This window comes from Rhagoletis pomonella, unplaced genomic scaffold, assembly GCF_013731165.1.
Source record: "Rhagoletis pomonella isolate Grant_MI unplaced genomic scaffold, Rhpom_1.0 Rhpom_scaffold_00003, whole genome shotgun sequence".
Classification (NCBI taxonomy): domain Eukaryota; kingdom Metazoa; phylum Arthropoda; class Insecta; order Diptera; family Tephritidae; genus Rhagoletis; species Rhagoletis pomonella.
Genome location: NW_023458557.1, coordinates 88,490,006 through 88,562,094, shown reverse-complemented (window position 1 = coordinate 88,562,094; position 72,089 = coordinate 88,490,006). Strand labels below are relative to the sequence as shown.

At 35.3% G+C, this 72,089-nt stretch overlaps 2 protein-coding genes across 2 annotated transcripts in view; both read right to left on the bottom strand.

Moving 5' to 3' along the window:
* Nucleotides 1-23,093: 23,093 nt before the first annotated feature.
* LOC118736404 lies at nt 23,094-24,350 on the bottom strand. The gene has a single exon (XM_036466496.1). It carries the CDS (start codon nt 24,348-24,350, stop codon nt 23,094-23,096), a length of 1,257 nt encoding a protein of 418 aa, XP_036322389.1.
* A 26,708-nt stretch (nt 24,351-51,058) lies between these two features.
* LOC118735729 (discoidin domain-containing receptor 2) overlaps nt 51,059-72,089 on the bottom strand; it is a 532,634-nt gene continuing 511,603 nt past the window's right edge. The window contains exons 17-19 of the mRNA XM_036465663.1: nt 66,701-66,863; nt 53,862-54,011; nt 51,059-51,656 (exon numbers count right to left, since the gene is read on the bottom strand). Of these exons, the coding sequence (XP_036321556.1) occupies nt 51,495-51,656; nt 53,862-54,011; nt 66,701-66,863 (475 nt within the window). The 3' untranslated portion in view covers nt 51,059-51,494. The remainder of the gene's footprint in view (nt 51,657-53,861; nt 54,012-66,700; nt 66,864-72,089) is intronic.

The window sequence follows — 72,089 nt, the reverse complement described above, 5'->3', positions numbered from 1 at the left end:
ACCAGGGTTTTCTCGGATAGATTTGACTAGCTGGGCGAGCAAAACAGCGCCGCACAGTTCCAGCATACTAACGGTTCATAAAGGGGCCACTTTCTATTTTGGTATGATCTTCACGAGTCTTTGTGCGTAGATAAAAATCAGCACAGTACGCCTTTTCTCTAAAATGTTCTTCCATTTCATTAGCGATTCTGACTTGATGCCTTCATCGCAATCGGTACCTTCCAAACTCCGGGGTCCCAGAGTTCATTCAAAGTATCTTAGGTTAGGTAAGGATGGCTGCATCCATAGAAATAGGCGAACTTTTAATAGCAAATAAACTGTCTTTCGTGTTGCCATTAAAAGAAGCAAAGGATACAAAAGAAAAGTAGAAAGGCTAGTTGAACAGTGACGGCGAAGAGTTTGCGGTAGAAAAATGCTCCTTCTAAAAACTAAGCTCATAAAGCGTTAATTTTTGACCCGGAAAGGGGTTAAGAAAGAAGTGGAAGCTAGGCAGCTGAGTACGAGACGTTGCGATCATTAAACCTTATAGTACTCCATAAAGCGACTCCAGTAGGGGCTTGAGGGGATTTTGAGCTCCCTCGAATTAAAAATGTCCCATTGGAATTCCCACCAGTGACGAGAGATGTGCGTTGTTCAGTTTTATCGGTTAATCCGCCCAACGTTCGCTCAGCAGACTGAACGCACATCTGTCAAAAATCAAATCCCATGTAGCCAGTGAAGCCAACCACCATTTTATTATTCAGCGAGAATTCTTCAAAAGTATACTACGAGGAAGTACTCCAAAACAATCTTTGAAAACCTTACAGTGATCCGGAAGTTTAAATTTCGGATTGTTGAGCAGCATATTGCGAAAGGCACTTCCACCTTCCGTTTCATAGTTCCATATATTACACTCCGCTCAATCCTTCTTGGCCGGAATATGGCATGGAATTATCCACTCGAACCTAGCATTGGTGTGCAGTGATCGGAGCGAGCTAGTATGAATTCGAAGCTTCGTATAATTCCGCAACTATCATTGCTGAGTGGGGGAGTGTTTCTCAACAGCGTAGGGTTAGTAGGGACACCCGACAAGGGGCTGGTTCTGTCACCCTCCCTCTGTGTCGTTGCCATTAATGGCATCCTGGAGGAGCTGGAAAGGAGAGGCTGTCAGACGATCGCCTAGTTACGCGGATGATGTGGCATTTATTGTCCGAGCTAAACGGCTGGAATGGGTGCAATATTTACTACACATATCGCACAAAGGGCACATGGGGAGGGGGTAGTCTCTGTGCAAAGGACCGGTGAGTATCTTAACGGATGGGTCGAAGCTTGATGACAGAGTCGGAGGAGATGTATTCTGTGAGGAACTACACTCTGATATTAAATTTAGGTTACCAGATTTCTGTAGCGCGTTTCAGGCAGAGTTAGCTGCCATTAAAGTAGCAGACGATTGGTTACTAACTTGTGTAATACCGTTTAAAAAGATAAATATCTACTCTGACAGCCAAGCGCAGATTAGAGCCCTGAGATCGCTGATGGTAAGATCAAAACTAGTCTGGGATGGCGTGATCTCTCGCTCGCTCTCTCTCTATTGCCTTGGATTACTTCCACATCAGACTGATTTTGGTCCCGGGTCACAGCTACATTGCAGGAAACTGCTGTGCCGATGAACTGGCCAGACAGAGCACCTTAGCAGCCAACACCAGCGGAGGGGAAATAATCGGGTTAACCATGGAAACCTGTGGACTGCTTCTGGATAAATGGGATTTTAGTTGGCTCAGCGAAGGCTGGGTGGAAACATCGAAATGCAAAGTTACAGGTTATTTTTGGCTGGTAATTGATCGTGGGCGGTATAGGAAACTTCACCAGCTTATTAAGCGACAACCCTCTATTTTGGTGGGGGCTCTGACTGGGCACAGCCCCATGAGAGTTCATACGTTACGTCTTAATATTGCTGCTGAACCGATGTGCCACAGCTGTCTGGAGGACGATGAGATGGAATCATCTCAGCACTAGCTTCTCAGCTGCCCTGCCTCTGCGAGGCTAGCACTCAGCGCTTTTCTAACTTTATTTGATTACCTGTTGCATCGTTCAGGGATAAACGCTTTTATTTTGAGTGGTAACGCAATGGACATTCATTAACTGTCTGCGTGAGCTCCTTTGAGGGCTGCCACCTTACCTAATCTAACCCAGAATTCCGGAGTCTTGGTAGATGTAAGTGAACTAAAGGTTCACTCTACTTAAATTAACTGCGGCCAGCTCAGTGGCGATTTTGCCTAAATACTATTTCATAAAGTCGTGTCGTGGAAGGACATTTTCTTTCAGCGAATGAAGGGGTTCACATACTCACAAGACAATTTTTCGTGCCAAATATGCGAAAGTGGATGTGCTGCTGGTGTGTTTTGCGGTAATAACAATTTGCCAGAAAATATATTTTCTTTTGCTAAAACTTTCTCTACATTCAGCCCACTGTACATTATTTCGTCGACTTTACTTTTTTATTATAACTACACCCATAGCCTTAAGACATGTAAGTAGTAGGCTTTCGTTGTCGCATGCATATCACCTCTGCCAACTTCGTTTACCATCGAAATCTTTCTTCATTTCACTTACATTTCATTTCCCGCTCAACTTTTGCCATTACGAATATTTTGGTGTTGTCTTTTACTTTGTATTATTTGGTTTGTTAATGTTTCTTTTACAAGACATAAAAAATCATGGTTTGTCTGATGTTGTTTTACGAGTGCAAATGTGGGTTGATTGTTACATACATACAAACAAACATACACTGCCGGCAAAAAGTATTGGCACACCCGCTTTTTTTTATACAATATGAAACAATTTTTATTTTATGGTTCATTCTACAACAAATAACATAAAAAAGTAATTTCTAAACTTCAAATTCAAAAATTCAGCAAATTTTCATGCAAACTTTCAACTTTTTAATTAGATTTTTTAGCATTTGTTTTTTGTATGCGGATTTATAGCCCCATCAATTTTGTTATAATAAAGTAGAAGTTTTAAGTAGCTATGAATTCCCGTTGATTTTTGGAAATTTTTTTTCGCGCAGTCTTTTCCGTACAAAAAAAAATTCGAAAATAATTTGTATGGAAAAAATGCAAAACACGTTCAACAAAAAAAAAAAAAATGTCACAAATCTATGTGATTTTTGACTAACTCCGAACGTACATTTTTTATACACAAATTTAATGCGCTAAAAAACTGCATACTCAAGAAATTTCTAAAAAATCTGATTAAAAAGTTGAAAATTTGCATTAACATTTATAGAATTTTCACGAGTTTTGCACAAAGTTTAGAAATTATATTTTTATGTTTTTTTTTTATTGTAGAATGAATAATATTTTTATAAAAAATTTGCGGAAAAATATTAGAATGGAAATTGGTGTATATATTGAGCAAAAGTCGCTGTGCCAATACTTTTTTTCGGCAGTGTATGTACATACAGAAACGAACAGTTAGTAAAAAAGGGGGTTCGAAAAGTGTGCATATTGAATTAAATTGAAATGCATTTGGTAGTTGTTAAAAGAAATATGACCGCCGGGCGTTCGTAATGCGACAAGTTGCTTCGAGGGTTGCGAGTGAGCGAAAGGATCAAAAAAAGTAACGAAATTTGTGCATGTGTTCGAGTGGGTGTGTGTGTGTGTATGCGTGAAAAGCCGAAATATCTCGAAGTTGCACTCAGCTGGTGGGTGTCAGGCGAAACGTCTGATGCGTGGAGCTTACAGGTGTGGCGTGAAGGATTAGTTAATATTTTCTTTGAAATGGTTATAAAGCATTTACGGCGCAGTAATTGAAGAAATATGGGCGCTTGCAGCGAAAATGCATAATGAATCATTTTTACTTAAAAAATAATTAATCTTATGCTTCCTCATTTTTCATTTCTTTTATAATGTATGTAGCAAATTAAACGAAATTAAAACTCTTATAAATCAAGCTGCATGTTTCGTATTTAAAAATCGAAGAATCCATTGAAGAATATAGAAAGTATTTTATGATGCCTGCGAATATTGAAAACGCCTCCTATGGTGTCATCATTCACGGTTCATTTTTACTTTCATGCAAAAAGCCTCGGAGATCCTTTAGCGAATTGTAATAGACAGCTTGGTCCGTTATCGATTGTTGACTGTAGATTCTGCATCTGTACCTTGGCGTGTAACGCGAGTCTTTGGCTGCTGAAAGCTGGACACTTGCAAATTATATTTCATTTCATTTCATTTCATTTATTAAGTCTATGATTTACAAACCTTACAGACTAGATGTACAAGCTTACGACCTAAGTGTAAATTCGATATTGAAAGTATATAATTAGGAATACATTGATTCTAGTAATAAACCAAAACGAGATCTCGGGAAGGCGAAGTCCAGATCAAGGCTCTTGGAAATTCTATTAAATTCAATGAGAGCTCTGGAAATGGGGTCATAATTGTAATAATTAGCTTTATTAACTTTAATATTAAACGGGTAATGAGTGCGTAAATTTCTATATGGTACATTGAAATTTATTTGCAGAAGAAGCTCTGGACAGTCTACTATGCCATTAATAACATCGTATATGAAAAGCAGAGATTGAATAGATCGCCTAGACTCAAGTGATTTCAGATTTATAAGCGCACAGCGGGCCGTATAAGATGGTAGGGGATCACTAAAATGGAGTGGTTCAAGAGCGAAGCGAATAAAGCTTCGTTGCACTCTTTCAAGTCTAGAGGAATGAGTTGAGTAAATTGGACTCCAGATTAAAGAGGCGTATTCAAGCTTCGAACGAACCAGCGAGTTATAGAGAATTTTTCGGGTGTAGGGATCTTTGAAATCTCTACCATAGCGCCGCAAAAAAGCAAGATTAGAGTAGGCTTTAGGAACGATATAGCTAATGTGGTTAATGAAGGTAAATCCCGAATCAAACATCACTCCTAGGTCTAAAAATTCCTTAACTGAAGAAAGTCTTTTATCAAACAGATAATAAGCCGACTTATGCGTAATTATGCTCTACGGTCTCCTCGTGATACATACTACATTTCCTAAATTTGTTGTCCTCTATTAGACCTAATTTAAATGCATGTGCCCTTTGCGAACAATTCCCTATTCCTATCATAAGCCTCCTAACTTTCCTATCGTATGAATTACATACACATAATTTTTGCAGGTTAGCAACCGCGAGCACTTTTCCAAAGTCAATCCGCTTGGCGGTACATGAGCAGATCTTTTGATCTTTTGACTTTCTGAGAGGACACCCTCCTCGGCTAGCTCTCTCATTACCTTACACACCTTTGTGTCCTAGCACCCAAAATAGGTGGTCGGTTTTAGACCCAGCAAGTCTTCCTTACAGTCCGCGAAGGTGATCGAATTTGTTTCATATGAAAGCAAAGCCTTAATGGCCGCTTGACAATCTATGTAAATATTTATTTGCTCGCTTTCGGGTTAATTTCATGTAGTAGTATCTTTGCCGCTTCCTTTATTGCAAAGACCTCGGCTTGATAGATACTACAGAGCGAATTCCCCATAATATTCTCAAAGAGGAATGGATGATAAGTTGCCACAGAACCAGACTCAGGTACAATGACTGTCTACACAGATAATTCTAAAATTAACGGTAGGGTAGTGAAGTCTCACTTAGCCTCAATTTTCTGTTACCTGAACTAACCGCAATAAAAAACGCCATCCGGTGGCTCACAGCCTTCGCTCCTTCAGAGCGGCATTTCTCCATTTATTTTAACAGCCAGGCAGTTATAAAACCTTCAAATTCTACGAAACAACAACAACGTTGAACCGCATTAACCACCAACTAGTTGACGTCGAAACTCTCCTTAACCGTTGTGCCTGGACACATAGACGTCCCTGGTAACTGCGTGGTCGATCGACGAGTTTGTAAGGAAAGGAACAGAAATATCCGTGATGAGTTTTTCCCAGCAAGTGGGCATACTTCTTATCTTCTGCAAACACCAATTAAATATTTGCTTTATCGACTGCGGAACCCACAAGTTAGACTACAAGACACAGCTGACCAAAAGTCGTTGAAAACCTCTCATACGGCTCGACCGCTGCTCGTAAAATCGGTCCTTATGTTGGTATGGCGGCCTCTGCGGTATATAGGTAGGAAGTACATGCTATCATATCGCAGGGTCTGGGATCGAACCCAGCTTCTCATAAAAAAATTACAAAATATGTGTCGGCCAATTCACAACAACATGCGCTTGCACCTTTAGCCTAATCAGCCAAACATTTTGTGATGCCAAGTTATGATAAACTCTTTTCATTAAAATGACAAAAAAGAAAAAAAAAACAAAGCAGTCACTAGTACGTAAGCCATTTGAAAGTTCTCTTGAACCACGGAGTGTGAAAAGCTCCGCTGCGTCGAACCATTTTCTCAAACATTGGCGTGCTTAATCTGGCAGAGCTTAAAAGCTCTTCAACACTTTTCACTTCATTTCTTTACACCGCCTTAACACCTATTGGATACGACAACACCACTTATATATTTTTATTCATCATAGATCTTATTTAAGCTTAATCTGCAATTTTTATGGCAATCTATTGGTCTCACCAAATCGCTTAAAGCTCTATGGGTAATGACATTTTTTGCCCCTATCTCTTGTAGGATGACTATTTATACTTCTACCACAGTTTTTGTGTTCTTTCTTTTTCCACCTACGGTTACGAAAATATAAATAGGAAGATGCATTGGTACGTATAAATAAAAACTACCTACCTTTTCCTTCAATTTTGTTTGAATATATGGAGTAAAAGGTCTAAAAATTTAAGAATAAGCCCATTATAGCTGCTCGTGCCCTAACAAAAACGATGTAAGTCAAAACTCCAAACTTTGTATAAATATTAGCGAAATTTGACAAAGTTTCGTCAAAATTGTGAGCTTTTTTTATTAGATTTCTTAGAAACATGCTAACCGTAATTTGTCTTTCGTTATAATAGAATTAAATGGGCTACAGAATTGCACACTTAAAAAAGTCCAAAAAATCTGATAAAAGTTTAAATTTTTTTTTCAAATTTGTCGATTTTTTACAAATGTTCTACAAAGTTTGAAATTTTGATTTACATGGTTTTTTATTATGTTTCACATGTGTGTAATAAAATATTATAATCAATTTTTAACCAACTTCCCGATGAGTTAAAGACTTGCCACTTCAAACTTAGCTCCGAACTAAGGTATTCGATTATTCGCCTTTTTTTCAAAACCGGTTTTCGAGGTATTCGAAAAATTCCAATTTGAAAAAAATGGTTTTGAAATTATCAAAATTAAAACAAATCGGTTTTGAGTAGTGCTCTTGCCGCCGTAGCCGTGTGCTTAGAGGTGCCTGCTGCCACTCGGGAGATTCCTGCTGAAATTTTTGGTTCCAGCAACATCAACAGACGTTTTTTAAAGCACTTGTCGCTCCTCGGCAAACAATGGCAAACCTCCGAGTGTACTTCTGCCATAAAAAAGCAATGCACGAATGCGAAGAGAAGCTCGGCCAAACACGTAGAAAGCGTTTAAGCGCCTAGCATTCGTTTATTGATATCATATATGATATACTGTTCATACCCAACTAACCTAGGATATAATTTTTAAATTATAATTTAGGGGCTTCGCTTGAACTGCAAAACTTCGAAAAACCGAAAAGTTTTATTCAGAGGTCAAGATATGGATGAAATGTCAAAAACCGGTTTATTTGATCACAAAATCTGGTTGTACAGTATTGTACGTGTTTAAACCAACCATCGAGTCAGTCATCCGAACCGTTTACTCATCCGACGCCAGTGTTGGATGACAGATGGCAGCATATCTGTTCAAGCAGATTCGCATCCATACACATTTGTTCATTTCTAGGCCATTTGGGGATTGAGTTTTTCCTTTATACTCATACGCTTACAGATTTCTTCGAAGCAAGCATTTTTTCCTGCTTACTTGCTTATTTCGCTTGCATTTCTTTCAAGTTGTGCCTTTTTGCTAGCCAATCGCTTTTTTGTTTATTTTTGTCTTGTTGTTTTCTTTAATTTCACTTTTGTGTTGTTTTTGTTTATTCTTCTTGAGGCTTTTGTTTTTATTTTCCAATTTGATTATATTTATTGAGATTGCTACACATATTTTTGTTGCGTGTGTGTGTGTGTGTGTGTGTGTGTGTGCGCACAGCGGTCCCATCCTGTGGGATTGAAATTGTTTTCTTTCCTGTCTGGCAGTTTTTCTAAATCAAAGATTGTGCTGGGATTTAGTGTTGCCCATAACCCAGCTGTTGGCTTGCGCATAGCCCGGAACCCCAAGTTAACCATCCCACATCTGCCCGACATTCAGCCGTCAGCCTTCGGCCTTCTTGTGGTTTTAACTGGCATTAAAGAGAAATAACCCATCCTAAAGTGAAGCTGTGCAGTGCGACCAAGTGTGAGTCGCTTGAATCCGAGATCAATGCCTTTCCAATGTGTGGGTGTGCTTATGTGTGACGCTGATGCCTTATCAAAGTCCAATATCGATGATTTTGATTGCTTTTAAGTTGGCAGCACCAAAGCAACGAAATGGGGTTAATGGTCGAAATTGATAACTAGGCTATATTGGTGAATGGTTGCGTGGCGGTGAGTTAATCAAGCCATCGAAAGTCGTGGGCGAAAAAGGTGATGGGGATGGGTCAAAACAGCAGCAGAAAAAAAGCAGTTGCGTACACAACCAAAGGGGATAGACAAAAAATGAAAAGTGAAGGAAAAACAAAATGCAAAACGAGGGTGAAAGTGCACGTAATGAGAGCTTATGTGAGTTCATTTCGCCCCCCCCTTGAAATTGACTTGGATTTTGTTTTTCGGATGGTGTGTGTGTAAGTCAACACTCAGTCAGAGAAATTGAATTTTCTTAAAGTGACTTCGTCGGTCTATACGCTTAAAGCTAAATTTGTGGCTATGCGCCGGAAATGCTCGACGACGGGTAGATTGTTTGGGAAACCACAAAATCGGATTAAGGAATTCAAAAAGCTACTGCACAGTTGCGTATGTAAATTTACATAGCAGCATATGCGCGCACATCTTTTTCGTTTTTGTTTTTTTTCCTTTCATGAAATGTCAATTAAATTTCTAGAAAACGTGACTGCATGCTGACACGCTTTCGATTGATGTGGGATGCATGGGACAGTTAACAAAAAAAAAAAAAAAAAGTGTTGCAAAAAACAAAAAAATGTGAAATCAAAAGCATTACATGTCCTGGGAAATGCAGATTAGGGATATGCAATAAGCTTTTGTGTGCATATTTTATTGAACAAACTGGATTTTAAATTATGTACGTAGATACTTTGGCTGCTAGTGCGCAGTCATTCAACATTTGCCAGTCGTCACGAAGTCAGCATTTTATTGAAAGCGGTTTTTAATTTCATTTATGAGTATCACCTACTATACTTACCCGGAATAGTCTGAGTGATTTTATTTTTTTGGACAGTTCATCGTAGCTCATGTTTCTCATTGAAATAAGCATAGCACTGCGGAAGCCAATCTTAATTCACGTCAGTTAAACAATTTATAAAATTCTTGTTAAAATATTGCTTGAGCCTCTTCCCCGTATATGCAGCTGCGGCAAAACTTGTTGGTTATAAATTTTTACCTCTTACCATGTGTGTCTATAGAGAGGAGCGGTCGAGCCGTATGAAAGATTAAGTTAGGTCTGGTGTTTACGTCCTCAATGAAACGAATATTCAATTTGTCTTTCTGTGGCTTTACTTGCCAACTCGCCGGCTATGCAATTACCAGGCATGCCCCTGTATCCAGGCACCCAACTTTTATTTATAAAAGTCATCAATAGAAATTAGTCAGTGACTTTTACTTTTAAAAGTCATCAATATAAATCAGTCACCAACTTTTACTTTTAAATCATTCATTTAAAACTCATTAACATTTTTCGCAGTTAAGAAGGGGGTGGCAAACACTACGCCTTATATAAATGACTTTTATAAGTATGATTTAAGAAATAAAGACTGCTTTTTATTTATGACCTTTATAAGAATAAATGTCTTCGATAACTGTTATCTAAGACAAATAATTTAAATATCAGAAATAACTGTTATTTGCAGATTCAAAAATAAAAAAATTAATAAAATAAAAGTAACCGTTATTTTGGATTTATAAAATAAAAGCTAGATATAACGGTTATTTAAAAAGTAATTAAATAAAACCCAAAAAAATAATTGTTAAAGATCGATTTTTTTAATAAAAGTTGTAACTGTTACGGTCCTTGGAAATAAAGCCTTTTCAAACCCATTTCAATTCATATCCATCTTTTAGCAATTCATCTAACTTACTAAATAATTTTGATGTAAATTTTTAAACAGGTGGCAACCCTCTTCAAATGTAGTTTCAAGCCAAAACCTTCTTAAATAACCTTCGTCTGTCATTGTGATACATATTAACTGTTGAATTAAGTTAAATATGTTTTTTAAACATGTGGCAACCCTATAAATATATTTCAGAAATAAAATTTTGCCGAACCCATTTCGATTGATAACAACATTTTAATAAATCATTTAACTTTTTAAATAATTTTAATTAAATTTTTCTACTTGTGGCAACCTTTTTCAAATACCTCATAAATGTTCTTAGTGTTGAAATTAAAGATTTCTTAACACTCTTTCGTTTGACACCCATATTTAAATATTTCATACATCTTGTGTATAAGTGAAATGAATTTGATTTTTCAAACAGGTGGCAACCCTCTTCAAAATATTTTCAAACTGTTACCTTCTTAAACTCTTTTCTTCTGGCGCCCATGTTTCTTTTAAATCATTTTCTTATTTCAAATTGAATTTAATTTGGCATCCCTCCTACAGCGAAGTTAAGAAACAAACCTTTTTAAAACTTTTTCGATTGACACCCGTTTTGTAATAATTGGTTTAACTTTTTATATAAATTGAACTTAATTTTATTTTAATGTGGCACCCCTTTCAAAAAGTAAAACCTAATTGCACACCTACAGCCCCAGCCCTTTAATTTAACACCCCATTTTTGAAAATCGGATGAACGGTGCAGATCTGGACAAAAAATCCCTTCGCGTATTATATATATAGAAGATAGATAGATAGATTGATAGATAGCAGTCTGGTTGCTGGAATAGATTGTGATTGGCTGCTCTAAAAGGGTGGAAGCTATGAGCCACAGTCCCGCCTCCTTTATTGCGGTAGATCTGCCTGAAAAAAGCTACAGAGGTCAGGTAAAATAAAACCCGATACCTACGCTATCGTTGAGTTTAGAACTATCTGTGCAGAGAGCCGTTAACCCTTAGTCTAGGTTTGTGGCACTTTTCCACTTGTTCCTATGTGAAATTCTTTTAGAAAATTTGTTCCCTAGACCGAGTAGAGGAAAGGTATAATCTAATTTTTATAAATTAGTTTCTGGGACCCTGAGATATCTGACGCTGAGGCCACTACTGAGCTGGACCCCATTGAATGTGGCATTATTGCAACTACCCAGGAGTTTGCCGTGTAAATCCACTGATGGGTACCTTAAAATTAACTCCAGATCTTTACTAGAGGACAAACATAGACACCAACGATTTTCTCGTTTCACTAAATGGTGACCCTTATTCTTAATTTTTTACCTATGGTGGTATTGCAGGCGTACAGGGCGGTAATGACCTTCCTGGAGCGGTCTTCATCGTTACGCTTTCAGTTGAGTAGTTCCCTGTCTAAAACCCCTCCGAAGTACTTGACCTCGGTTGAGCTCGGTCAGCTCTACGACCTCTAAACAGGGTGACTTATGAGGGTGCGAAATCTTATATTTTCTCGTAAATAATATCATCTCCGTCTTGGTAGGGTTAACGCTGAGTACACTTTCCTTAGATCCGATAGTTACAAGGCTGCAGATGCTATGATTGCTAAGTCATCAGCATACGCTATGATCCGTCATCGAGTGCTCTTAAGGTTACGTTAACGTTTACATTTCATAGCAGGAAGGAGAGAATACTGGCTCCTTCACCTTTCATAAACGAACTTAATAAATTCCACCACCACCAGTTGCCCCCTCACTTGGAGGAGTGACTTAAGAACCGATTAAGGTTGGGCATTATTGAAAGCTTGATTTGCCTTTAGAGTAGATATGCATGCTGTTTCGCAGAAATGCTATGTAACCAAACATTTCGACGCATGAACTTACGTTTCCACGACAGTCGGGTTTACGCAATCGGAACGACCAAAATTGATCTCTGGCATAGCGCCGTCACTCCAGCAACATTCCCTAAAAACCCGTTTGGAAATTTGTATGCTGTTTCAACAATAACAACACATGTACTTATATATACCTCTTGAAGAAAATTGGTGATGGTTTTGGGCCTGAAATCTTCTGGTTTTCCACGAGCGGAACTGTCCTTCGCCTTTGTCCATTTATGTGGTTTGTGGGTTAGGTTTACGCAGATGGCACACTTTTTGGATAGCAGCGGGCTTAGTGTGTTCTTTGCTGGCGAAAATATTGATTCCAGCTCCGGAAATAAATATGTAGGTTCGAAAGGACTTTTTAGCCCATTCCACACTTTCTTGACTTATGATATACCTTATGGAGTTACTTAGGAAATAATTGGTCTTAGGACTTGGTTAAACATTAGCTAATAATGCTCATAGTGTCCTCGTCATTAAATTGTGAGGGTAGAAAATAAGAGTATGCCTTTTTCAAAAGAAGAAGAGAAAGAGAATTTGTTACCTCCTGCTACTGCATCTCGTACCACCTTATAGGCATTGTTTCTGACGATTCCCGGCTCTTAGTGTCCTCATATTTTTCGCAGAGACGAAAAGGGAGGGTTAGTTTGAAGCACTTGCATCATGCTCAGAATCGGCTTATGGAGCTTTGGAATTTATCATTTACAAATCCAGAATCATTGCCATAACTAGTAGGAAATAATTAGTTATTAACCGGGATGGGTAAGCAGTTAATTTTTCACCTGACAATGAAATGGCAGAGGAGCTCACAAGCAAGGAAACATCCATCGTTCCATAGCGCTTCGTCGCCATGGAAGGGATTAAGCATGCCGCATGCTATCCGAGAGCTCATCACAGCCCGTTGTTTTTGCAACCAGAATTGACAAGTCAAAAATACCACAATATATCTACAGTATCGTCTAGATTCTAGACCTTCTGAGATTGAGTAAAACACGAGTATTGGCCATCCGCAAGCTCTCAAAAGCTCCCTGCCAAAATAATCACACAGTTTCTGACAGCAGTTTGCTGAGGTATTTCTATTTCAGGGTTCAGTTGGTAAACCTCAATCTTGATGTATTTATGTATGTACATAAGTCCTATTAATACTATCCTACTAAGTAATCGGCCGTATTACGGATGTCGACGTAGACGTCGATGTAATTTTTTAGTAATAAATGGCTCTCGCAAGTCCAACGCAGCTAGCCTGACCACAGTACTTTTGCGGGAAGGTGTTCCCATAATAGGGCCAAATATTATAAATGTGAAAGTTTGTGCTCACCCTATGTTTGTTGCATATATTTCACTGAAATTTGGTACACAGAGAGGTTGTAATCTGGTTTAAAATAAAGGATATACCACCTGCCATATAACTGCAGTGTCTTCCAGGCAGAGATAATTGCCATAGAGAAGGCGGCCTGTCTGATACGGGATAGTAGGTATCTGTCAGGAAACGTCACTATATCCGTATTGAAAACATTTGGCTCCAGGTTGGTAAAGTCGAAGCAGTTCGGAAATGCCGTACAGCGCTGGCCTCACAGAGTCACGTCAAAACCTCTCTCTGCTGGGTACCTGGACATAGCAATATACATAGAAGGGACCGAAATAACCGACGAAATGGCTAGACACGGCTCGAAAATGCAAATTAGCGAAGCGGACAACTGCCAATTGCCACCTATTTCTTTTCTGCTAAGAGAGATTGAAGAATACACCACAGCAGTAACCAATGGCCTTTGGGTCAATCGGGACGACTGCGAGGTCTCAAGATCCTTGTGTCCGAGACTCAATAAGAGTCGTACTGAGGTACTACTAACACTAAACAAATCTGTATTTAGGGCTCTTACCGGTGTCATCACAGGGCACTGTGTGCTATATCGATGGCGTATACCAACAAGCAATCTCTGCAGAAGTTGTCGGAATGAGCATGAAGAGGAATCGATTCACCACTTCTTATGTCAATGCCCAGCTCTCCAGACACAGCGCGTCAAGCATTTGGGATCACGCTTTTTCAAATAGCGTTTTCCGAGTGGAAGTACGAGTTATTCGTACGCTCCATCCTATCCTAACCTAACCTAAGGATATTTTTATGGTACATAGTTACCAGCTTTTTCAAAAGTTAAAATCAATACACGAATACGTTAAATAAAATATTGCAACAATGCGGGTGTCAAAAGAAAGGGGCTTAAAAAGGATTTATTTTGAAAATATTTTTGTTTAAATCAATTTAACTAAAACGTTAAATCAAGTATTATAATATAGTTTTAGCAGGCTTTATTTTCTTATTTATGTTTTCGAAAAAGGGGTTGCCACCTGTTTAGAAACTCAAAACCTATTTACTAAAATGTTAAATGAAATATTTTCATATGGTTATCAAACGAGAGAGAGATTTAAAAGAGCTTCATATCGAAAATATTTTTGAAGAGTACTGCCACCTGTTAAAAATTTCGAAACCAGTTTATAAAAACGATGGAAGTTTAAAAAGATTTATTTCGAAAATATTTTTGAAGAGTACTGCCACCTGTTAAGTAATTCTAGATCGATTTAAGTAACAAATTAAATGACATATTTTAATATGGGCGCCAAAAGAGAGAGTTTAGAGAAAGCTTCGTTTCTAAAATATTTTTGAATAGGGTTGCCACCAGCTAATTGAAATACGTGTCACGCTTAAAAGTGTATGTGGGAAGCTTGAAAGCGGTATTGGGGACCTTTAAAGAACGTGTTTTTTTTTTTTTGAACGGAAAAAGTTCTGCGATCTTTATAACAGTGGTTTAATTTGTCTAATTTTATATCAGGGCACAAAAGTAATAAACAAAAGGTTGTAGCTAAATTAAAAACAAAATGAATAGAGTAATAGACGACAGACACAGAGGAAATCAGAGAGGGAAACACAAAAGAATAAGGGAATAAGCAACAAAAAAAAAAAACACTAAAGTTGCATGCCAACATTAAAAATGCTTTGAGAGATTTAAGGAGTGCATACAACTACATGAAATACAAGATCAAAAACAAGAAAGACATTTAGCATAACGCAGGCAAATTTCGTACTTCAACTGTTTTTTTTTTTCACCATAAAACTTTTGTTAAGCAGCTGCATAAAAAACAAAGAAAATTACATAAAACTAGAAAAGCAGTGATAGCGTGTAATCGAGCAACGCGTGCCGCACGCAAGCAGAGTCCCTGAGGGGCCAACTCGGCGCATCGTTAAATCCTTAAACAGCTGTGTACAAAGCGGAATGAGCAGTTGTAGTGAGCCGCCGATGTCCGAGTCGGTACTTAGGGGTATTTAACGCTCAACGACGCGCGCCGACAACGACTACTTAAACTACGCCACCCACTACTGACGTTCGCCACTGTGATGCGCTTTGTGTCAATTTGCTACCACCCCCACTACTCCAAACTTCCAAACGCCTCTCTGACACAACGCGCTTTACGCTTAATCCCAGCGGAAATTCCACATTTGTTGTCACAGCTCTAAAGCCTGTGTGTGAGTTGCCTGCCAAATGCCGCTACCTACTGTCAACTTCCAGCAACCACCTCCCCTGACAGTTCAACTACAAACTCTACATTCGACTGCTGCCGCTAGTTGAGCTGACTGGTTGGGCGTTGTCATTGTCATTGTCGCTGGCGCATTGTGTTGGCGCCCAACTGTGCTGTGGAGTTCACCCCGCATTTCTTACGAAAAGATGCGTAATTATGGTGCGGTTAGTGTCATTCACTTGCTACATAAATGCGTTCCGAGCATAAGAATTGTGAATTGATGCTAATTGAAAAAAAGCAACAACTACAATAATCAACGGGGGAGCCACGAGTATAGCGTAGTATGTACTAAGTAGAATTGCGTGTAAACGAAAAAGCGCTGAAGATACTGGGATAACTAGAAAGGTACTACATAGATACTTGAAAACAATCAGAATCGCTGCAATTTACGGGCATGCAGGATAAAGGACTCGAGCATTCTTTGGTGGGATTTACGTTAAAGCCACTACAGGATTCATACATTTCGTGTTAGCCGAATCAGCTTAACTAGTAGCTTGGAGTTGTGTGTAAAACGCGTAATTTGATATGATTTTTATTTTGTTCGCTTCAATCCACTTGCATAGTTATCAGAGCGTGCAGCTAAATATTCCATGCACGCAAGAATAGCGCCTGTATTTGAACTTCGCTGGTATTCACAGGTGAAGCGAAGTATAAAATAGATAAGTTCTAGGTCGTTTCGTATAACAGAAATATGAATTACTCCTAATATTAGCTTAAGTCTTCGTATTAGTATTCGCCTTTGCCTTCGCATTCGCATTCATTTTCGTCTTGGTGTTTGACTTTATATTCTACTTCCTAGATATTCGTCTTTGTATTCATCTTCATACTCGTCTTTTTATTCGACTAAGTATTCGTATTCGTCGGCCGCTGTGGTGTAGTGGTAAGCAGTGTGCGCTTCTACTCCGCAACGCCTGGGTTCAAGCCCAGGTCAAAGCAACATCGCAAAAAAAAAGTATAGCAAAATGGTTTATTCTTAACAGCGGCCGTCCCTCGGCAGGCAATGCCGAACCTCCGAGTGTATTTCTGCCATGAAAGCAGCTTCTCATAAAAATACAATCGCCGTTCGGAGTCGGCCCCTCCGCTTTGTGTGAGGCAATATCAAGGCGCATGCCATAAATCTCGGAGGAGAAGCTCGGCCAAACACTAACATATTTATGTGTAAGCGCCAATCTATTATTTTAATTATTATTATTCGTATTCATTTTCATATTAGTAGGTATCCCTCCTCCTCGCCGAGGAATTAAAATTTGAATTGATTTTCGGTTAACTTCTCCGTAACCGTCTTCGTATTCGTCGTCGTCTTCGTATTCGTCTTTAAAGACTTTGTATTCGTCTGCATAGTCGATTCGTTTTCGTCATCGTGCTCATCTTCGTACTCCTCTTAGTATTCGTATTCGCCTTCGTATTTATTTTCATCTTCTTTAAATTCATTTTCGTTTTCATCTTCGGAACCATCTTCGTATTCGTCGTGGTCTTTATATTCGTTATCGTATTCCTCTTCGTATTTGATTTCGTATTCGTTCTTGATTCGTTCATATTCGATTCGTATTCGTCTTCGTGCAGCATCTTCCTACTCGTCTTAATATTCGACTTGGTATTCATATTCGTCTTCGCATTTATCTTCATCTTCGTATTCGTACTCGCCGCCAACGATTTGAAATTTGAATTAAGTTTCGTTTTCTTCTCCGTAGCCGAAAAAAATTCACAGCACTGTCTAAAAACGTAGGAGTTAAAAATGGTTAAAAATACTATTAAAACTGTCATACCACTTACATCTTGATAAACTCAACGAGGTAAAATTTGCCACTGAGTTCAATGAGAACTTGTTCAAGCGTGGCTCTGGAGTCGCTTTTAAGATAGACTCCCCTGCATCTTTTTCTCTCTTCTATTCGAAAGAAGCATCAGAATCCGTGTTACAAGAAATATGCTCTGGCAGAAAATTCAAAGTCAAAACTGAGTACGCGAAGTCTTGCTTGAACTAGAGGACGGAACAGAGGATGGTCACCCAAATTTTAAATTCCACTAGGAAGATATTCCACTGCGTCATCGAGGGTAATGAAGTTGCCGACGAGCTAAGGAAAAGAGGATCTGCGCCGTAGATAGATCGGGAGTGTCGGATTTGTATTCCGAACTATGGAATGTTAGAGTAACTATATTTCAATTCATTCTCAATCGAACTTCTTAAAACTAGGTATTTGCGAAACTCGAGGTATCTTAAGAATTAGGAATTGGATAGACGGATGGATATCAGTTCGGGCAGTCAGGTAGCATTAATAACTTAATTATCCATCAAAACTCAAAGGGCCATAGAATGGTCCGTCCAAAAGTTATAGAGTAAACGTTATAACAAGATTCATAATAACATCTGGGGAATGTCTGGCGGAATTACTTAAGGCAGGAGGGAATAAGAAATTATGATTTGTATTTAATACAATGGAGAAGATAATTCATTACTAATTATCAGGGAACGGATTTTTAGGACCTAAAAACCTATAAAAAAGGCAAAATAAAGTAACGAAATAGGATGGAAAAGGCAAAATAAAATAGCGAAAAAGGCAGGAAAAGGCACTAGGAATTGCAAAAAAGGCAAAAAAAGGCAAAACAAATTAACGAAAAAGGCAGGAAAAGGCAAAAAAAAAGGTATTGCAAAAAAAGCAAAAAAGGCACTAAAAAAGACAGAAAATACGAAGAACAATCAATAAATATATTTATTTTGGAAATGCTTATATTACAAGTAAAAAGAGAAAAACTATGAAGTAGTTTCATTATATGAAAAAATTTGTACTTTGAATCTTTGACTATTTTATCCTTTCGAGTTTCTAACTCATAAAACTTTAATCTGTATAGTTGTAGTAACATTGAACCACACGATGCATTTTGAAGTTTTCTGGCAGCATTTTCATTCGATTTTCGCGAAGAAAAGCCTTGAATGTACTAAATGTGCGCTCGACGTAAGTTGATACAAGTGGAGCCCAATTTAAATATGGAACGTTTGAAACGTTCATATTATCAGGAATAACGGCGTTTACCTCGCTTTTTACAATTTTATACACACCCCTTATTGTCTTCAAGCCTACGTTAGCTGAGAAAACGGCTTTGAATTTTTTCAACATCAATTTGGCAAGAGGTCCCTGTGCTTCTAGAAGCTGCATGGGCATGTGTATATTTTTTAATCTTAAAAAAAAATATTGTAAATGCTATAATCACTTTTTTAAAGGTGGAAAAGGCAAAAAAAGGCAAATACCTTAAAAAAGGCAAAAAAAGGCAAATATCTTAAAAAAGGAAACTTCAAATGTGTATATATGGAATCAGGGAAAGCTAAATCGTGTACATTCTTAATCGAATATACTCTATCTCTTTAGCAGAAAAAAAGGCAATTTCCATAAAATCCGTTCCCTGCTAATTATTAATGAAGCCACATTAGCCAAAGCACACGATGCATTACTCAACATAGAAGAAGCATTCGGTAATAATTCGTATCGAGTCTTTTATGCTCCAAGAAACAAGTGAGTAGTCCACTTGCAAACAGCGTTATGTGATTTTATAATAGAAAGCCATACATTTGAAAAAAACGACTACGACAACAAGTTACATTTAAATTGAATCTTTTTTATTATTACCTGAAAATTTGGATATTTATTTTTTATTTATTTATTTAATCAGCATATTTTGCAAAATAAATTTGCAAAATATAATGTCAGCACCGGACGTCTAGGTCATTGAGTGCCATTGTTGATGTCGCTTTTAGTTAGATTTGATTATTGAGGTGATGAATTTCTAATGATTTTTCTATTAATTCGATGTTGCTATTGTTACAATCCAGGATGTTTTTAATGCTTTTATTAATCTTCGAGTTTGGGCATACTGTAAGTATGTGCTCTATCGTGAGTGTTGTTGCACAAAATGAGCAAGATGGTGGTTGAGTTCTGGTGAAGATGTGGGCAGTGTTAAAAAGGGCAGTTGCAGTCCGAAGCCTAGCTAATTTGATGCATTGACTACGTGATAGTTTTGTGTTGTAGTTGTCCCTGGAAGTTGCGGCTTCTATTTGCAGAGCCTTTGTCGTTCTTAATATGATGCTCGCATGGCATGGGACTTCTGGTATCAGGGGAAACTTAAAACATTCTTTGGCGGCTTGGTCGGCTCTTTCGTTGCCTACTATTCCAGTGTGTCCGGGGACCCACAGAAGTTTTATTGGTTGCTTTAGAGTATCCTCTGACACGAAACTGTGGGCTTCATTGCTTTTATTTGCAATTGCATTGAGGGCGCTAAGGCTGTCTGAGCAGATAATTGCTTTCTTATCAAGACTTGCGGCAAAGGATATTGCGTATTTGATTGCAGTTAGTTCGGTGCAGAAAACGCTCGCATGCATTGGGAGCAAAGCTTGATGGACCACCCTGAATTGCCCGCTCCTTTCCTGAGCCACTACGGCATAAGATGGGGTGTCGCATGTTACCGATCCATCTGTAAATATTATTAATTGTTGGTCTGTATCATTGATGATCTGAAGAAAGCTTTGGACATATGCTTCTCGTGTATTTAAGATCTTTTTTGTTGAGTGTAGTGATGTATCTATCGTAATAAGATGTGTTGTATCTTTTTTGTTTTTAGACGGTTTTGCTGGAATAGGGATGTGAGCGTCATGTAGCATTTGTGTTATTCTTTTTAAACTGCATGTTTTGTGTATGGGTACACGATCGTTTACTATTCTGTCGAGAAAATTCCAGATGATATCGTGAAGTGGATGCTCATAATTGGTAATGGATTTCGCGGCTAGATTTGAGGAATTTTTAAACCGCAGACTTTGAAAATCTGTGATTCGCGCTTCTATTTTGAGCGTGGGAATGGGAGTTGTTTTAAGTAGTCCAGAAGCTGTTCTGTAGCATTTATATAGTTCGGTATTAAGTGTTTTGATATTTTTGTTGGACGTCCAGCCGTATAGTGTGATGCAGTGTTGTAAAATACCTTCAGTGAGTGTACGACAAATAGCAATTGCGGTGTCTATGTGTGGGCCTTTTCGTTTAGTGCACATGACTTTGAGTACATTGTTGACTTTCTTAAGCTTGTCTTTTAGGACATTAATATGATTGTTCCACAACATATTTTTTGAAAACTGTATTCCTAGTATTCTCAAGCTATTTTGTAAAGGTATTCTACGTCCTCGAATAAGGATTGAACTGGCATTGCAATTATTTTTCCGGCAAACATGGAGGGTTGTTGTTGCTTCAATGGGTACTGAGGCGCCTGTGTCCATGGCCCACTTATTTATATTTTCGTCCAATTTTTGCAAACTTTGCTCGACCTCTTCATGTGTTCCAGACGCAGCTGCAAAGATATTGTCTGCATATATACCTATATACGAAATACCTTGCACATTCTTTATCTGCTTTAGTAAGGAATTAGCGTAAAACGTATAAAGTACTACTGAAAGAGGCGAACCCTGTGGAATTCCGTTTTCTAGTTTCCTTTCCTTTGAAAGGTATCCGTCGACTCTGGCTGTAATCCTTCGATACGAGAGGAAGGAGAGAGAGAGCTTAAGGATATTCATCGGTAGTCCACATTTGTGCATTTCTTTTATTACTTCCGTAGAAACTACTCTATCGTATGCTTTTGCCAGGTCTGCTGAAAAAACGACCGTATGTTCTCTGCTTAAGTACTTCAGTTGTCCTTCTAATGTATGTGTAAGAGTGTGTACTCCATGTTTGGGGATAAATGCATGTTGTTCTGCTTCCAGCTTATTGCTGAAGCTCCTCCATATTCTGTTGGCTAGAATTTTATCAAAAGTTTTCGCTAATGTGGGCAAGAGGGATATTGGACGGTACCCTTCAAGAGAGTTTGGATTTTTTCCGGGTTTTGGAACGGGAGTAAGGATTGCATGCTTCCATCCATGTGGGTATACTCCTGTATCTAAAATACGACTAAATAGACTGCATATACGGGATTTTAGGGTGATGGATGCGTTCTTTAACATTGAATAGGTTATTTTGTCATGGCTGGGAGTGGTTCCTTTAGAGGTTTTGAGAGCTGCCTCAAGTTCTTGGAGCGTAATATTTTGGGTTACTTGCTTCGACTGTGGCGTTTGTGGTAAATTCTCTACAATCAAGGAATTTTTTTGGTCAATGATAGTTGACTCAAACGACTCATTCGAGCTTGCTGCGCTCCAATGTGCTCCTAGGGCTTCAGCAATCTGTTCCGGGTGCTTGAAAACAGCATTGCCAGTTAGTATCTGTGGGAAACAGGAGAAACGTTGACATTTGATCTTTTTGATCTTATGCCAAAGGTGCTTTGGATCGAGTGTGGGATTAATCGAGTTTAGAAACCGATTCCATGAATCTTGTTTGGCTTGTTTACATGCTCTTCGTACCACCGCACATGATTTCCGAAATTCTACGCTATTGTGAGCTGTTTGGTTCTTTTTAAACTGTTTCCATCTCTCGTTTTTGACTTTAATAAGATTTGCAATCTGACTGTTGAACCAGACGGGGCTATTGTGCTTAGGTGCTGAAAAGGTGGTGGGCATGGATTCGTTTGCCGCTTTTCTCAAAACTTTTTTTATTTGGGCGGCTTCTCTGTTGATGTTAACTGATGTAGTGAAATTTTGTGAGTAGACGTTAGTTTTATTTGTAAATAGATGCCAATTTGCCTTGTTAGTATTAAACCTGGGGTTGATTCTGCTGTTGATGTTCAGCATGTTGTTGAAAATTAGGATTGGAAAATGATCGCTAGACCCTGACGGAGGAAGACAATTCCATGTCAGAACCGGAGCTATGCCTCCGCATGCCATTGAGACGTCGACGTTTGTTAAAGTATTTCTCGTGTTTAGCAGTGTGGGAGATCCGTCGTTGAGAATTACAAATTGTTTATCGTTTGCAAAGTCTTCCCATAATTTTCCGTTCTGATTTGTTTTCTTTGCACCCCACAAAGCGTTATGTGCGTTTAAGTCACCACCCAGTAAGTGATATCCGTTATGGTAGGTGTGTATGTCGTCCAGGTGTTGAGCTGTTAAATATAAGTCTATCTCGCGGTATATGTTGGTTATGTGCAGGTCTTTTAACGCGTGTATGGTGATAGATTGAAAGAGAAGATTATTGTTAGATATTTTGTAATTGGAAGTATTCAAAGTTTCCTTTACGAGGATTGCAATACCCGCTTTGGAATATGAGTAAGTTTTGTTGAAGTGATACACTTTATAATGTGGAAGATGTAAGAGGTGTTTATTTTTTTCTATTATGTGGGTTTCTTGTAACATAATAATGTCGGGTTTATGTTTGGTTACGAGTAGCTCTAGTCCGAACTTATTGTTTAGAAATCCCTGTATATTCCATTGAAGAATTACGAGACTGATACCTAAATCCATAATTATTGTTATTATTATTATTTTTTTTTTTTATTATTTTAATTTTATTTTTTATTGTTAGTTGTCTATAATTTAGGCTCTTCTTCGGAGTCCGAGACAGACATAAAATATTTGTCTGCTGATAGAAGTTGCTGAGTTATATTGCTGAGTGGAGATGCGCTAGTGTTGGTTTGTGTGTTGATTGGTGCTTTGCTGAAGTGTGGTAGTATACATTCAAGTGAAGGGTTCGTTGTTGTTTTCTTAATGCTGTTGTTTGCATTTTGGTTTGTATTGTTAATAACTTGGGTAGTTGTTCTTTGAATAGCGGTGACGTTGTCGGTTTTGCTTTTGTTTGGAGACGTATGAGTTTTTGGTATTTTGGTCGTATTGGTTTTTGTTGGTGAAGCAGATCGTTTGGATGTTGTTATTGTTGGCGTATTTGATTTGTTAGTTTCTGATTGGCAGATGTTGGAATATGTTTCTTGAGGTTTTTGTACATGATTTAAACGTTCGCTATATTTGCGGCGGGCTTCGCCCATCGAGCACTTTTCGATTGTTTTTATTTTTAAGATTTCTTTGGTTTGCTTATATCTAGGGCAGTCTCTGTCCGAAGAGAAGTGATCTTCGCCACAGTTTGCGCACTGTTTACGTGTACATTCTGTTGGGGAATGGGGTGGTAAGTTGCATCCATCGCATGTGCTAGGGTTAGTGCATCGGGTTTTTGTGTGGCCAAGAAGTTGGCAATTCTTGCAGCGCATCGGGTTTGGGTAATAAGGGGAAACTTTTACCTTGTACCATGCTATGTCCAGAGTTTTTGGAAGATGGTATAAGTCGAAATTGACTGCCATTTTTCCAGTGGGCATTGTTTTGCCATCGAGTGTGCGAGTGAATTTGTAAATGCCTGATACTCCCTGACTTTTTAATTCTTCGATGATCTCTTCTTCTTTTACGAAGTTGAGACATGGGGCATAAATCATACCTTTAACCGTGTTAAGGTTTTCTTGCAACTTGACCGTGATAGGGCACACGTTTGATAGAGTTTTAGTTTTCAGAAATTTATCCGCTATTTTCGAATTTCGTGCTAAGACAAGTAAAGAGCCGTCTTTTAGTTGTTTGATGCTATCTATTTGGGTTGATATCGCATCAATACCCTTTTTTATTATAAACGGGGAAAGTTTTGCTAATTGGTTGTTAGTTGATGATATTGTCAAGTATTTTGGTTGGTTGATTGCTGTTTGTTTTTGGTGTAATGTAGGGAAAATGTGGGTGTCGTATGTATCCATTTCGCTAAGCATTGAGAAGCGATTTGTTGTTTTGTCCGGTGGTTCAGGTGATGGTCGCATTTTATGTGTGTATATATGTGAATGTAGCGGTTTTTTGTATAGTACGATGCACTTGTTTGTTACTACGAAAGTGTAATAAAACGGAGGAGTGAACACTGTGTATGATTGTTGTTTGTATTATTTATTCGCAACTGACAATGGCACTTGCTAACACGTCCGAACCGGTTGATAGTTAGTCGTTGACTGACTACTTAAATATAATTGAAAATTTGGATATAAAATTATAACATAACATAACATGACATAAGACAACATTAACAGTCTATACGACCTAAAGCAGTTTTCTAAGTTCATCAGAAGATGGATACCTTTGAAAGTTTATAAATAAGTATGATAGCGACTTTTAGAAGAAGAGTTAACATTTGATGCTATTTTTTCAGACTATAACAAGATGTTGCACTGTGTTGTTAGTGGACATGAAACTACTTTAAATACTGGTACGTAATCCACCAAAAACTAAAAATCGAAAAAACATAGCGCACTTTGCAAGTGGACTACTCAAGTTTTCACTAACCTATGCGCAAATACGCACTAGAATAGCAGATATCCTTAAAAATCCATTTCCAGGAAAATATTACTGAGACCATTCTCATTCTGTGGCTTGATAATAATGTTAAAATTTGGAGGAATTTTTCGGCGATGAGGGATTGTTTCGGACTTTACGTAATTTTGGGAGAATTCTCGGAATCTTCCGTATTTATTTTTTGGTATCTTTGAAGAACATGCAATTTTGTCTTTTTTCAGTCTTCGGCAATAAAAGGGAATGCTTCGGATTTTCTGTTTTTTTTTGTTTTTTTGGGAATTTGAAACATTTTCTCCGGACAGTTTCAAAATTAAAGGGACTTTTTGTATTTAATTTTTCGGAATTTGTTCGTGACTTTTCGGATTTTCTTTATTTTTCGGTACACTTCACGTTTATTTTTCGGTATCTTTGAAAAATCGGCACTTATTTTTTTGTTTTAGACTTTGCAAATGAAGTGCTACACATTTCCTTTTTTTCGGAATTCATTTGCGATTTTTAGGTTAGTTGGAATTTGTTCGGATCTCGAATATGATGTTTCCAGTTTCATTTTGGAAACTTTCGATAAAAGCATTTTCAGAATATTGGGAATTTTTTCGGCGATTAGGAGTACTTTGCATTTTCGGTGTTTTTTTTTTTAAGATTTGTTCATGGTCTTTTGAAATACCTTTGACAGCCATTGCGATTTATTCATGGTTTTTCGGGATGTTTGGAGAACTTTTCGGACTTTTCGAGTTTATTTTCCGGATTCTTCGAAAAACCCGTGATGTTTTTCTATTTTTTTTACGGTTTGACTTTTCTAGGTTGTCTTCAGATTTTTTCGGAATTTTTTTCCGGGATTTTTTGAAAATTGTTAGCGGCTCTTATTTTTCGGAAATTTTTAACATTTTCTCGGAATTTTATAGATCTTTTCGTCTCTTTTCGTATTCGGTATTTTTCGAGATTGTCTTTTTGGAACTATTCATGTCTATTTTTCGGAATTTTCAAAAAACCTGTGTAATCTTTTCTTTTTTTCGAGATTGTCTTGAGACTTTTTCGGGATCTTTAAAATTTTATTTCGATTTTTTTTGAGAGTTAGAGGCTTTTCGGAATTTTTTAAGAATCTCTCGGGATTTTTTGAAAATTATAACGGGCTTTTATTTTTCGGAAAATTTTAACATTTAATGGAGTGTTTATAGATCTTTTCATCCTAGAATTTTCCAAATTAGCTTGCGAATTTTCGGCACTTTTGGATTTTTTAGACTATTCGGGATTTTTCGAGAATGTATTTTGGAACTAGTCGTGTTTTCAAAAAACCCGTAATCTTTTCTTTTTTTCGAGATTGTCTTCAGATTTTTTCGAGATCTTTAGAATTTTATTTAGAATTTTTTCAGAGTTAGAGGCTTTTCGGGATTTTTCAAGAATCTCTTGGGGTTTTTATGTTTCGAAAATTTTTAGCATTTCTTGGGATTTTCTACGACTTTTCTTGTCTTAATTTCCGCAATTTGTTCGCGATTTTTCGGAACTTTTCGATATTTTGGAATATTTAGAATTTTTCGAGACTGTCTTCGGAATAAATTTGTAATTTTTTTTGTGTGGAATTTTCGGGAGTTAAAGACTTTTTTGGAGAGTCGTTCGGTATTTTCTGGACTTTTTTGTGAGCTTTTAGGACTTTTCAAGAACTTTCAGATTGAAATGTGAATTTAAAATGAAAAAAAATTATTTATGAATGCAAAAATAAAAGGCAAAGTATACCGGTTATTTATTGCCACTAAAGCGGCAGGGAATGTTTGGCTTTTACTTTCGTCTTAAAAAATAACAAGCAAAAAATAATCATTACTGATTATAATCAGTATTCCCTGTAAAATTTCTTTATGACACACTTTAATTAAAATTTTACGCCATTACAAAAAAAGGTTCAATTTCAATCCCTTTAAAATTGCATGAATTATTTTGTTTTCTTTCCAATAGGGGAAAAACCGGAGTAAATTAAATTCAATTCTTCAGAATTTTTAAACACATCACGAAAAAGTAATCGCGCACTCGGAATGCTTGGCAACCATTCAAATATGCAACAGTTATCAACCAGCAGTGGCACCAGCACCTTCTCATTCTGCAACATTTTTTTTTTGCCAGCAGCAAAAGGCGGGGGATTACATTCATACATACTATGTTACTATTGTTATAGTTTGCAGCTGAGCACCCTGGGCAAGCGCTGGGTGCGGGGTGCTATTTCCGCCGAGGTAAATGCCAAGCAATGGGAGCTCGCGCTAACACACCAAAATGAGTATTTGATCCTTTTTATATCCGCAATGTTTGTCAAAACAGATGAGGTTCACTTTTCTGTCGGCAGACAGACAGACGGTTTGCTTGCTTGATATGGATGTATGTATGTATGTATGTATACAGGCCGCCTGCTGCGTAGCGCCTTAATGTATGCTCGAAAGCGTAATGTATAATAGTCTGACACTGCCACACTGTGATGCTGAGGCGTGCGTTGTATGTATGTATGAGTGTAGTTGGCTTGCAAATAAATCTAATACCATGTTCTGACCGACAATGAAAACACTTTGAAAACGAGTTTTGGGGACATTTCCAGAGAATTTAGATAGATAGAGAAGGTGCAAATTTTTGGAACGTAAAATTGTTTGGCTGAAAAATAAATCCATGGAATATCACCACAGCGCGATTAACATTTTAAGAAGAGTTAACAGAGAAAAATGTAAATTTCTGTTATGATAATGTTATATTTGTTGCAAGTGTCTGGCTATATGTGTTGCTAGGTTGCATGTGAATGCAGAAACGTATTCATGTATATTTTTTTAATAAAATTAAATAAATTAATATAGTTAAATTATATTAAATGTACTTTTATATTAGTTAGAATTGCTGATTTGCATTTCTGAATGACCATTTGTTAAATATAATTTATTCAGTAGTTAATGTTGCTAAAAACTTAAAAAGCATCTGTTCAAGTTCGCTTCTTGTACGAGTATTATAATATGTAGATAGTAAAAATGCATGTTAGTTAAAAAAAAATGATAAACTTGGTTTTTTCACATACTCATTTTAAAGATGGACGCATTAACAAAAAAAATGTACAAAGCAATGCACTTGTTAACTTCAAAGTTGTTTTTGACTTTTACTGCAATACTCGTAGATATTATTTGTAAATAATAGTTCTGGAGTCAAATGCAAATCCATTTCCCAGGCATGCGCATATGGATGCTTGTAGTACATACAGATGCGATCAACTAATTAGCAACGAAATACAAAATGGTATTGTTTGCAAATTATGTTTATTTATTTATTTTTAATAATTTCCTTTAAAATATAATTCAATCTATAACAGAAACCACAATAATAAAAGTTTAAAAGCTTGCACAAATTGCAAAATAATAAATCAAACTTCAAAAAATTGTTATAAAAATTTCAAAATTTTTAATTAGAATATTTAGAAAATTTTCGGGTATGCAGTATTGTAGTCCATTCAATTATAGTATAACAAAGTCCAAGTTTCTAGTCGTTAAAAATTATCGCTGATTTTTTAGAATTTTTTTTTTGTGGAGGGTTGTTCGCATTTTCCTCCATATAACACATGAACAATTTTTTTTTTTGTATGGGAAAAAACAGAATTTCTACATTCCGACTTGAACTTTTCTAACGCTGTTAATTTTTCGTCCGCGAATAGTTTCCACTTTTGAGTTTGCACCTTCTCTATCTATCTAAGTTCTCTGACATTTCTTACATCTTTTTGCTACACAAAAACAGAACCAAAATACGCTTCCTTCAACTTCTTTTAATTTACAACCTCTTCCTTTCATTCTTATTTTACTTAGGCCAACCAATTAACAATAAATCCGAAATGGCGTATTAAAGATGATAAAATATGACTTCCACTTCGATTAATAATCGAAAAAAACTAGTGAAGACACCGATTGGACTGAGTGGAACGTGAGTTTTCAAGTAGTTTTCAGCAAAAACTGGTTTTCGTTTAACAGATTTTACATGGATGAAAACACAAGTTTTAGGTCGAAACCCAGTTTTAGCAACTAAAACATGTTTTCGATGTCGGTCAGAACATGGTATAAGTATATGTATCGGCGTTTACGTGTTTGTATGCTACGCAGTGAGTGAATATACATACATATGTACGCGTGTTTATGTGAGCCTCTGTTGGCATTCGTGTATGTATGTGTGAGTTCCTTTATTTTTGCGATAGCGTCTGCAGCGGAAACGCTGCTCGACGACGTCTGCCACAGTTGCATGTGCGCTCCAGCTGCCATGGCTTTTTTGCCTTGCATGCTTTCCTTGCAGTGCATTTGCCTTGCTTTGCATTTGCCTTAGCGAACGTGTATTTGTTTGTGCGAATGAGTCTCATTATTATTTCTAAATTACTTACATTTCATTTCGCTCATTTGGCGTTGTTTTTATTGCGCCTGCCTGCACCTACACGAATACATACATTTGCCAGTATTTTCAACGAACCTTCATATGTACCTACAGTGGAGTGCTGCAAGGATAAAACGAGTAGAAAATGTTGATTTCGATTATATAAAAATAAAAAAAATAAACAACGATTGTCTTAGAAAAATTGCTGTTTCGGTTGGACCGGAGCGATACCACGACCGTCGGTTTACGTACCGAAATGGCTCGAGCTTTGTCCGCTCAATGGGGGCGCTGTTTAGTTCAGTGAAGCCTTCCAATTGTTTTCCTTCTTGTAAAAACACTTTACATCAGGGTTGTAATATAATGGGTGGAACAGAAACAAGCGACATCGCGACCTAGAAATTTTTTTGTATACTTAACCCTGGCGGTCCAAGATATTATCAGCCTACCAATAAAAGCTTGGTAGACGAAGTCCTGACAGCAAGAGCTTCGAATGTTTCTCCAAATGAAGTATTGTAGTCTAAGTCATAATGTGCTTTGAAGTCCCCTACAGCGGATCGTCCTGTTGGATAGGGCCCTGATGGCTCAATGTTTGTCTGAAAATATAGTTCAGTAGAAAGTCTCCTTTAAAACCCTTTTCAAGGTTCAATCTAACACAAAATGAGATTTCTATTTCAATTGAAATCCACTCCTACTCTGCCCTCCACCTTTGATCCGTCTATATCTGTCTGGAATTTTGACTCCGAACTTCCTTCCAAAGCAGCTTTCCTTCGACATAGAACTGGAGTACTCCCAAAGTCCTATTTTGCCGCTGCTTGGACAAAAATATGGAGCCGAGTTTAACCCGAATGTGACTCAGGGCCACGGTCGGACAAATATTCATTGATCCTGTAACCGAAAGTAGAGTCTACCTTTGGACTTCGTAAAGACTTGAAATGGCAGTTATTGCATCATATTTGGCCATCAGACTATGGAGGTATAAGTTACAATCGGACGGACTATAGTGCGGCATAGATATTATATTAATTTGGACAGAGTAGCGGGTTCATATCGAGGCTATTATTGGCATACCAGTTTGATACCACGCCCAGAGCTGCACTCATAACGTCTAGAGCTCAGTACTTTTACTCCCGTAACAATAATTAAAAGGTCGTCCGCGTACCCAATAGCATCGTAACTATCTTCATGTAGTTTAGTTAAGAGGTCTTCCCGCACGAGATACAAGACTAGAGCTGAAAGAACACCTTCCTCATCCATCCTACAATATAGAGACCGATGCCTCTTTAGACCAAGATCCCTTAGATAGGTTCGCAGGCAGTTTTACAAAAAACCCTCTCGATGTCCTCCTCTGACCACCTTAAAATCGAGGGTCCTTTCGATCTTACTAACCAGGCACGGTAAGGCAGAAAATGTCGATTTCACTTTAACATACGCAAACTCAAACTGAGTATTGTGTAATGGAGTTGATTATCCCAGTCTGGGCTGGTCCAATGTAGGAATATATAAGACTGATAACTTTCTCAAAATTTACAGTATGTATTCCCAAGATCAAGGAGCCCTAAATAGACAGGGATCGATGATATCGTCAGTTCATCTCTGAATTAATGCCAGCCTTCAAAAAAAGAATCTACCGCCACAGAAGCCCTTGCCCCTTTCAAAGATGGAACCAGACCTGCTGCGACTTGCGACCCGAGTCAACCGATTTTATTCCACCCAAGAGCCAAGGAAGTATACTCGGAGCAGGTACTTCAGAGTTTCACTATTGTTGTGCGTGTAAGTGGAATCTCGTCATCTTAGGGGTTCTATCCCATTGTGAGGCTCCTTCGATAGAATTTTGTATCTCAACGATTCCCTCTTGAAGAGTCTTAAAAATTTATTGCATTCGGGGAGAGCAGCCCGGTACTCAACCTCTTGATGTGATCTATAGAATTCACCAGATCTTTGAAAAAGTCTCAGTTTGTTTTCTGGAAATCACGGAGCTCTGATGGTTTTATAATCTAAAACCTTATATGTTGGTTATCCGAGAGCGATGCTTTGTCCGAAGCTTTCTAATCCCAGACAGCGGCAACTCACCTCGTCGCAGCTCAACTCACGTTATCTCAGCGAATGAAATCACAAAATAAAGTTATTTCTGATCAATTACTGAATCCAGTTTTTTTTTTTTTTAATTTGGTTATATTTAGGTCCATTTTTTTATGAAGCTTCCCTAATGCTGTCATCAGAAATAGTGCTAAGGGCGGGTTTCTCCTTCTATGACAATAACCTGCAGAATATTCAGTAGCCTGGTCGTGGAATAATCAGGAGAGTGTGTTTGTATGAAGAGTTCACGCGTTTCGTAGCTACTCCTTGTTTGTTTCATAGTACTAAAAATTTATCGATATTCTAAATTTTGAAATCAGCAAAGGTTGCCGGAGAACGAACCACCGTACAACTGCATTCATACACATATTTTGTTCACAATACCTACCAATCCAATTTAATAGACGCACCTGATTTACCTCGCTCGATGTTTGCCCTACAGCAGCAAAACAAAAACAACAACAGGAACACAGCAAGCTGTCATATACGCTTCAGGTCACCACTTCCAGTCTTTTATATATGTACATACATACATACATACATACCAACCGAAGTCTTCGAGAAGAGCTTAGTTGGTGGGAGTAGCAGAAGAGCGCCTTGCTAGCAGGGTTGCCATTGACGAAAAAAATAGTTACCATCCGCTTGCAAAAAATCTACCAAATCAGGAAAATATCTACAAGTAAAATCTTTTTTTGTTATTTTACTAAAAACTATAGTTTTTTTTTCAATATTTTTAGTTATTTCTGAACTTTGTATTTAACTAATGTATGGTATTTGAGATCATATTAATGGCATCTTCTCGGATTTTTTTCAACCAAAAGCGAAAGTGATGAAACTAAAGGCAACAACGAAGCTTCATCATTTGAAAAAAAAAAAACTTCAACTGGAGTTATTGGCTGCATTTTATTATGCATTCTGAACGTTTGGAATAAACTTTTTTGTTTACTTATTCTTTAGAACGTTCCTGATGATATGTTAACGTATATTTCAAACGCATTCTGTTTATTCCGGCTGTGAAATGGGATTATCCGAAATGTATAAAGAAGCGCAGCCATTATAGACAAATATATTGACTCAAACAACTCCTTGGTATTTTTTCTAATATTCACAATGGTTTTCAAGTAATTTTTTTATTTTTTTTTTTTAAGAACATTTTATTATTAACCAAACCCATAAAAGTTAAGGATTCAAGCATTATCCGACATTAAGAAAAAGAATTTCGAACTTTTTACTCTGGATATTTATAAAAATTTTGGGTATGCAGTTTTATTGTCCATGGAATCTTAGTATAACCAACAATGTGGAGCTAAAAATTGGCGCTAAATTAAAAAAAATTGCCACCGATCGCTTGTGTTTTTTTCTTTTTCAATTAACAATTGCCACTTATAAAAACTGGCGTTGATTTTTTATTCTTTTTGTGAATAATCATAGTGTGTATTTAGTTACATGCAGAGCTGGGTAAATGCAATTACATTACAATTAAAATTACATTCCTCAGTAGTTGTAATTAGGATTCAATTCCTTTAGCTCACAGCAAAGGAATCGATTACTTTTTTAATTCCTTTTTCTTTAATTCCATAACAAGGAATTTCATATTGTAATTGGAATAAATTACTTGCTAGCAATGTAATTTTTATACCCGAGCGCACTTGTGCACAAGGGTATTAAAACTTTGTTCACATAACGGTTGTTTGTAACAGGCAAAACGAATCGAGAAAGATATAGGCAAATGTATACATAAATGATCACGATGAAAAGAACGGAAACGGGAAGGAATTGAAAATGTAATTAATTTTTTTTCCAATTCCATTCCTCAAAGTAATTTAAAAAGTAATCGAAAAATTTATAAAAACAAAATTTTTTGCTGTTGAATTGCAATAGCTCTGTTAAATTTCTTGGTTGCTAACTGCCTTGAATAAACAACTTATACCTAAGTAGTATTACTAATTGGACTTTAAGAAAACTAAATAGCTTAAACTGTAGCTGTTCAGTTTATAGGGTAACGGTTAAATTTTCCAGATCCTACCGCGAACGCGCTTCGCGACAGATGAGACCCATAAATGTCGAAGCAGGCATAAACCGCCCGGACTTTTGCAGCCTTGGGCACTGCTGTTCTCTTGGACTAATCCCTGCGTATCTATAAAAATGCACTGAGTTAATTGTGTATATTATGGTACCCTTAATTCTACCCAAAATGGCGTGCCTTCTGGGGCCTTTGAAGTACTCTTACTGGTATCCTGCGTTACAAATGAGGATAGAGTCCGCTTGAATTACGAGCCCTGTCGGACTGGAGATCCTACTTCTTAAGAGTTTTATGAACAAATTTCATTGCTATGGCTAAATTTTGATGATAACACTGTAACGATGCTAAAATTACACAAAAAACGCCGAGAGACGTAAAATTAATTTTAAGTAGTATGTTACGGATCTGTATACCGTTTTTTTAGATAAGGTCATTTAGTATAGTTATTTTCATTTTAAATTTTCATTGCGAATGAAAAAACTTTAACAAGCTCATACGGTCATTTACGATATGGCGTATGGGCATACAAAAAATTATTGCACTTTCACTTAACCCTTGCAAACTTGTCTGTTTATCCATCGATTTTCATCGTTAGTAGTGTTTTAAGCCGCAAAACAAACAGATATCGGCTAGTCTATACTAATATATATTTTGAAAGGCGTTTTTTTCTGTTCGCAAAGCTCGAGAAAGGCCGTACCGATTTTTTTGAAATTTCGGAATCTATTGCAGACTTTCCAAGGATGGTTATAGGCTAAAAAAAGTTTCGATATAGAAAGGGGGCGTGACACCTCCCATACAAACCGAATTTTTCAAACTTTCATATATTTGATCAACATACATGATACATATATATGATCAATTCCATACTCATGGAGAAAAATTTGCATGGTTGAAGAATGGGGCGTGGCACCTCCCATATAAACCGAACTTTTCATATTGCATATCTCTGGAAGTGTTCATGGTAGACTGTAAGCCTTTTTAAAACTCTTTAGTTTGACACCCACATGTCAACATTGCATTTACTTTATCAATTTAACTGAGTTACAATTTCCAAATAGGTGGCAGCCCCCCTCAATACTATTTCCAACAGTTACCTTTCTTAAACCTCTTTAATTTGATCCCCATATTGTAATATTTTATTTATTTCATCAATGTAATTTAGCTAAATTTTCAAACAAATGTAACCTTGCTCAAACATATTTTCGGCAGTAAGCCTTCTTAAAACTCTTTAGTTTGACACACAATACATGGCAATATTTCATTTATTTTATCAATTTGACTGAGTTAAAATTTTATAAATAGGTGGCAACAAAAACACTTCCAACAGTTATCTTTCTTAAACCTCTTTAAGAATTCGGTTCATAAACGCCCTTTTTCGGCAGCCGATTCAAAAACTCTCTATCTCAGCTGCTGATTCAAAAACGTCCTATCTCATTATATTTTCAGTTGAAATAGGGCGTTTTTTAACCAAATTCTGAAGTAGGGCGTTCTTGAAAAGTTTTCTGAGATAGGGCGTTTTCGAACCGGCTGCCAAGATAGGTCGATCTTCCACTCAGCCGTCGATTTAAAGAATCCTTTAAAATATTTAGGCAATCAAAAGCTGCTCAGGATTCCAGTAAAATGAGTTTAGGATGTAGCACGATATGTTCGCCTTTTATCGATATACTACATACGTGCATTCATATGTATGTATAAATATGTAAACACTTTTGGAAAGAAATTTATAACATAAAGCTAACTACCAATAATAAAGCGGGACCTATACTTTTATTTGTTTTTTCAAACAAAAAAATCTACCAAAATTAGAAAAAATTTACCTTTTTACCAACCCAAATTTTTTCTACCAATTTGGGTACTAATTTCTAAAGTGGCAACACTGCTTGCTAGTGCGCTGCTACCCGTCGTATGTAATTGTTCGCTACTACTCTACGGCTAATGTTGTTGTTTCTGTTATTGCTAATGGTTTGCGTTTATGTTGGCCTTATTGTTGTTGTTGTCGCGGGGCACACTTTGTGAATACGAGGGATTTGAAAATTAATCAAATGGTGCCCAGCTGCGTATATGTATGTATGTATGTACATTAAGCCGTATCACGACATATGAAAGAAAAAAAGTTTAGCGTGTGTTAGTTTTGTTTAAACACTTATGTCGACAGAAAATTTTGGGTGTATTTTTTTTGCTAAATCGCGTTTTGGCCATAACTTTCTTATTTTATATCCGATTTTTTAAATCTTTATGCCGCTGAAAAAGTTTCGCTCAGGAACATAATTGGCCAGTTTTGCTCTTCAAACCCGTTTTAATTTTTACCTTCACTAATTTAGGAATTACTATCCGTAGGTATTTATTTTTATACTATAAATCTAAAGAGATGATGCTAAAAAGGGTTCGGCTTTATTCAATTACACCAGTCAACACGATTTTTGGGTCTGACTTCTACATGTTAAATTTTAGTTTCTCCTACACTAAAAATAAGGGAAACAATTATTTTTTTTGTTCAAAGTTTGGTAGAGCAATTTTTAAATTTTTCTGGAAAACCACAAATTTTTAATATTTTTTTTATAACTTTAGTTCAAATTACGATTAGAAAAGTTTTCGCTGGATATCAGAGTCTTTTTTATATAAGATTTGTGATAAACAATAACATATAAATGTAAAATAACAAGAAATTAATGTCTAAAAGTGAATACTTATCGATGTAAATCAGACAAAAGCAAACTTTAAGAACTAAACATTAAAATTCAAATGTTTTTTTAATGTTTAGAATGAAAATCTAAGTACGTAAGAGAACAGAAATCCAGAAAAAAATTTTTTTGTTGACCGGTATTAAAGTCCTGAGCGAGGCCTTTTCGGTGACATAGAAATTTAAAAATCGCATAGCAAATAAGAAAGCTATAGACAAAACGCGATTTAACGTTTTTTAGCGAGCGCATAAAAAAAAAAATGTTTACACCCACATTTTTTTCTCGACATAAGTAAAACTGACACGCTAAACTTTTTTTCGTGATACGCCTTAATGTACTTGCTGTAATGGTGGCATAGGAAATTGCAGCCGAGGCAACGCGGCAGTAAAAGAGATTGCCGCTAAGGTATTTCTGTATGAAAAAATGTTTACGAATAGTTGCTTGTAAATGTGTGCGTATACTTTTGTTTGCATTTGTAGCAATGCTTCTTTGCATTTTCATTAATTTTGCCATTTTCACGCGCTATCTGTGCTAGTAGCTTTTACCGCTCAGCGTTACGCACTTCTTCTGTCCGTCAGCAACCGAAACGCAACGCAACGCAACGCAACGCATTTTCCATTTTCTTTAAGCCATTGTTTGCCCTGATTTGGCTTTCATTGCCAACTAACACACATACAGGCGTGATATGAAACCAAATTACAGTTGGTTTTCTAACAAACGTTAGCAAATATACAAACGTACATACAAATATAAGTTTCAGCATCAGCATTGTCCTACTCCTGCGAGCTTTTTTTCCATCTTCTCATTTTCCTATTATCCATCTCAAAACCCCTGCCCACCCACAACAGTTTAATTTCCCTTTTTCCCACTCGTTTTTGTTCTCAGGTAAAATTGTAAATTTTCATTTGTTTGAATTGGAAAATTTTATGATGCCAGTCAGAGAGCTTTCCATAATGAATTATGTAATGAATTGGATACAAAATGCATATTTCATTTGGGCTGGATTTTCTTTTATGAACTGCATAATTATGGTCGTAAGCAAAGTAGAGAGCGGCGTACAAAATGGGTTTGAATTATTTACATTTGTCAAAGCTGTGAACCAAGTGGAACTCTGGTAAATAAAAGAAGATCAAATAAAGGCCTCAACAAAGATAGAGGCTTAAATTATTACTCAACAGTAAGCTGTGCACTCAAATTAGGTTATTAATATTATTTCAAGTACATATACTAAGGCTATGAAAATATAAATTAAAGATAAGCTTGGAAATATTAAAAAATTTTTACGGGAAATTAAATTTACTACTGTTACATGTTTCCTTTGTTAGTTATGCTTTTCGTAATCCTTCCATCAAATTACAGTACAACAAATTTGTTTCTACTTAAAATACTTTGCTACACTTGCTACGCAGTTTTTACTTTAGACTCGAACTGAACTGGGTTGAAACGTCTTTATATGTATACCTTCGTCGATATTCATGGCAACTCTGGAAGGCTTTTATCGAACGTTTTCGTCATCGAATTTTCTGCGATTCTCTGCTGGAAACTTCTGTAATTGTTCCATGTTTTGCTTTGATCTTTTACTAGTGTTTTGCGCCATACACTCGTTGTACCAAACGCTGCAAGTCTTGCCAAATGAACCACCTTCATATTGGTTCTTGATCGCCACGCCACGTCCCACAGTGCCGCCTAAGTGGGCAAAATCGAAAAATTCGCTGTCTACAATGTGAACGTGTTTGGTATTTTTGTAAAGGTAATTTATCCACTAAAAAGAATTAAACGGCAATTTGTTTATAAAATAAATTATATGCCGCCAGGAAGCCGCTAAAGTCAACAAATTTTATACTAAGAATTTTAATCAAAGATAAATATCAAAAATACATCCTTTGATGTTAAATGTTGGTTTGACGTTCTTTATTTCGAAATAGATAGTAGAGTATAAGAATAAATATTTTGGAAAACACAGGGTGTCCCTACGGTATTCTAAACGACAAAAAAAAAAACTAGCAGCTTTTAGAGGAGTGAATAAAAAATATGTTTTTTTATACATACATATATATGTATGTAACCCAAATTTTCAACTTCAAACATTCAAAGCATTTATAACGAAAGTATGAATTTATTAAAAAACGAATTGCATTTATGAATTCAGCGTCCTCAAATGCCCTCAGAAACAAATTTTTGTTTCAATCCGTCCATACTTTTGCCCACACTTAATATGGAAGCGAAGCACTGTGCGTCCGTCAGCCGCCTAACAGCCTTATATGAATCTATCCAGTTACATTGCAATTGTGGGGACACATTTTTCTTCCGTTGTGAATTGTACAGTAAAACTAAACTTTCTTCTCGGAAACCCTATAAATGTGTACCTGGTCTTCATATAACTACTCATAACTCCGTGTGACGAAAACTAAACAAAAATTAACTGATACTGAACAAAAAATATTTTTCTTTTTAAAACAATTAAATCTAAATATAAAGAAAATTAAATTAAAAAAGAAAAGGCTTTTTAATTGCATAAGAAGAAAAAAATATCAAAATAAAATAAATTTTTAAAAACTAAACCAAATTTTATTTATATAAAACAATAAAATCTACAAATTAAAAAAAAAAAAAAATCCGCCTCCCGAACATCGAATCTCTCGAATGCCATAGCAGTGCGCTGCTCACTCGGCCATTGCGACTGTTGAAGCACCGCGGTCAAATTGATACACAAGTTCTTTCTGTCTAAAGAGCTTTTCACCATTAAGGGAGCTTTTTTGTAAGACGTTCGTGCCGGTATAAATAAAATCTTTCAAACGATCTCACCTAATGTCTTTCAATCGTCTTACAAAAGACTTTCAACTATCTTAGCCAGAATTTTCCATAAAGGCTCCGTTGGGCTCCAATGAGGGCATCCCCGCTTGCGTTGTCATCAAAGTTGGGATATACCCAATTGGAAACGTTTTCTAAAATCTAGGACCAAATACGCCGGTCCATCATCAAGTGTATCGAGCCAGTAGAACCTTCGCTGGTCGTTGTGCTTATGGCTCTACAAGCGGATAGCCTTATGTCTATAACTATGTACTTCCACAAAATAATGAAACCAAATTTCATTTCATTATTAGATAAATTGTGTATTTCTCCATTTTCGCATACATATTTATTTAAATAATTTAGCTCTTAATGATAATTTGCCTGCATCTCCAAAGTGTATTTCTTACTTAACTCTATGCTTTGCTTTTCCCTTAAACATAAATGATTTTTCTTTTAGTTTATAGAAATTTATTTCATTGAATTATTTTGCTCAATTTTTTTTTTAATGTTTACTGTATTTTTTATATTTATTTATATTTATTTAGATTGATACATGATTGTGCTCAACATTTTTTTGTATTCAAGTTGCCTTCACATCTTAGTTTGGGTTGTTTATTTATTTTCTTGCTGCATTTGTGTTGCCCTTTATTGTTAAATTAGTATTTATTTGCAGGGAAAAATTTGTTGCTTGCGATTTTGAAATTGTTGAATTTTTTTTTGTTTGACTAAAATATATTTTACACACATAAATTTTAATAAAATTTCATTTAATTGAAACATATTTAATTACTTTTAAATAACATTTTCTTAAATTATTTAGCTTAAAATTGATTTACCATATTTAAAACACATTATGTACACTTATAATTAACAAATTGGAAAAACAATGTCTTCTAAATTTTAATTTAAAATGTGAGTACTTAATTGATTTTCACACTATTTGCACTTAAATTTAATATGTTTTTTTTTTTGTGTAATTGAGTTTTTCTTCAATGAATTCCTACAGCTATTTACCTACCGTTCAGTTTCATACGCATGCTTTTGCGGTTATTCGTTGTTAGCGAAACAATAGAATTTTAATTTCATTTTTTTTACTTATAAGTAAAAATTTTTTTGTTAATTTTTTTTTGTGGTGAAAAGAAAGAATAAATGTGTGACGGCTTGATTATAGAAAAAATAAGTATAAACAGAAAAAGGTGTATTACCGAGTTTTCACAAACAAATTAGGACAACTCAGCGCTTGCCACCTCTAAAAAAAATACTTCAGTTGATAAAAAGTTTGTGGCCATATATTTTTAGCTAGCGCCGCACAAACTCTCTTATAAAATGCTGTAAAAATAATTTTCTGTAAATATGTAAGATGTTTCAAATATGTAAAATTATCAAACAGCTGGCAACCCTCTTAAAAAATATCTTCGAAATAAGGCTCGCCTAAACCTCTCACGTTTGATACCCATCCTAAAATACGCTAAATGTTTCTACATTTCTAAATAGATTGCAACTCCCTTTAAAAACATTTAAAAAATAAAGCTTTCTTATAAATTTTTCGCGACACCCACACTAAAAAAAATTAATTTAACCTGCCAATTAAATTGATATTAAATGTCGAAAGATGTAGCAACCCTCGTAAAAAATATTTTCAAAGGAAAGCTTTCGTACGATATACATATTAAAATAGTCAAATATTTCATTTACGTTTTATATTAAATTGATTCTTAATTTAGAAATAGTAGGCAACTGCCTTCAAAATTATTGTGAAAGTAAAAGCTAAACCTCTCTCGTTTGATACCCATATTAAAATACTTAATTTACCATTCATGCCCTTCAAAAATACCTTCGAAAGGAAGCCTGCTTAAGCCTCTCTCTTTTTGACACACATATTTAAATATTTCATTTACTTTTCTATTACACTGATTCTAAATTTTTAAACAGATGGTAACTCCCTTCAAAAATATAAAAAATAAAGCTTACCTAAACTTCTCAATTTCGAAACCATTATTAAATATAATAAATTAACTTGCTTGATTTAAAATCTCTAAACAGATGGCAATACTCCTCAAAAATATATTCCAATTAAGTTTTCTCAAATATCTCTACCTTGTGACCCACAATAAAATATTTGGTTTAACTTGGCAATTAAATTGATTTAGAATTTCTAAACAGGTGGCAACCCTCGTAAAAAGCATTTTAAAAATAAACTTTGGCATTTGATACCCACATTAAAATATTCCGTTTCATTTGTAAATCAAATTAATTTTGGTTTTCTAAGCAGGTGGCAACCCTATTCAAAAGTTATTTTAAAATAAAGTTTTCTTAGTTTGACACCCATATTAAAAAAAAATTTAATTTCACTTGGCAATTAAATTGATTTTGAATTTTTAACAGGTGGCAGCGCTGTCCAAAAATTTTCTGTTTTATATTCGTACACTTATAAAAATATTCGATTTAACTTGTTAAATAAATTGGCTGTAACTATTTGAAATTATTTTCGAAATAAATCGTTTTTGATGGATGTAAGCAATTCTCATAAAACAACTCTTCTTGGTATGTGTGTGTATACACAATTCATATAAATATGTGCCTATGTAATTCTCATTGCATATTTCAATTTAATTAAATTTAAAAGTGTTTTCTGTAATGTAATAATCTTTTTTCTCAAATTTTTTCTTACGATTATTAATAAATGCTTGTCCTTTTTAAGCTTTTAATTAAATTTATATTTTTTTAGATTTTATTTTACTTTCGTTTAAAAAAAATTTTTCAGCAAATAATTTTATATACATACATACATACAAACATTCTATAGTAATTGTTAACAAAAAAAAATTTTCTTTAAAGCATTTCTAAAAAATATTACAAACATTCACTCTATTTATTTACGGTATAAATTTTAAATTACTTGCCAAGTTTATTTTCTACTTCATTGAAGCGTTTTAATACTTATGTAGATACATATACGTTTACGTAATTTAGTTGCCATTTATAATTTTTTCTGTTAATGTTGATATTTCACTTAATTAAAACTACATTTATGTACATACATATAATTTTTTTTTTAACATGTGTACACACATACATACATACATACATACATACATGCATACTTATTAAGATAGCTATTGTTAAAAAATTGCACAAATAATTTGTTTGTCTAATACTTGTAATATACATATATGTATGTAGCGAAACCTTTATTTTTTTTGATTTATTTAAAGCTTTTTGGAAGCAACAGAGAAAAAAAGCAGGGTGAGAGATGAGTAAATGAGAGGTAAAAAGCATGTATTTAGTGAAAAATAGTTGAAAGACGTGATACAAAGACTTGGAAAGCGCAACCGAAATGTACCTTAGTAATGATAAGTAACTAAAGTTTGAGACAATGTCAAGCTTTTAGATAAGTGACGATTAGAAAGAGCTTTTATTCGCTGCGAATCCATATGAAATCAGTGATGCCAGATTGTGGGTAATTTCCCTATTTGAGGGATATTTTGCATAAAAAATTATTAAAAGGGAAAAAGGGACATTTCATATAAATAAGGGATTTTCTTTTGACGCAGTTATTGTTGCATAATTGATCAAAATTCAAGAATATTCCACATTCCTACGTAATTAATCGTTCTGAAGATGTGATGTGGAGTGAAATGGTATATAATTGTTAAAAGGTATAAGGACAATTTTGAAAATTTTCTTACGTTAACCAATTCAAGCGCTGAGTAAGAAAGAACCTTTTCAGTTGTAACTGGTGTTTCATGTAAAAAGCGGAACAAATTATCTGATGAAATGTTAAATAGCACATGAATGTGCTGCAATTTTAAAGTCACCAAAAAATTCTTTTAGGCCCCTACAGCCAGTTTCACCAAATTATTTAAGTGAAAATTACCTTAATTTCGGTTTCACCAATCAATTTTAATTTTGATTTAAGTGACCTATGCTCTGCACTTAAATAAAAGTTAAATCAGAATAACCACACTCAGAGGTGTTACACGTTTAATCACCTGATCATTGTGCATCTGCTGCTTACTTGTATACCAGCCCTGCTTTTACAACACAGCGTGCCAAAGCTTTCAAAAGCTCTCAGTACAAATGAAAGCGAAAGCTAAACCTAGTCTGTTTTACAACCACTTTTTACTCACTTAAATAAATAGTTTATTGAAACTGAAAATAATTAAAATGAGATTTAAATAAAAAATTAAATTAAAGTTAATTTCCACTTAAATAGTTTGGTGAAACTGGCTGTTAGTGAGTGACCAAAAAAATTAAAGTGAAAAAATGAATGAGTGAAAAAAATTCAGAAAAAGGGGTTTTTTCTTAACAGCGGTCGGCCCTCGGCAGGCAATGGCAAACCTCCGAGTGTATTCCTGCCATGAAAAACAGCTTCTAATAAAAATACACTCGCCATTCGGAGTCGACGTAAAACTGTAGGTCCCTCCCCTTTGTGTGACAACATCAAGGGGACCGCCACAAATTGGAGGAAAAGCACATATGTGTAAGCGCCAAACTATTATTACTATTTTATATGAATTTTACTTCTTTACTACTGAAACATGTATATGTTTAAATTCGTTGGCAATTATGTGGGATAAATTTTCAAGATGTGGGTAATTGAGGGATTTTTTCCCCATTTTCGTGGGATTTTTAACAGAGAATGTCTGGCATCACTGTATGAAATCTATTGAAAGCTTTAAAAAGCTTCTACCACTACACCGTCTAGCATGCGCGCAGCGCTTAAGTTTTTGATAAATTTTTTTTTTTACTTGGCGTAAAAGCTCTTTATGGTGGTTTAGAATTTAAGAGCTTTTAAGCTTTCTCCAAAATATTTAAGCTTTCCGTAAAAGCTATATGAGTTTGAATATGCTTTGGTGTTTGTTAAGCTCACAAAAGCGGTAGATTTTCGTATCTGAAAGATGCTACTTAGCAGAGAGAAAACTGCACCGTAAAGTACCCAACGAGAGTATTAAATGAGAGTTTGTAAGATGCAAGTACGCTCAAGGGATCTTTTTCAGCTCGTTCGGGGCCAACATGCAGTTCTGATAGTGGGCCTGGACTGGCATTTTCTAGTAGGTATTGGTGCGATACGATTAATAGTGTCGGACTCCTACTGACGCAGCCATTTGGTTGATAGATGGCAACGCGGAATCGTCTCAGTATATACCGCAGCCAGCGGAATTTCGTTTAGAACGTTCATTGTTCTTTCTAACAATATCGTAGGGATTATTTGTAGTAACTGTTACATACGAACTTCGGCCTCAATGACGTTGATATGGTTCCCAAGTCAGAGAAAGAAATTAATGCAACTGGGGACAGCTTGTCGCAGTTCCATTCTGGGTCGAACGCTGATGTGGCACCTTCACAATGGGTAGTCGGGGACACTGTGTCTACATGCCAAGAAATTAAATACCATAAATCAAATAAAATTGTCACATTCCACAGCCCAGACAGCACTTCCTTCCTTTTATAGAAAACATATGTATATTATTTTAAAGCAATATTCCTTATGATGAAAATAAAAGTTATAGCTGAAGAAGGCACGAGGGAGATGTGATATGATTTTTTTTTTTCATTTCTTTGTCTACAAATTTTTCATATTTTAAAATAATTATGTTCTTTAAATAATTTAAAAAATACATATGTGTATGCAGAATGAATTATGTAGTAAAATATTATATGAAGGACTGAAAGTATAATTACTTATTCTTAATAATGCCGTATTTTCACAGGGCATTAAATGGCAAACATTTTAATAGCATGGTTGACATTAAAAAAAATAACTATGCCATTAAGTTAACAGAGATAATTACTAATTAAGGGCATGGTTGCCAACGTTTGCATTCTTGAAACCGGAACATCAATTGCAATGCTGTATTTTTGAAATGTTTATATTTAAAATAAGAAAACAATATAAATTTGCATAGATAAAAGCTTCCACAATACAAATTTTCGATGTTAACACTTTTTAATAATTTAAAACATAAACTAAAGTTGAAATAAATTGCATTGAAATTTACACCAAATTATAAATTATAAATTTCTATATACTTATGTAACTTTTTACTTAAATTATTCGGCGAATTTTTTATAAAAACATAGTCCATACTACAACAAAAACATGAAAATGTGTCTAAACTTCGTGCGAAACTTAGGAAAATTCAATAAATTTGCCTACAAGTTGACATTGTTGTATAACTAAATGCTAGCTTGAAGTTGGTAAAAAAGCGCGTTGATTTATGGCAGTTTCTTCCAAACAAAAAATTGTGGAACATACTTTGTTTACTTGTTTAAGCAACTTGATTGGTTTGACAGTTTTAACTTATTTTATTTTTTGCCATTCTTCTTTCCTTTTGCTATTAATTCTCAGTGCTGACTCCAATCGACTCACTGCTCTATAAGTTTGTCTGATAGGTAAACAAAACTCAGCTACTGACTCGCAGTTATTTTGCGAAGCTAGCCTGAGCGGTTTAAGCGTTTTCCCATTGCATTCTTCCAACATCACACAATTTTTGTCATTTCAATGTCTAGTGGAAATTCGGCATAATATATTTTTTTTCAATTTACAATGAGTTAACACCTAACGCGAATTAAATTGCTATAAAAAGTGATTTCTTTATATACTTAATTGACATTAAAATCTTGTACTTACAAAAATTATGATATTAAAATAGTTTTTTTTTCTTATGTCGATGTTCCACTGGGCATTGAAATGACAAAAATTACGAAAAAATGGCATGTGGAAATAGCAGTTAACATAACGGTTAAGATATCTATAATAAAAACCATAATTTAACGTTTCAAATTGGATTTCTCTTACCGATCAAATTTAACCATTATTTTATGATTTTAATTTTTTCGATAAATTTGTGATTATTATTTTCGATTTTTATTCATTCGATAATGCTATAACCGTTATTTTCGGATTTAAGTTTTTAGTTCAGAAAATAATCTGTCATAAAAAACTATGTATACGTTATAACGGTTAAAAACGTAAAAAAAATTAAAATACAAAATAAATTTAATTTTTGAACGAACAAAGTAAAAATCATAAAATAACGATTCAATTGCACCGAAAAATAAAAAGCAAATTTAACGATTACTCTGGGACGAAAAAATAAAAATCACAAAATAATGATTTTTCGAAGATTTAAAAATTAAAATCTTGTAATTTTTAAGGTCATTTTCAGTCCCTGTGAAATAAACTTAATACATTTAATTTCTAACGTAATAGCATGGTTCTTTAATGCCTAAATTTGTGATTAACCGTTTTTGGCATTTAATGTCCAGTGGAAATACGGCATTAGCCTTTGACAGAGCAAACTAACAGAAAAAGTACTAAAAACTAAAAAAAAATATTTCCAAAAAATTTCACTTGCTGTGCTAATGACGATATGTAGAAACATGTTGAAAAGTGTTTGCCAAAAATATTTTTAATGCAACAAGATGCTAATTTAAACTACAAAAAGTATTTTTACTCTAATATTTCGCTTAATTGCTGCTCGAAAAAAGTGTAATTTTAATTTTTAGCTTTTCTTATTGTCAAAAACATTTACATATACGCAGGTTCTAGTTTTACAACGAATCGTTTTTATATATTTCAAAAATCCAGGTGCTTTTTAATTCGTAGTTTTTTATATAGCCAGTATTAAATTCTTTTAATTGAAATTTGGGAAATATTTTATTTTCATTAAAGAAAATAAGTATTTTTTTTTTAAATATTTAAGTATTATTTTTAAGTACGTTTTTGCCATATGTCAAATTTATAATATGTATTCATTTTGTATGTATAGTATTGATAACCAGTGTACATGCATATAAGATATAGTGATAGTATCTATGTATGTAAGTATTTTTGTTTTGTTTTTCAATTTTGTTTGTCATCATTTAAATAGTTTTTTTGTTTGTATTAGAAGCATTTTGAGTATTTTTCTTGCTTTGCTGAGAATTGGATTCTTTGTAGACAGGTCAGGCGGCGGAAATAGGTACACATATGAACGTCTAGTTTATGTATTAATGTTTTTTTTAAAAATTTTATATTTTTATTCGATTCTTTAATTTTTAAATCTAATTATGTGTTTTACTTTTGTTTTTATTTTTTACATTTATATTTATATAAATTTTACTTATTTTTATTCTTACAAGTTTCTAGTCTCAATTAAGCTTTAAACTATCATATGTAATTTCTGAATTTTTTTTTTCATACTTACATAAATATGTACATATTATTAGCCATTCACTGATCTTTTCATCATAAAGAAGAAATTAAAAAAAATTAAAAAAAATATATGTTTAAAAGTATACATACTGTCAAGACACACGCTAATTTGAATCCAAATTGAGGTTTATAACCTGATTTTTTTTTACCGAACGAAAAACTTTACAGAAAATGGTTTCATCGCGAGACTCCCTCTGTCATCTCTGTGAAGTTGGCACTCGGTATGACACAAAAAGATAAAAAAACTGTTCTGAGTAGCTTTTCAATAGTTCTAGAGTTCCTGAAAGAGGAAAAAAAGTTCTGCAAAATTGCGCCGAAAAATTTTTTTTTTCCAGAAAAGTCGAAAAAGTCGTGAAACCCAGAAGCTACCCACCTCGGCTATGTCGGTTAAATCTTCGAAAACTCCTGAGCCTATGAACTTTCGCCTTTTTTTCTACAAAATGCAGGTGCCGTAAGGTTTCCGTCACTTTTTCATCTCTGCAGCTTCTGCAGAAGTTGTTTTGGGGGACCCATAACCTCTGCGCGTGCCTTCCGATGGCAACATGGCCTGTTAATAGATCCACGGCTGCGCCATAGTCCACTCTGCTCTGAGTATATTAGGATATGACTTCTCCAGTACGTAGGTGTTCAAGTCACTTCTGAATAGCAGCGACTTCGACTTGAAAGACGCTGCAGTTGTTGGGTAAGCGAAATTATTTTTTCTGACCCAGTTGGGCTGAGAAGACCCCTTTCCTATCTTGCCGTCTAGTTTAGAACCGTCGGTGTAGCAGTGCAGTGATGCCTTTTCATTAGGAGCTCCTCTTGATCAAAATTCTGTGTCTGGAATGGAAATCATAATTTGTGCCTTTCAGACTTGTCAGACACAGTAATGCGTGCCTAGTCTTTCTAGTATGTTATGTTATGTTTGAGATCGCGGTGTGGCCAGTCTGATAGTTACCGCAGCCTCCTGCCGGTGCACCCCACGATTAAAGAGGCCCCTTTTGACAAATTTAATTCACCTGGCCAGGATGAAAGATGCTAAAGTGTAAGGGAGATATTATAAAAAAAGGCTCTATTAAACGTTTATGCAGCTGGTCTCGCATTCGGCTATAACTACTATTGAATGGTTGGTTACAGTGCTTCCTAGAAGCACCATTTAGTTGCACTTGCCGCTGGTTTGCCTAGGGGCCAAGTGGCGCATAAATACCGCTATAATTCTATTCTTGAGCTATTAGGCTGATCTAAGGTCTACTTTCTGTTATGATCAGCAAGGGGTTTTCTTGATATCTAAGAAGTATATCTGACCAACAGAATGCAGCGCAATTTCCCTTTGGATTATTTCAAGAGGGCAACCCACTGCCACCGCTACCAAATCAGCCAAACTGGCTCTTGCCCATTTGCCAGTTCACTAACCCTTCAATTGCCTTCGAAGTACCTATATCCGGAGACCCAGACAAAAGAGACGGCAGTTGACTGAGACTCTGCCCCCAATTAATTTTTGCATTCTTTAATCAGCTTAGATTTGGTAACCGGAGATACCAATGCAAATAGCGTCGTCGGTAAGAATAGTGTTGTACCCGATTTGACAGGCTTCTAGAGAAGACTTCCGCTTCTCTACTGCAATCCATCTTGAATCCGTCGGAGTATAGAGAGATACCCACTCTATCGGCCAATCGGTCTCTTCTCTATTCTCTTCTGGCACAGCTGAAGTCTTGGTTGTCTACAAAATAAATAGCCGCCCATTCCTCAAGTGTTTAATCCATAAGAGCCTGACTCTCTGAGTCTGACCACTAGCTTTGTAGCCACTTCTTTCAGGAGAAGTTCGATTGGGTTCTGGTCGGGAATAAAATGTAGCGGTTCTGTCGGCCAGGATCTTACTCCGTTACTCCTGCGCCCGCTGTCCTGCGAATACTTCTTAGTTTACTAACATTATATTAATATGTTGGTGCGTACCGTCAAACCAGAGCGCTGCACAGTGGTTCAGACAGAGGCTAGGCGTCTCAAAAATCTGAACTCTAAATTCCTCCATTCCACACGACTAATAAATGTCTTGATTCAGATCGTATTCTCAATAAAATAAATGCAATGGTCAAAAATGTTTAATATATACAAGTAATTTTTAAGCAAAGAACCGAAACCGAACCGATCGGATCTAAACAAAATTAGTATGGGGACCATCTCTGAGGTGCCGTCTTTCCTTTAAAAAAATTATAGAAACTGGTTAACGTGGTCCAAAACTTATGGTAACATACATAAAAAAAGAAATTGTGCGATGAATTGATAACCTCCTCCTTTTTTGAAGTCGGTTAAAAATTGCCACCATTTTGCCACAAAAATTTAGGGCGGGGTGGGCTTATTTTAAAAAATGTTACTCCATCACGAAGGATTTTTGATAATTGTTTTATTTATTCTTAAAGGTTGTTGTTTTAAAAACTGCTAGGGCGCAAAAATATTAGAGCAAGGGACCGTATTAAGAAATTTTGACCGTTTTCGTAAAATTAAACTTTCTCAATAGAATTTGAAAAGAAAAAAAGATTGACTGAAATTTCATAGAACTTACTTTCTTAATGTCTGATGAAGTGTAGATTTCAAACTGAACTGGTTACTTTTAACAAAAACCGGTTTTTGAAAATCGATTTTTGAAATTTTTTGCTCACAACCAGTTTAAATTCCACTCAAAAATAAAAGAAATCAAAATAGTTTCGGAGAAACAATTTTTATTCAACTTAAATTTAATACTTTTCAGTTTCTAACGGTATATTTAACTTGTCAGCGGCAGACAGCGCTACCAATTAAAACTCTACTTAAAAATAAGAAACAAACTTTTTTTGGAGCTTTTGAAAAAAAGTTTTGATTTGTGAATAGGCGAACTTCTGCTTTTATTTATGATTTTTTCAAAATTACAATATGCAGCATTTCCATATACATATATTTGTGTGTTACCAATAGCGTGTGTGTGTTTGAAAACGCAATTTTTTCCGAAATTGTTTTTAACTTTGAGCTTATTTTTTTAAGACTTTTTTTTACTAAAATTAATAATTTGAACACAAATTTCATTTTCACACAAATAACTTAAAAAATCATAATTTCGGAGAATCCAATTATGACATGCTAAGAGCACAGCTGCACTGCACTGCACTGTGCGCCGTTTTCGAACATCGTCATGTTTTCTGGTGTATTAAGGTGGAAGAGAATTATCAGACACAACTAGAGTTTCTATGTTAAACAGACCACACGGGAGTGTGTGCAAAGCCCTAACGGCGTCATGAGCACAACGACAGCAGCGGCGATGGATACTTTGTTAAATAAGGGATAATTGGCGAAAAATGGCGGGGACATAAAATTAGGGTCTGCAGTGACAGCCACACTGCTCTAAAGGCCTTTGAAAATCGCTTATACTTCTCTAAGAATTGTCCTGGAATGCGAGTTGTTGCTGCAAAGCTCCAATGTTAATTGCGACCTTATAGCTCTCTCAAAATACTGTTCCCTCAAAATATGTTAAAGCAGCTCTCCGATTTTAGTCCTAGATCATCACAACTACTTATTTGATTTCTTTCTATAGTACAGTGTGTAGAGATGTATTAATTTTGACATAACAAAACAAAAAAAAAAATAAGGAAAACTTGAAAACTCAATGGCAAATGCTTTTTCTTAAAATTTCAGATCTCTTACTCGATTTGTTCAAATAAATTTAAATGAAAGTTATGGAATTTTAAGAAAAAGCAAATGCTTAGTTTTTATGCATACGACCCAATGTTGACTCCATCATAAGCAAGTACTGTGCTTTTAATGATAACCACCGTCTTAGGTGTAAAAAGTTAAGCTCATTGCTAAGTTTGCATTTATTCGAGTTTAATACAGAAACAAATGTATAATCATCACTCCTTTTGTACATACATACATATATCCTTATATTATTACTAAAAATGCTAATGATGTGTATTCGCTTTGAGGCCTCAAACAGGCCATTGACAGAAATTTACAATTTTTTTTTTTATTCTTTCGTAGCTTAAATTTAGCCTTAAACATTATAAGAGATTTCCACACGTCATACAAACAGTTTGCTTTACCTTTTCCATCAGAAAATATATTTTGTTTTGCCTCGCTTAACAGCTACAGAATTACACCACAATTACTTATTTATTATTACATTTCTACGAAGTAAGTACTTAACTACAGTTACTGAGTGAAATGATAATTTCTTACAGCATAACTCTTCACGCCCAGCTGTAAGTTGTCATTAGTCACTAGTCATTTGTCACTTACATACATACATACGTTTATTTAAGTAGTAAATTCGCCAGGTTTTGCTTTGCTCATAATATTTTTTTCTTTACATAAAAATGCTACGGTTTCTCTGCCATTCAAGCGGTGTTTTATAATTTTTTTTTTTTTATGATTTATGCACATCTTTTGTGTAGCTTACCATTTTTTCGAGATTTTTTGCAAAATCGTTGGTTTTGTTTTGCAAAATATTTCTATCTTTTTTTTTTTGCAAATTTTAGTAATGCATTGCATTGTTGGGCTTGAAGCCTAAATTCTTCCGTTGCAGGAATAGATGTATCTCGCGGAAATTTGGTCGACTCGATTCGTTTCGCTGCCAGCATTCGCACATTAAATCATAGATTTCACGCGGGCAATTCAGCGGCATCGGCAGCAGCTCCTATGAGAATGAAGAGATACAAATTATTTACTTCCATAAGTGGGCTTTTGATGGCTGAGTGACATTTTAAGTTTTGTATAATGCTATGAAATATTTTATTGCATATGAAAGCTTTATATATTAGGCAAAGTTTTTGGATAGTTGAAAACGTGGACATACTTTTTTTGGTAATTAAAAACTAGACATAAATATTTGTTAATTAAAAAACTAGACATAATTTTTTGGCAACTAAAAACAAGACATATATTTAGAAATTTAAAAATTGGGCATATTTTTGTTTGCTAAAACCAGACATATTTTTTTTTACAGAGATTATTTTTACAGACATAATTAATTTTACAGACATAATTATTTTTAGAACATTAAAAGCTAGACATAAATATTTGGTTATTTAAAAATTGAGAATTAAAAAACCAAATATAATTTTTTGATAGCTAACAACCTGGAGATAAATTTTTAGAGCAATAAAAAGTTTGAAAAAAATGTTTGGTCATTTGAAAACTAGACCTATGTATATTTGTGGCCATTTAAAGGCTGGACATAGCTTTTTGATAATTACAAAACTAGACATAAATTTTTAGAGCTTTGTAATAAAAAAACCCATACATATAGTTTAGGTAATCTAAGAATTGATTATAAATTTTAACCCATTTGAAATTTGAACATGAATTTGTAGTTGTTTAAAAATTGGACAAAAAATTTTAATAATTTAAAAACTGGATATTCTATATTTAGTACTAACTGGTAAACGAAACTTAAATTTTTGGTAGTTTAAAAAGGGGACATAAATTTTTGACTATTTAAAAATTCGACTTAATGCTTTAATAACTAAAGAATTGGAAATAATTTCTCGGTAATTAAAAAATGGACATATATTTTTCGTAACTTAAAATTGGCCATAAATTTAAAAATTAAAAATAAATTTTTAGTCTCTAAATATTAAAAAAATTTAAGTCTCTTAAAAATTGAAAATAAATTTTTAGTCTTTTAAAAGTTGAAAATAAGTGTGGCCATTTAAACTTGAACACTAATTTTTGGCCATGTAAAAGGTGGACAGAAATCATTAGGAATTGAAAAAATAAAACTGACGTTGACAATTGTACATAATCTTTTGAAAGATGTATAAAAAATATAGAAGACACATATGTCCACTTTTACTGTTAAGTTTTTTATGCACACTTTTTACAATTCAATAGTAGTACGCCTATTTTTTTGTCTATATTTTATAAGCACTTATAAAATGTATGTAGGTAGACGATTCTACCCATCTTTTTAGTGTCCACTTTATATAACCAGCTTTTATATGCCCAACTTTTTCCAGTTTCTAAGTGACCACGAATTTTCGTTCGGTGTTTTTTTTTGGTGCACTTCTCAACTGACCAAAATAAGAATAAAAATATGTGTCCAATTTGTAAATGACAGAAATTTTTGGTCCATTTTTTTATCTTCCAAAAATTTATGTCTAGTTTTTCATTGACCATAAGTTTATGTTCAGCTTTTACCAAACTTTCATGTCTAGATTCTATGCTAACATAAAGTGATGCCCAGTTTTTAAACGACCAAAAGTTTATGAATAATTTTCAAAATGTCATAAGTTTATGTAAAATTTTTATGTGACCAAAAATTTATGTGCAGATTTAATGTTACCAAAAATTGGTGTCCAGCTTTTATAATGGACAAATTTATCCCCACTTTTTTGTTGACCAAAAGTTTATCTTGAGCTTTTACCAAAATTTCATGTCTAGATTTCACGTTACCCAAAAGTACTTCCCAGTTTTTGAGCGACCAGATGTTGATGAAAAGTTTTCAAATAAACATAAATTTATGTCCAATTTTAAACTGAAAAAAATGTATGTGCAGTTTTAATGTTACCAAAAATTCATGTCCAGCTTTTATAATGACCAAAATATGATGTCCAGATTAAACGCTAAAAAATTTTTATCCAGATATTAAATGACAACAAAGTTTTGTGAAGCTTTTAAATGACCAAAAATATACATACTATGTTCAGTTTTTATTGACCAAAATTTATGTCCAGTTTTTTGGTGACCAGAAGTTTATGTTTAGCTTTTAACAAAATTTCAAATATGTACATACTATGTCCAGTATTTAAATGGCCAAAATTTTCGTCCAGTTACTTTCAAGCGTTCAAATATTTATGTACGCAGAAATTTAGTACATAATTTTCCTATGTCTAATACTCACATGCAACTTATCATCTGCATAAATATGTCCGATATTCTCGATGACCTTCTCATCTGTCAAATGTTCGTAGGGTTGTTCGCGCGCAAAAGTTAATATCTCCCACAGCGTTACGGCAAAAGACCAAACATCCGATTTTGATGTGAATTTACCCTAAGGAAAATAGAAAATAGTAATTAAATTTTCATAGTCGCAGTATTTGCACAGCATTATTATACGTATAGTATATTCATACATACATAAATAGAATTTAATATAGTTTTTCAGTAGATTTTCTAGAAAAAATTGTATTCGTTTCAATAAATTCAGTTGCAATTATTAACCTAGTTATCTCACATTTTCATAATTTAATAAAGTTTTGATTATGTTTTGCTTAAATCTGTGTCTCCAGTAAATTATATCAGAGATAATACATAATTGGCTGTTTCACTTGCAACTCAGACATTTGCAATTTCACTTAAATGCACGAATGCACAAATTTTTGCACAGATGCGATTTTAACTGAATTCGCCTGCAGTTAAATCTGTATCTTGTTATCCGTAGTATTTTGTTGTTTTTGCAAATGCGCTGTTTGTAGAAGTCATCTGAAATGATTGACAGGCGAATTTTGTGTAAATTAATATTACCAAAAATAAGATTATTTTGACATTACTTAAGCAGCTTTTATAAGTGAGCACATTTTTCATATAAGTACATAGTATTGTGAATTTCAATTTCTGACTGAGCCGAGAGCGTGGTATCAATCAACGAAAGTTAGTTCTTATACTGGTGCTGGCATAGAATGTTAGATACAAATTTCAAAATTAAAACAAAAGATAGTTTTGGGGTCGGTACCTGGGCTTGAAAATTATTATTTTTTCTACATCCTAAAAATTAGACAATATGTTTAATTCAGAGACTGAAAATAAAAGTTATATAAAAATTTTTGATATCAAAAAGGCATAGTGAAAAAATTATGTTATAGCTTTTTCAAAGCTACCGTTAGACTCGTCTCTCATTGTAGATTTTGATTCCTCCATGACTTTTAAAAATATGACTTTTATCATTATGATCAAATAATAAGGATTATTTTTTTAAGGCACAAATAAAAGTTAAAATTTGCCTTTTATTTTTTTGAGCAGAAAATAATCGGTAATTGTCGACTTTTATTTTTTCAGGCAAAAATAAAAGTCAAAGTTAAAAGTCAAGTATTCCAGAGCTGTGTATATTCGAATGTGATAGTTTTGAAGCTCCTACATGGACTTTAATAACCCCTATACCCAAATACCAAAATACCAGGGTTAGTTCAAGTCTATATACATATGTATGTATACATACAATACATGAAGGGAGTTTTCGTTAACGGCATCAGATCTGCACCGATTATTCGATTTTCAAAACTGAGGCGCCAAATTAAAGGGCTTAGATGTATATACCACAAGGCATGACTTTTTTGAATAGGGTTGCCACCTTTGTTTGAATTATAAAATCTGCACCGTTCGTTGTATTAAAACAGGAGAGGTGCCAAATGAAAGGGCTAGGCCTGTAGATGTGCAAGAAGGTTTCAGTTTTTTGAATAGGGTTGCCACCTGCTTCTAAAATAGAAGACTTACACCGTTCGTTGTATTAAAACAGACGAGGTGGCAAACAGAAGGGCCTGTAGATGTGCAAGAAGATCTCAGTTTTTTAAATAGGGTTGCCACCTGCTGGTATATACATTTGGTGGAAAAGCCCTTTAATTTGGCGCCTCAGTTTTGAAAATCGAATAATCAGTGCAGATCTGATGCCGTTAATAAAAACTCCCTTCATGTATTGTGTGTATACATACATATGTATATAGATTTGAACTAACCCTGGTATTTGGGTATAGGGGTTATTAAAGTCCATGTAGGAGCTTCAAAACTATCACACTCGAATATACACAGCTCTGGAATACTTGATTTTTAACTTTGACTTTTAGTTTTGCCTGAAAAAATAAAAATAAAAGTCAACAATTACCGATTATTTTCTGCCCAAAAAAATAAAAGGCATATTTAAACTTTTATTTTTGCCTTAAAAAAATAAAAAGCAGAAATAATCGTTACAATTTGCTCAAAATGATAAAACTCAAAAAATAACTTAAATTTTTTTACTTTTATTATAAAATGCATAACCGGTACGGTCTCTGGTCTAATTTGACCAGCTATAACTTAGTGAGTTTATCAATTTATATAAATAAGTTTCAAAATTTATCAGTTTTCAAGGCAAAAAAATTTTCGATTTAAAAAAATTTGATAAAGTTTGAGGACATAAAGTAGTAGTTTTTCTGGTAACGCTTTTGATCTTAATGGCTTATATTTTCAAAAGTCTCGAAACATTCAACAAAGTAATTGATTAGATACAAAAAATCTCTTCTAACAATGTTTTAAGTTTTTTCTCTGAGAAACAACAAAATGTTAGTACTCTTTCGAGTACTTTTGAGGCTTGTCAGGAATTTCTCGCGACCGTTTGAGAAATTTCGGATTTGTAGAGACTTTTATAGATTATTTGGGCCTTCGATATTTATTTTTCGAGATCTTGTGAACATTTTTTCAGTTTTTCGTGGCCTTCATGGATTTTTTTTAGGCTTTTTGTTTTATTTTTCGGGACCTTTTGAAACTTTTCGGATTATTCTCAGATTTTTGGGGGATATTTTGCGGCTAATTGGTACTTTATCATGGTTTTTACCGCGAACTTTTGGCTCTTTTTTTGCGAATTTCTTGGGACTTTTGATTTTTTGATTTTTCGGGGTTTTTCGAAAGTTTTCAAGAGTTTATAGCGACTTTTCTGGATTAATCGGGATCTCTTGGGATGTTTTGTGCGACTGTTTGTGAGACGTTTTGTATACTAAAGAACTTTATTGTAGTTTTTCTGACCTTTTATGAATTTCTTCGGGACCTAGTTTTTTGCTGGTTTTTTTTCTGATTTTTTCGAGATTTCTCAAGATCTTCTCATGAACTTTTAAGCGCTACCGGAAATTTTTAAGATTTTTGGGACATTTATGGACTTTTTCGAGACTTTACTTTGCGGGATCTTTTGAAAATGTTTAGGATTTTTGGGGCTCTTTCGAATTTTTGCGAAATCTTTTATGGCTTATCAGCACTTTCATGCTTATTCATGCAATTTTGGTTTGGAGGTCTTTTCGAGACTTCGTGATTTATTTTTAAATAAAATTTAGAATATTTTTTTGGGATTTTGCCGAATTTTTTTTCGTAGTATCTTCTGCGACTTATGGGCAATTTCTGATAACCGTTCCGAGTTAAACGGGAGTTTTTGGCATTTTTCGGCAATTTCTGAATTTTTATGGTTTGGGTGGTTTTCCTTGATGTTTCGGGCTTATTCCGGATTTTTTCGGGAGCTCCTGTTTTATTTTTCGGAATGTTTCTTAAACATATTTCGGCACTTTTTGTGATTTTTGAAGATTTTTGCGTTATCTTTTGTGGCTTATCGGGACAGAGCGAGTAGAACTTATTTCGGGGCTTTTTGTGAATTTTCCAAATTTCCTCGAGACTTCGTGTTTCATAAATTTTTCGGGTTTTAGCGAGACTTTCTTTGAAACGTTGTAGATTTATCAAGAACTTTTGAAATTTTTTCGGCACTCTTCTGAATTTTGTTCGGTACTTCATGCTTTATTTTTTGTATTTTTGTGGAATCATTTGGGTCTTTTTGGAACCTTTAGATTCTGTCGGATTTTTTCGGGACTTTGTGGGATTATTTTTCGGATATTTTCATGACTTTCCGGCACTTTTCAGGAACCTCAAAAGTACATGTAAATATAAACTATCTTTTTTCTGAATGCCTGAAAAAGTATCAAGCAAAAATTAGTAAATTCTATATTAAAAAATTTGAACTAAACTCGACTTCGAAGGCTCAGATTATAAAATAATTTTCATCTAAAATTAATAATTAATTACAACATAACTTTAACTCAAATATTTACATGCAGCTTAAAGCTCCAGCATTTGCCGAAATTAAACTGTTTTTGTGAGGTGCCCAAAATACAAAGTATCCTCGTAGCTATTAAGCATTCATTTCATTGCCTTCTTGCTGCTTTTTGTTGCAATTGCGCCGTTATTTAAATTTCTCATTTTGGCTAAAATCCACAAACATTTCATTGCCGTTTTTGTGTTTTTGGGCAACTTAATCCGACCGACGCTTTTGGCCATACTCGTTCGCATACAATTCAAGCGATTTAGACGAGTCATTCATTCATTCACTCGCTCATTCACGCAGTCATTGCTTTCTATTCATTTCAGTCATTGCTCCCTCACTTATTTGGCTTGTTTTTATGTACTTTGTATGTATGTATGTATTTCAGTTTGCGCCACACAATCAGTTTTCTATTCAAAAAGGAGATATGAGTGTTTGCTGCCAGCCGCAGCAGGCACTAACTATTCTACTCCTTTCATAATGCAAGTGATGCACTATAGCGCGGAACAAACTGAAAAAAGTAGGAAGAGAAAAAATACGACAGCAGAAGCGGAAGATGTTAATATTACAAAAAAAAAAAAAACATTGAAGCGAATGAGCGAAAAGTGCCTCTAAACCGCACTTTTACGGCCAATTTGTACATTTCACAGAAAGTTACTATCAAAAAAGTATGCGGCGCAGACAGACAATCGCGCACACACACATATTCACTGCTGGAGTACCCAAATTAAATGCCAACTGAATTGACTGGAAAAAGTACTTAAAAGCGCTTACTAAACTAACTGAAAATTCGTGCTTCAAAATATGAAAAAAAAAATCAAAATGCTACTATTCAGACAACAAAAATGGTTGGAGAAAAAAAAATTAAAAATAAAAAGTAAAATAAGAAATGCCCGAAAATTTCACTGCTATACATAAAATAGTAAAAAAAAAAATACACACACACACACACACACAAAAGAAGGGAAAGAGAAAATTGTCGGAGCGCAATGGTGAAAATTTTCTAAATCCCATCCGTACGATTTCGTGTGGAAAATACGCGCTAAATGAAAATTTATACGCCTGGCGCACGGATTAGGCGAAAATGTGAAAATACGAGCGCGCAAGTTCTGGTGCGCCACTATGTACTCGAAAATAAGACTCATCTACGCCCTCTCCCCCACGTGTACTTACGTACATACATTTATGGCTGTAAATTTACGCTAAAGTAATTCTCACTTAGCGCGGGTGGCTTAAAAAAGTCCTCCTCAGTTGATTTCGTTTCATTTCATTTCATCTCAGCTCAGCTCAGCTCAGCTCAGCTCAGCGCTGCTTTGCACTGCTAGTTATTTGCACTTTTTATTATTTGCACTCATCTGCCTTTGGGCAAAATATAGTTTGTGTATAAGTGCATCTTTACAGAAAAATACGTTTATCTGTCATTTCGTTTGCTTTAGCATCTTTTTTTTTGGTATTGCGTGTAAGTTCAGCGCCCGTGTAATATTCATGGTAGTGCGCTTGAAATTAAAATTGGCGAAAAGGGTTAAGGCTTTAAGTGGTGTAGCCTGGGAGGCGGCTGCATTGTAGTAGAAATTGTAAGAAGGCAAGTAAGGATGGACATTTTTTTTGTTTTGTCAATGGAAGTGAAAAGGTTTTGAAAGTCAGCAGCAATGCATCTATGGCTGGTGTTGGGCAGACATTTCTCATTCGCTGGTTTTGAAAGAGGTACCAATAGATTAAAGGTTGCCCAAAGATTTAAATTTCGCAACATTGTAGAAGCTATATGAAGGCATACTCGTACGTATCCATGACATCTTTAAGCACACAATTCATTGCTAATGTGACCACTCTAAAGGCCTATTCGAGTTGTATAACCACAATCTGGACGAGTTATTTGACCAGCGCCATCTGTCACTACTTCGACTTGATTGTAGTGGCTTAACAAATGAAAAAGTTGAAAAAGCAACAACAGTTTACGTGGCGAACTTAGCTCAGTAAGTAGACTGCTGGCTATGGCGGCTGGGGTCGTTGGATCGAATCCCAGTTGAAGAAGTCTGATGAGGAGATGTGGTGATCTCCGAAATCGCTATAACTTCTACCAAAAAATGTAAATTGTGTTTAAAAAAAAAAAAAAAAAAATTCATTAAAAACGGCCTCAAGCTCAATAAAATTGTTGAATATAAAAGTTTTAAGGCCATAAATAACAAAAATAAAATAAGTGAAGAAGTAAATTAATCTATTGCGCCTTACATTGCGATACTTTCTTCCAATTACCTGACGAATTAAGCTGAATTTCACTTTTAAATACGTGGCAACCCTCTTAAATATAGTTCAGAAATGAAGATTTTTAAACCCATTTAGTTCGACGCCCATCTTTTAATATGTATTTCCATTAATTTGTTAAATAATTTAAGTTTAAGTTTTTTAACAGGTGGCAACACTTTTTAATATTCTAAATCTTCAATTAGAGGATTTTTTACCACTCCCTTTGTAAAGTGCATATTTAAATACATATTTCAAACAACTTTTGCCTACTTCAATTCAATTCGACTTTTCAAACAGCTGGCAACGCTGTTCAACATATTTTAAGACAAAACCTGGTTAAAACTTTTTCGACCGACACCCATATTATGATAGATATATACATTAACTAATTCCCTACATTGAAGTTGAATTTAATTTTTAAAATAGTTCCTACATGTAGTTTAGAAATTAAGTTTTTTACAAACACATTTTGATTGATATCCATATTGTAGTACATAATTTGTTTAACCCATTGCATACATTGAATTTGATTTTGTAAACAGGTGGCAACCCTCTCCAAGATATTTTCGAACCCCAACCTTTTTCACTTGATACCCATAACAAGAAAAATATTAAAATTTTCTAATTGAAATAATTTAATTTGAACTTGTTTTGAAACAGGTGGCAACCCTCTTACATATAATTGAGGAGTGAAGCCTGTTCAACACAACGACACACATAATTTAGTAACTAAATTAACATATCAAATAAGTTGAATAAAAGTGGCGACTAGCGGTTCCTTTATAACTTACCCCTCCTCAGGAAATGAATTAAAGAGATGCAACAATTGGGCCTATGGCCAGTAAATGTTTTTACGAACGGATCGACAAACCGTATGCCATGAAAGCTACAAAAGTAAAAAAAAAAATCACTTCGGTTTTACGAGCGTGAGTCGGATTTTGTATGCGTGCGTGAGCGTAGCAAATTTTTTTTCCCTGAGTGATTTAAAATTTTCTCACATGCGCATCTCTACTAGAGCTTATTGGCATCGCTGAATGTGTAAAAACTGGGTAAGAGTATTTTGACAACCTGTGCTCTACGCTTTGACCAAATGATTTAATCTTAGCTCAGAGTAAGCGATTGTTAATTGATTTTATTATGTTTATTTATTCAATGCCTGCGTACGCATTAATTTAAGCTAAATTAAAATAAAATATACATTCAACAATTTTTTTTTTTTAATATAGCTTACAGAATTTCCCATGCAATCATTTTAACTGTATTTAATTCAAAGTGGTCATTATGCTGCAAAATCGGCTCTAATTTCTTTATTTATTAAAAAAAAAAAATGTAAGAGAAAAAACAAAACATTTTTGCAACGCGAATACATTTAAATGCTGCGCTAGCAAGTTTCTTTCCCATACTAACCTCCATCGTTGACTATTATACTGAATATTCAATCCATTAGTAGCCTCATACATTTCAATTTAAAAATTAAAACTTTCACTAAAACTCACATGCCACTTTTTCATAATTCGCTTAAAAAAACTTTAATGTAACAGTTCTGCGTTCTTTTAATCCCATGAAATTTATCGATATGAAATGGTCGTAATGGAAAGTAATTAAAAATCATAATTTTTTGTTGTTTGTTCTGCTATATATTTTGTGTATATACTTACGCACATATATGTACATACATACACTCAACTGTACAAAAATACAACAATAACTTTAGCGAACTACTGTCATTGCCCTGCCGAGGCACTGGCAGTTTTCAGCGAGTATGCACATACATACATATATATGTATGTATGTACTTATGTATGTATGTTTATAGTACGATACCGTCGCATATTGACAATTTCCTTCCTACATCACAACGTTGCAGCCAATTATTTTTGTCCCAGTTTTGAAAATTATAAATTTCTTCATTAATTTTTAATTATGAACGAAATGGAAGTCTGAAACTTTTTCATGCTACGATGTCGACGCAACTTGAGGGGAGGGTGGGTAACCGTACAGCAGCACTGTGCAGATGTGAAGTGTTGATAGTGCAGCGAAAGGAGAAAGCGAAGTGTTTCGGAAAATATTTGAAGTTTTAAGCTTTTCTGTAAATGAATTTTAACCAATATTTCCTTGTCGAATATCTAAATTTGTACTTATTGTGGAGCAAGCAACGGCGTACAAGAATTTCAGATGAGAAAACAATTTTCAACACAAACACACATATATACATACATATACAGGGAGGACTATACTAAATATGATTTACCAAATCGGGGATACTCTATTCTTTGTTGGTATTACCAGAACAAGAAGTCCACTCAAGATAAAAGTTTCCAACTAAAGTTATGTATTTTTGTCCGCAAAATCTGAATCTGTGCTAAAAACATGTACAAAGGGAGCCGTTGTGTGGAAACTCTCTCGTACCCGGTTTAAAAGCCCGCTGAAGTCTTCAGAGTTTGTTTAACGCGAGAGTAGGCCTCTGAAATGGAGAAAACCACTCGCTATATAAATGCAGCCTCGATTTTGGGTTGTGCGCTGGGTTTGAGGCCCCGTCACGTAAAACAAACTTTCAATGAAAATAGCAATGTTGCCTCGGATAATGTGCTATGATTAGAGGGCATCCACTTGGCATAGGAAGGCTGCCTCATCCTGGTTGATGTTTTAGAGAAGGCTAATGCTGACATCACCGCCATCCATGATATGCAGTGGACGGGACTAAATAGAAAGAACATATCAAATTGCAACGCCTACTACAGCTGCCATGTAAAGAGGCGTAAGTTCGGTGCACGATTTAACTATGAAGGCAAAGGCACAGTCGCGGAGTACCGTCGTTTACCCCAGTGGGCGCGCAAGGTTCTTGAACATCTCGCAACATCCTCGAGATAAGAGAAGGGAGAGGCCTACAAATTTCTTTTCTATGAGCGTTTAAAGTGCTCTTATGAACGCTGCCCTAGTTACGATACCAAAATCGTGCTGCGCAAAGAAGCGATCTTAGCCTCCACGACGAAACTTCTGATAAAGCGCTGAAGCTGATCGCCTCCACCGAGCCCGCATAAGAATGAATAATGTCAAGACACGATAAGGCGCTTCTTGGGGTGTCGAGAGAAAGATAATCCGGGACACTTACGCAATTTACGTGTTGGCGATGGTAAATACCGCAGACGATGAAACAATGAGCTGTATGAGATTTACAACGCCATGGACATAGTGCAGCGGATTAGAATTCAGCGGCTCCGCTGGTTTAGTCAAGTCGTACAAATTGATGCGAATGCTTTATCCCAGATATACAACAACACACCTGTTGGTGAGTTGGTGGCAGCAGATGAAGAGGAAGGCCTCCTCTATGATGCAAAGCTGAGGTGGAAAAAGGACTTCACTTGGCATTCCAATTGGCGACAATTGGTACGAAATAGAAACGAATGGTGTGCTTTGCAAATGATATTTCTGATAGATATAAACCGGAGTCCATCCTGAACCCGTCTGTGAGGCCATTTCTTCGGCCACTTAGTGTCTTCTGCACTATCTTTAATATGGGAATTGTATCCGGCAACCAAGTACCAGCGGAGTTTCTTAAAAAACCCGCTCCACCAGCTCTGAGCACCTTGTGCCTCTTAATTTCACAAGTTACACACCATTCAGTTAGTTCTTTCTTGAGAAATTGTGAATGATTAGATTCAGCGATAATGTACACTTACTTTGCTTTGAAACAGTTGTAGTTAACCAGAATCAAATTCCATATTGGTTTTGCAATAACCACCTTTGTTTGTCATGTCTTCTTTAACCTATTTTCAGGTCTAGCTGTACTCTCTTGTTTCCCACATTTCAATTTCTCTAAATATTTTTACTTCATCTGTATTCGATTCTAAACTTGCCAAGCCTAGTAATATTGCAAAGTGTTGTCAGCGATACCCCCTATCAGCAGACCGTGAGAAATGCGCATTAGATGAGTAGAAATAAAGGAGCATAGGTAGAGTAGACTTGTGAGCCAGCGGTGGTGTTAGGTTTTTGCAGAGCTCTCCATGCCCTGCCACCTGCCACGGCGGTAGGTGCATCGCCAGTAAGTGCGAGGATGGGAGCATCAGAAATTTGTTATGTAAATGCTATCCCAGCGACATGGGAAGCTAAATAAATCGTGATTGTTCTTAGTTTGACGGTTAAAGAGGTCTAGAATTTGATTATTTGCGTAATGTGATACTGTCAAGTTCACCAACTGGCCAACTGATTAAGGTGTGTCTTGTCGTCGAGTGTGAAGTGGGCTTTTGTGGTTCCTTAGAAACTCTTTTGGCACCCCATTTTTATTCTCATCAATATGGGCTAGCATGTTGGTTCTTGAAGGAGAAAATCACTCTTCTATCTAAAGTACTCATGACTAAAACGTAAACTACGGAAGAAGATTTTTACAGCTTTCTGTGGTGTAAAAGCTCTCTCTGATCATCGCTGATTGTAGATTTAAAAAGTGTTGCACGCATACCTCGGGGGTGGCCAACTTGTAACAAATGCACCATGAGTGCAAAAAGCGGGTTTAAAAAACTTGTATAAGAAGGGCTCACACAAAAGCTTGGGAATTACCTACATTTAGCAAATGTAGCATGCGGAGAAAAGAGCTGCTTAAAAAGCTTTTTTAAGGTTTCATGTAGTTAAGAGGCCTTTACATGTGTATATATGGTTGTCACGACCAACACATAATCCTTGGTAGAAGCTTTTAACGGCTTTTTATAGATATTTTAAAGGTGCAATCCCGTATTCCTCGGACTCGGACTAGTAAAACAGTCAAAAAATAAAAATTCGCTCAGAGCGAGAGAGTAACATCGAAAAGTACGGGATCGCTTTCTAGTAAAAAATGGTAACTTCTGTCAACTTCAACATAACCTCCAAATTTTGGTTGTAAATTTTTGCTTATTTTGTATGTAAACACACTCAGCTCACACATGTAAATAACCAAAAATACTTTCAAATTCATTAGAATCCACTTAAACAAGTAATTAAATACTTTTCAACATGAATTAGGAGAGTGCACTTTTCTGTTGTTTACAATTTGGTTGCCAAACACACTACTGCTGATCGTTTGACACATTTACCAGAATTTATCAGCAAAAAATTCTCGGACCAAAACTGCCCAGCAAAAAACACGATTACCACAGAAGCGAAAGTGGAAACGAGCTAGGCGATGGGAATCGCTTACCCTTTCGCTTCAGGAAGGCCTTATTTTAACATGGGCATGTCATTGGCGGTAAGCCCTTACCCGCAGCATTACCTTCAAACGAAGGGAGAACGCATGGATAAACAGAATCCAGAGAAGCGAACAAAGAATGCCTTACAGAGAAACTAATGTAGAATGCCCAGATGAGTACATACTTATTTACATATATTAAATCAGAAAATGTGTTAAAAGATTAAAATTTGTATAAATCAGTTTTTATACATACATATGTATGTATTTGGGTATTTAGATTTTACTTAAAAATCGGTATGTACATACATGCATATTTAATTAAGCTTAAAATTGTACTTCCTCACTCATGTACTTCACTTCATTGACTGACTTCAACTTCGCTGCAAATTGAACAAAGCAAAACATGATTTTTATGCGAGACAAATTTCCACAGAAACTAACGGTAGAAAAAGATTTTTTGGATATTCATTCTATTTTTCAGCTGGCTACGATGTAGCATTCTACTTTGCATTCCCTGAAATGAAGCAAAGAAGCGAAATAAAAAAAAAATATTGTAGGACATTCTACTTTGCATGCCCTGAAATGAAGCAAACAAGCGAAAAAAAATAAAATGTTGTAGGACATTCTACTTTGCATTCCCTGAAATGAAGCAAAGAAGCGAATTCAGAAAGAAATATTATAGGACATTCTACTTTGCATTCCCCAAAATGAAACAAAGAAGCGAAATAAATAAAATATTGTATGACATTCTACTTTGCATTACCTACAATGCCTAAAAGAAGTGAAAAAATTCGAAGGCATTACAACGCTATGCCTTCTAGAACACGTTACCACTAAAAGCGATTACCGATTTTTTGCTGGGTGGTAACTTCTGACAGAGAGAGAACCGTATTTACTCTCTTTTTTGTCCTCTCAATAGTCAGAGAACCGAGTACGGGATCGATTTCCAGTAAATTCTGACTGATTCTGACTATTTCTGACTAGTCCGGACTCGTACGGGATCGCAACTTAAGTATACGCTCACAGAGTAAAAGCTCTCTCTGGTCGTAACTGGTCCAGCACGGTGATGAGTAGCACCTTACTGGTTTAACGTATTAACTTTATTTGGTCGGTAAGAAACGACTAAAATACCTATAGCCTGAGTGTAGAGCTTTTTAAAGCTTTCTGTAGGTTTTTGTGGGCGCAGAGTGAAAGATCTCTCTGGTCGTCGCTGGCTTAAACTAGTTCATCGAAAATCTTTAGAAAGCTTAACAAGTTTTTTTTCCTAACCTTTTTTTGGCTTTGACCAGTTAGCGCTGGTTTTAACCAGCTCATAGGTAGGAAGCTTTTTTTCTTGGACATCTTCTCTGGCTTTGACTGGTTGCTGCTTACTTTTTCCAGTTTTCCGCATGTAATCTTATAATATATTTATTACGTTTTTTGTATAAAAGTTTAAAAATCAATTTAAAACAATCTATTTTTGCATACACACATACATACACATATATGTACATAAATATCTATTTGAACTCACCAGCAGCACACTTTCCCATGCCATCCATCGTATGGGCATCGGTTGCGTTTGACGTCCGGAAGTACCCTCCAGCTGACAGTAGTCGGCCGCGTAAGCGATGCGATTTATCACAGTGCCAATGGAGCAGACTTTTATCGTCAATTCCGGGCCAATAATGCAACTTCTGTAAATAAATACAAACAAAAGGGAAACAAATTGTAAATGAATGCATCGCACATTGCGCCACTCAAAACCGCACTCGAAATTGAAAATTCAATTAAAAATGACGAAGAGCATTTCAAAAAAGAAAAGGATGTAAATGGAAGAAGAAAAAAAAAATCAAAAATAAAAGAATTATCAAAATCAAAAAATTAAATAAACAGTTAAACAACAAATATCAAACAGCGCAGCATAACAAACAAACACACGCGTACGCTGACTGGTGGTTGTTGCTGCTGTCCCCACTGACATTTCGTTGCCTCAAGGCAATAAGCGTTTTTAACCCTCACATGGCTGGTGCGTCAGCTGCTGCCAACTGCCATCCCACCGCTTTTGGGAGTGTGGCCGGTTTATCCCCGCCGGTGATGTTGGTATTAGCACATCAAAGCTAGTGACGTGGCAGCCATGCTTTCGTGACGCGCCCCCCACCCCCCTACGACGATGGCGCGTCAAAAGTTGACAGACGTGGCGGTGAGGTGAAGAAATAAGAAAACAACGACTTCGAGCAATCAACGCAAAACATTTCAACGAATACTTATTTATTCACATTGAACTCGATTTCATTGCTCACAGAGTGCGTTTGAACATGCACAGCCATCAAGTGGTCAACGGAGTCGTTTCCACTGGGGAATATATGTATGTATGTATGAACTTTACCCATTCTACAGGCAAACAAAAAAATATATATCCTTTCTATATACATACTTATCTACTTATTAACCCTCTGGCAAACAGTAGCAAACCAAAAATGAAAGCATTAAATCCTCCATGCAATCAACAACTGGCACTGGCAAATCAAACCAGTGAAGAGTAAATAAATGTGGGCAGTGGCGGTGGGCAGAGGTGTGGGGGGTTGTTCATTTTGTGGGTTTAGGTTGATATGTGCCAGAAGAGTGGAAAAGTGTTGAGAATGTGGCTAGATGAGTGGTTTGCCGAACAGAACTGGCGTTTTAAGTTTGGTTTTTCTTGGAAATGTTGAGAATTTTTAATGGACTTTTAAAGTGTTTTCGCGACTCGATAATTGACATGTGAGACTTCGAAGAATCGCTAGTTAGAAATAATTCAAATGAAAATATATGTATGTACATATCATTGCCGCCGCCATAAATGCTAGTGAACCCAAATTTGCGGTGAAAATAACTTTTTTGGTTCTGACGGAAAGGTGAAAAATATTCTTCATGTTGGTCAAAGCATATATTTTTCTTAATATTTACATAAAATCGGTAAAAATTATTGAAAATAAAACTTGACAACTCCAAAAACATTTATTTTTTCAATTCAAATTTGCTTACTCCATAATTATATGAGTTAGTACAAAGGATCTCATTCCACACGAATTTTCGATTGAATTTGACACACACGTTCTTCGGATTTTGACAAGCAGATTTCCCAGACTATTGATTGAGAAATCTCAGCGCAAAATTTCCATCGCTAAAAACTCTAAAACAATAATGCTTGTGCCTAAAAATATACAACACTGCCAGGGAAACATAACATAAACATTTTACTTACGATTTTATATTAAATCCTCTCCGCTTTCGCTTTGCATATTTTTAGGCCCAGACGTTATTAATTTAGAGATTTTTAATGACGAAAATTTAGCGTAGCGATTGCTAGAATCCTATTACTGAACGCGGTCAAGGCTTTGGAGGTCTTTGGACAATGTCAGACTTCCGCAAAAGTTTCCAACCTATGCACCATACTTCAGAAGAAACTTGAATAGTGACTTCCATAAGGGAAGAAGGAACAAGGCCATCCAGTCTTCTAGAGAAGAGCGCAACACTAGGTTTGGTTGGTTTAGCGGACACCCTTTTCTCACAACACCAAGTATACATATGTTAATAATATTCAGAGTTATTTGCGCTTTCCTGCATACAGCTGACAGAGAAGAGCCTGTCATATGCGACCTAGGCGCAGGGAATCAATATAATATAATTGTATTTCTCTTTTTGCAGGTCATAATTAAATTCTCGCCAATTTATAATGGCAATTTGTAGAATTTCAAGGAAACTTCTGTTCCAACGGACCACACGAAGGTGGTTTAATGAGCTAAAGGTATCCTCTCAGTCAGCCTCAATCGAATTAATCGAGTTAAATCTGAACGTATTCTCACGAAAGCCTTCAATTGCGGGAGATATGGCGTCAAAAAGAAAACGGTCGATGACTCTCAAACAACTCTGTATTGACAGATCATCATCAAATTAGTCTTTATCGAAGCCGCCGAAGAACAATACATCATCCAAAAACCTTCTCCGCAGCCGGCATTGATAGGCTGGTCGTATCTATTGGGTACGCGGCCACAATGTAATAGGAATACTAGCTTCTTGTTACGGCCTTCAATGGAGGACTGCATAGTTGTTACAGGATTGCTTACGGGGTATAGCCTGGGTACCACTAGCTTGGACAGGTGCAAGAAACCCTAGGGAAACCCCAGCGCATCTCCATTGCCGACGCCCCGCACTGTCCATAAAACGACTGGTAAATTCTTGGGAGCCTATCACTTCGGGAAGTGGGAAGATATCTCAAAAGTAAAGCTGACCTACTGGTCTATGTGTCGCTCAACGCCGGCCAGACGAATCTAATCTGACCACTGCGGAACTCGTTTATGACGCACCGAGACTGATCTCTCTGGCTCAGTTCATATTTTTAAGGTTTTTTTTTTTTTTTAATTTAAGAGGAAGTTCATTTCAAATGCAAGTAGCATAAATATACGTTTCATATCTACAAGTGTGTTGAGTGAAAAATTTCCGTACATTTGGATATCTTTCATTTCATTTGACAAGCATTGACATCGACGGCGACACGTGCCATTTTTAGTATTTCATTCATATAAACTTTCATATGTGTATTTACTCACATGCTGCATAATCACAATCTCGTATGTAAGTACATATGTGAACCTAAACGGATTTGTATGAGTACTTGCGTATCTGCCACCACATTTTCACTTTCTTCGAAATGCTTCAGTGACGTCTGCTTTATGCTTTTTGGCAGCACAATTTATACACTTCACAAATCCTTTTACAAAAACCATTACAACAATTTCAAGCATTTGAGTATTAACTCCCCAATTTCATTTGACATTCCCTTCTTAAATGCGGGCGAAGAATGCTTTGGCCTTACTGGAAATGGATTAATAACGGTAAAGTTATTCGAATGACAGACATCTTGCCGCATGGCATTCTGATTATTGCAATTCTTATTGATTTTTATCCGTTAAGTAGCTGTTGCTTTATTAAATGGAAGTATGAGCTGTGAAATGCAATGCTGAAGGACAATGAAGGCAATTGCTGCGATTTAAAGAGAACCCTAAAAATATGTGTCCGAACGATAATTATTTGGAAAGCTAAGTTTCACACTCATTTATTACAGCAGTGTATGAAGAAAATACTTGTATAAAAAAAAGTTGTGCGCGGATGCCACGCGTGACTGAAATGGAACTTCTTCTTCCTATTACCCGCACAGCTCACCATATTATATAAGTAATTCTCTACAAAATAATGTATAATTATTCTAACTAGTATCGCCCAGTTGTCGAAATTCGACATCTTTTTTCATACACTTTTGAATTTTACCTGTCACCAATACTAACTCCTTTATGCGAACTACTATTTTGAAGTCCACCAACATAATTTTTAGCGAATTTGCAGGAAAACTTAAAATCGAATTATGAGCGTTAATACCAGATTGATTAATGATAATTCTACCAAGTCTCCTCCAAATTTCTTCATTAGCTTTTGAAAATAGACCGAGAAAGGAATCTCGATTTTCATTTATAAAAAATATGCATATGTAATTGAATGTATAGATGTCAAACATATGCCAACTCAGACTGTAAATAAGTTTTTCGATTATATTTGTCTGAGAGCCTCTTGGAAGTTAAAAACTAAATTGTCCACATCTTTCTTTTTTTCATCAGAATCGTTAATGGTGGATACTCTATCTTGAAGATTTACAACAAAAGATAATATTTCCTTCTCTAACGGAGGTTTCACACGGGTTTTCGTCAAGACTGGGCCAGAGCCCAATATTTTTTCATCACACGATTGGGCTACCGAGTTATACGAAATTTTATGTAACTAATATGTGTTCTAAAAGTGAAACAAATCTGATCATATATATGATTTTGTTTAGGATAGCTCTCACTCCCCTTTGCCACCTATCGGAAGACAAACACACTGAATCTTCTAAAAACGTTTGCACAAAATAACAATCATTTAATGCGATTTTCAAATCTGGGAGAAAATGGATCCCAACTGAATGATTCTTGCGATTTTATATGTGTATAAATGTAGTTGAATGAAATTCCATTACCTTATAATAAGTTGTTCCAGAGATAAGCTATATGAGAATTTCAGTTTGTATGGACGGTTCCACGCCCCTTTTTCCAAGATCTACCACTTTTTGCCGTAAATACGTATTGACAACATATCTTGCAGCGTCAAATTTCAGGAGGTTAGCATAGGCTTTCCCAGAGATAAGCGATATGAGAATTTCATGTGCGTAAGTGGTTTCAGAGATAAGCGATATGAGAACTTCAGTTTGCATGGGCGGTGCCACGCCCACTTTTCCAATACCTACAATTTTTCGCCGTAAGTAGGGTATTTACAATCTATGCATCTGTGCTAAGTTTCAGTTCCCCAGCATGATTGATTTTAGAGATATAGTGGTTTTCACATTTTAGAGGAAGTTATGTCCTTTAAATCGGTGTATGTTTCATTGAAATCGAGCGAAGGGTGCCTTCAAAAAAAGGGATTGCAAAATTTTCTTGTGGCGTATTTATATATAGATTATAATCTCAACTTCAATTCCAAACCTAATCTTAATTTCAATCTTGAGCTTAATCTTAATCTGAATAATAATCTTAATCATAATCTAAATTTTAATCTTAATCTAAATCCTTATCCAAATCCTAATATCATTCATGATATGAATTAAAATTTTTATCTTATTCTTAACCTCAATTATAACCTTAATCTTAATTCCAATCTTAATCTCAGTCTTAGCCTTAATCTTGACATTAATATTAACCCTAATCTTAATCTTAATTTTAGTCTTAATCTTAATTTTAATTTTTTTTTAAATTTTAATTTTATTAATCTTAACCTTACCTCTTAATGTTAATGTTAATCTTAATCTTGATTTTAATCTTAAGATTAATTTAATTCTAAGTCTTAATCTTAATATAAAT

Coding starts and splice junctions, on each gene's coding strand:
- LOC118736404 (XM_036466496.1), bottom strand. CDS start 24,350: ATGCGACCATCACCTGAACCACCGGACAAAACAACAAATCGCTTCTCA.